The sequence below is a fragment of the Microcebus murinus genome, chromosome X (genome assembly GCF_040939455.1).
Source record: "Microcebus murinus isolate Inina chromosome X, M.murinus_Inina_mat1.0, whole genome shotgun sequence".
In the NCBI taxonomy this organism is placed as follows: domain Eukaryota; kingdom Metazoa; phylum Chordata; class Mammalia; order Primates; family Cheirogaleidae; genus Microcebus; species Microcebus murinus.
Window position 1 is genome coordinate 30,580,918 of NC_134136.1, and position 72,089 is coordinate 30,653,006.

At 38.5% G+C, this 72,089-nt stretch overlaps 1 protein-coding gene across 2 annotated transcripts; it reads right to left on the reverse strand.

The window, feature by feature from the left end:
- Positions 1-21,489: 21,489 nt before the first annotated feature.
- Positions 21,490-57,702, reverse strand: ZMAT1 (zinc finger matrin-type 1). 2 transcript variants are annotated; one of them, XM_075999292.1, is made up of 6 exons: positions 57,478-57,702; positions 40,897-41,003; positions 39,207-39,308; positions 38,955-39,129; positions 27,157-27,256; positions 21,490-23,976 (listed from the first exon to the last, which is right to left on the reverse strand). In XM_075999292.1, exons 1-6 carry the CDS (start codon positions 57,683-57,685, stop codon positions 22,653-22,655), a joined length of 2,016 nt encoding a protein of 671 aa, XP_075855407.1. In that variant the 5' UTR covers positions 57,686-57,702; the 3' UTR covers positions 21,490-22,652. The 2 variants fall into 2 exon arrangements, with proteins under 2 accessions (XP_075855407.1, XP_075855406.1); XM_075999291.1 differs by lacking the exons at positions 38,955-39,129; positions 39,207-39,308; positions 40,897-41,003; positions 57,478-57,702 and adding exons at positions 33,108-33,233; positions 33,808-36,745.
- Positions 57,703-72,089: the final 14,387 nt, after the last annotated feature.

Below are 72,089 nucleotides of genomic sequence, written 5' to 3' on the forward strand. Positions count from 1 at the left end.
TCCATCCTTGTGATACCTCACTTCAAAGGATGGGCTCAATCTCTATCCAGGAATATAGGAGGTGCTAGACCACCATTGTTTTTTGTCGTTGAGTAGTATTTCACAGTATATATATATATATATATATATATATATATATATATATATATACCACATTTTATTAATCCGCTCCTGTATTGATGGGCACTTGGGTTTTTTTCACATCTTTGCTATTGTAAATTGTGCTGCTATAAACATTCGAGTGCACACATGTACTCACCATCAAATTGGTATTAACTGCTCAACATTTAAGTGCACATATAGTGATAACATTCATCGGATGTCAAGCAGATAGGAGAGGGTGGAGGGATTGGGCATATACACACACATAATGGGTGTGGTGTGCACTGTCTGGGGGATGGACATGCTTCAAACTCTGACTTGGGTGGGACAAGGGCAATATACGTAACCTAAACATTTGTACCCCCATAATATGCTGAAATTAAAACAAATTAAAAGTAAATAAATAAATAAACATTCGAGTGCAGATGTCTTTATTATACAATGTCTTTTTTTTTCCTTTGGATAGATGCCTAGTAGTGGGATTACTGGATCAAATGATATTTCTATTTTTAGCTCTTTGAGGTATCTCCAAATTACTTTCCACAGGAGTTGCACTAATTTGCAGTCCCACCAGCAGTGTGAGAGTATTCCAATCTATCCCCATCCACACCAGCATTTGTTGTTTTGAGACCTTTTGCTAAGGGGCATTCTCATTGGAATTAAGTGATATTTTACCATAGTTTTGATTTGCATTTCCCTAATGATTAGAGATGTTGAGCACTTTTTTTATGTTTCCTGGCCATTAGTCTTCTTTTGAAAAGTTTCTGTTCATGTCCTTTGCTCATTTATTGATGGGGTTGCTTGATTTTTTCCTTGCTGATTTTATTAAGTTCTATATAGATTCTTGTTATCAGCCCTTTATTGGATGTGTAGAAAGCAAATATTTTTTCCAATTCTGTAGGTTGTCTATTGGCTCTAATGATAGTTTCCTTGGCTCTGCAGAAGCTTTTCAGTTTGATCAGATTCCATTTGTTTATTTTTGTTGCTGCTGTGATTGCTTTGGGGGGTCTTCTTAAATTCTTTGCCTAGGCCAATGTCTGAAAGAGTCTTCCTGACATTTTCTTCACGAATTCTTAATATTTCATTCCCTAGGTTTAAGTCTGTTATCCATTGTGAGTTGATTTTTGTGAGAGGTGAGAGGTGGGGATCTAGTTTCAATCTTCTGCATGTGGATATCCAGTTTTGCCAGCACCACTTATTGACTAGAGATTCTTTCCCCCAGTGTATATTTTTGTCTGCTTTGTTGAAGATTAGATGACAATATGAGGATGGTTTTATAACTGGGATCTTGGACCTATTCCAAAGGTCTACATTTCTGTTCTTATGTCAGTACTATGCTTTTATGGTTGCTATAGCCTTGTAGTAAAGTTTGATGTCTGACAGACTGATGCCTCCCAATTTGTTCTTTCTGCTTAAGATTGATTTGGCTATACAATATCTTCTCTGATTCCAGATGAAGTGTAGAATTATTTTTTCTAAATCTGTAGAGAATGATGGTGATATTTTGATAAGGATTACATTAATTCTGTAGATCACTTTAGGTAGTATGGACATTTAAAAAATATTGATTCTACCAATCCATGAGCATAGTAGGGATTTCCATCTGTGCACATCATCTACAATTTCTTTTCTCAGTGTTACATAGTTCTCCCTATATATGTCTTTCACCTCCTTCATTAAATATATTCCTAAATATTTAATTTTCTTTGATGCTATTGTGAAAGGTGTTGTGTCTTTGATTTGATTTTTGGCTTGACTGTTATTGATGTATATGAATGCCACTAATTTGTGTGCATTAATTTTGTATCCTGAGACTTTACTGAATTCATTTATCAATTCCAGGTGGAATCCTTGGGATTTTCTAGATATAATAGCATATTGGTAGCAAACAGTGAGAATTTGACCTCTTCTGCCTCCATTTGGACACCCTTAATTTCTCTCTTTTGTCTGATTGCTCTGGCAAGAACTTCCAGCACTATGTTGAATAGAAAGTGGAGATAGTGGGCAACCTTGTCTAGTTCCTATTCTAAGTGGGTATGTTTTCACTTTTTCCCGATTCAGTATGATATTGGCTATCGGTTTATCATATATGGCCTTAGTAATTTTAAGGAATGTCCCACCTATGCCTACTTTGTTTAGAGTTTTTATCATAAAAGTGTGTAGGATTTTGCTAAATGCTTTTTGTGCGTTTATTGAGAGACTCATATGGTCTTTGTTCTTGCTTTTATTTATGTGGTGAATTGCATTTATAGATTTGTGTATGTTGAACCAGCATTGCTTCTCTGGGATAAAGCCCACCTGGTCATGATGAATTATTTTTTTGATGTGCTGTTGTCTTTGATTTGCTAAGATTTTGTTGAGGATTTTTGCATCTATATTCATGAGGGATATTAGTCTGTAGTCTGTATCAATATGGTCTGATACATGATATAATTTCTATTTTTTTAAATTTGTTGAGGTCTAATTTGTGCCCTAGGATGTGATTGATTTTGGAGAAAGCTCCATGAGCTCATGAGAAGAATGTATATTCAGCTTTATTTGGGTAGAATCTTCTGGAAACTCTGTTAGACCCATTTGTTCTACAGCTTTGTTTAAGTCCATTATTTCTTTGCTTGGTTTTTATTTGGAGGATCTGTCCAATTCAGTTGATGGGTCATTGAAATCCCTAGCTACTATGGTATTGCTGTTTATTATGTTATTTAGATTAAACAGGGTTTTCTTTATGTATCTGGGTGCTCCTGTGTTAGGTGCATAAATATTAAGAATTGTTAAGTCTTCTTGTTGGATTTTTCCTTCACCATTATATAGTGACCATCTTTTTCTTTACTTTTGTTATTTTAAAATTTATGTTGTCTGAAATCAGAATAGCTACTCCACTCTTCAAAGGAGAGTGCCTTTGGCTTCCATTTGCTTGAAAGTTTGTTTTCCAGCTCTTGACCTGAGTCTGAAAGCATCTTAGTGGATTAGATGTGTTTCCTGGATACAGCAGATACTTAGCTTATTATTTTTTATCCACTCAGCCAGTCTATGTCTCTTCAGAGGACAATTCAAGCCATTCACATTTATTGAGAGAATTGATATTTGTGGTAGATTTCTGTTCATATTGCTGGGTAGGTTCTTATTGTTTCATTTTACCTCTCAAGCCATTGTGGAATCCAGATTCTGGTCTTTAACTCCTGAGTGATTTTACTTTGGTGAGTGTCTATTATGCTGTTCAGTGTATAATACAGGTCTGAGTACTTCCTGCAGGGCAGGTCTGGTCTTCACAAATTCCATCAGTGATTGTCTGGGACAGTCTTTAGTTCTTCCTCATAGGTGAAGGTTAGTTTTTCTTGGTTAAGAATTCTAGGTTTGCCATTTTTCTGTATTAGAAGATTGAGGAGGCTTTAAAACAAGGGGGGAAGTGAGCTAGAAATCTGAGTTCCAATGCATCAGCCAGAATTTTCTGGAATTTTCTACCTGCTGGCATCAATTCCCTCCTAGATCTCTATACTCTGAGATCAGAAGTCCAGCCGTTGAGTGAGCCAAAGGGAAATCTTCATATGTGAACATTTGTAGTAAAGGAAATGTAAGACAGAAATACATATAGCCACAGAGATAAACCGTTAAATCAGAAATTGTAATTTTTTAATAAAATAATACAGTATGAACATTTTAAAAACAATACATATATGTAGAATTGTCGATTGTTTATTAGATATTTTCAAATGTTTCTCTCAATAAATTTTCCTAATCACAAATTTTAAGCATTAAAATGTATATTTAGAAATTAAGTTATTTTGCACATTCCATCAATAAAAAGACCTACAGGTAATCGTTGTAAATACATTGGTACATATTTTCCTGTTGTGTCTGTCTGTATATCCAGATGTGTTTACCTTTAAGTATTTATAAATATTTTATGTATTTGTGGAATCTTTTTCAATTTTGTAATTACATGAATAATTTTCTCCAAAGTATATTTTTCGTACATTCTAACATGTCTATATTTTCATTTCATCAGCTAATGGGGCTTGGCATTTATCCAGATATTTATTGGAAATGTGTTTTGCTTTTAGGTGAATTCTTGGTTAATATATTATGTCCCTCTCTCTACTATAGGGGCCAAGGGAACTTCCCCTTCATCCTCTAAAGGTTCACAGAAAAATCAACTCATAAAAATGCAAAGTAATTGGAGAAAAGGCATACAGATTTGTTTAACATATATAAACAGGAGCCTTCAAAATGTAGAGGAAATTGTTCATTTTTATTCTTAGGTTCAAAAAAGTATGAATAGCTATGTAGAAATAAAATTAGACAAAAAGGATATGATCTAATGCCAGTAGACTGAGTGGGAAAACCTAGTAAGACCTGTATAGAGTCTTCTTGGCCTTTCTGAGCATACATTCCTTCCTTCTGGGTGTGGGGCAGGGCCCTCTCTGGAATGGGGGTCTTATGATCCACAGTCAAACAAGGTAGGTCAAATAATTACTTCATGGCCAGTTTTACACAGACAGGTGGAGGAAAAGCTAGAGTAATATTTTTAGTTTTCATGGCTAGCTTTGGAGAAAAAAGCTTCTGCTTTCTATGACTTACCTTGGGGGAGAGGGATTCTAGTTTCTATGGCTAGCCTTGGGGGAGCATAATACTGAGAGACAGCAGGGCAGGAAAATGTCAGAGAAAAACTTTTACTTCTGAGGTTGAATCCAAGAACTTCATTTTAGGGTATGGTTTTCTAAGTCCTAACACCAGTGATTAGCAAATTCCTTTGTATTCACACATATTAGCATTGTCTATGACACTATTTGCAATTTTTTTCAGACATCCTATATAATTTATAAAATTCAGAAAAAGGATAATCTATTTTACATAATACTCATATTTCTGCTTATTCTCTGTGTCCTATTTCTTCCTGATTCTCCAAAGTTATTTCTTTTATCATCTCCTTTCTATTCAGAGAACTCACTTTAGGCAATTTTTAAGGCTATTTCTGCAAGTGACAGATTCTTTTAGTTTTTCTTTCTGAAAATATCTTTATTTCTCCTTCATTCTTGAAAGATAATTTCACTGGATATAGAATTTGCAGTCAACAGTATTTTTCATTCAGCATTTGAAAAATGTTGTGCAAAAACATCTACTTCTGAGAAGATAGGGTAGATGTACTTTTCCCTATTCCTTCCACTAAGTACAACAAAATACCTGAGCATTATAGAGTAACCAATATTAAAAGATTCTAAATGGTATAGAAGAGAAGGCAGACCAAGTAGAAACCTTGGGAAATAAGGAATGACATGGTGGAAAGTTCCTTGATTTTTCTTTTTTCCTCATATATCCCAGTCTTAACACTGAAGGAGCTGCAATCCAGAAATTCCAACAGGTACAGACAAAAAAATCCCAACAAAAGCCTGCTGTTTTTAGCTAAAGATTATGAGAGGGACAGCATAGCAAGACAGAAAATTTTCAGAAAATAACTGCTCTACTCCAACCAAACACAACAGAAGAGACTGTGGCCACACTCACATCCACACCAGCAAAGAGTGATTGGAAAGTCTAAATTTCCACCTTTGTGAGGCAGTGACAAGATGTCTCAACAGCCCTGCTAGGGTGGTGTCAGAGAAAACCAAGCAGGAAACTTGAACTTTCATCCCTGCTGGCAAGTAACAGGGCTTGGCAGTGGAGCTGTGGTGCCTGTGGAGACCACACTGGGAATCTGGACTTCCACTTCTGCCAGTTAGTAACCTTCTTGCTCTATGTCAAGGTGATATTAGAGGAGTCCTGGTGAAAAGTAAGGCTTTCATCATCAATAGTAGTGAAAAGGCTGCCCCAACTACAGTGTTGGTGGGGACCAAGTGGGGAGCAGGAACTCCCATCTGTACCCAGCAGTAGTGAAGAGGCCTCTGCCCCAGTGTCAAGAGAAGTTGAGCAGGAAACCTGAACCTTTACATCCACCTGGCAGTAACAAAGTGGCTTCCCCCTTCCCCTGCCAAACTGATATCATCAGAGAAATTCACCTAAGACAGGAAGTTTAAATAAGATCCACAGTATCATGAGATAATATGAAAAAGTCGAGGTTACAATGGAAGATCACTGATCATATCAAGAACTGGGAAGATCTGAAACTGAATGCAAAAAAGATAGTTAATAGATGTCACCATTGAGATAACAGAGATGCTAGAAATGTCTAACAAAGATTTTTAAATCAGGTATATTAAAAATGCCTCAGTGAGGAATTGTGAACATGCTTGAAACAATGACATTTTCAGCCAACTCATTTTTGAAAAAGGCAACAAAAACATACATTGGGAAAAGGACAGCCTCTTTAATAAACAGTGCTAAGAAAATGGGATATCCTTATGTAGAAGAGTAAAACTAGACTTCTATCTCTCACCTATATAAAAATCAAATCAAAATGGATTAAAGGATTAAGGATTAAGACCTGAAAACTATGAAACTATTAGAAGAAAACATTGGTGAAGTGCTTCAGGACATTGATCTGGGAAAAGATATTTGGGGTAAGACCTCCAAAGCACAGGTACTAAGAGCAAAAATGAATAAAATAAATAACCCCATTCTGTGGGTTGTCTCTTCACTTAGTTAATTGTTTCCTTTGCTAAAAGCTTCTGCACAGCAAAGGAAACAATTAACTAAGTGAAGAGACAACCCACAGAATGGGAAAAAATATTCCCAAAGTATTTATCCAACAAGGAATTAACAACCAGAATATATAAAAAACTCAAACAACTCATCAGCAAAACCCCCAAATAATCTGATTTAAAAATGGGCAAATGATCTGAATAGACATGTCTCAAAAGAAGACATACAAATGGCCAACAGGTGTATGAAAAATGTTTCACATCATTAATCACCAGGGACAGACAAATCGAAATCACTATGCAATATCATCCCACCCCAATTAAAATGGTTATTATCAGACACAAAAAAATAACAGATGCTGGCAAGGATGTGCAGAAAGGGGAACACTCATACTACTTGTGGGGAAGTAAATTAGTGCAGCCATCATGGAAAACAGCATGGAGAGTCCTTAAAAAAAATTAACTAAAAATAGAAATACCATATGATCCAGCAATCCCATAGCTAGGTATATATCCAAAAGGAAAAAAAAAATCAGTGTACCAAAGAGATATCTGCATGTCCATGTTTACCACAACACTATTCACAGTAGCCAAGACATGGAATCAACCTGTGTCCATCAACAGATCAATGGACAAAAAAAATGTGGTACATATACACAATGGAATATTATTCAGCCACAAAAAAGAACGAAATCCTGTCATTTGTAGTAACATGAATGAGCCTGGAGGACATTATGTTAAGAGAAATAAGCCAGACACAGTAAGACAAATATTACATTTTCTCACTCATATGTGGGAGGTAAAAAAAAAAAAAGTAGAATGGTGGTTACTAGATGCTGGGAAATATACGAGGAAGGGAGGGATAAAGAGAGGTTGGTTAATGGGTAAAAAATAAAACCCAGAGCTAAATAGAAGGAATAAGTTCTACTGTTTGATAGCACAATAGGGTGACTATAGTTAATTACTTATTATATATTTCAAAATAGCTAAAAGAGAAGATTTGGAATGTTCTCAGCTCAAAGAAATGATAAATATTGGTGGTGATGGATATGTCAATTACCCTGATTTGATCATTACACACTGTATGAATATATCAAAATATCACATGTACCCCATTAATATGTATAATTGTTATGTATCAATAAAATAAGTAAATAAATAGCTTTGGCAAAGCAATAGAAAGTCTGAGGAAAGAAATAGAAGATATAAAAATGAAACAAATGGACATTTTAGAAGTGAAAAATAGATTTATTTTCTTAGTTCTGAAGGCTAGAAGTCCAAGATCAAGGTGTTGGAAGGTTTATTTTCTCCTGACACCTCTCTTCTTGGCTTACAGATGGCTGCCTTCTTTTTTTGTGTGTTCTCACATAATCTTTCGGCAGTGTGCACACAACTTTGGTGTCCCTTTATGTATCCAAATTTCTTCTTACAAGGACACACCAGTCAGATGGAGTTAGGGCCTACCTTAATTGCTTTATTTTAACTTAATCACCCCTTTAAAGATCCTGTTTCCAAATACAGTTGCATTCTGAGGTATTGGGGGTTAAGAGTTCAACATACGACTTTTGAGGGGACACAATCCAGCCCTTAACACTTCACTATCTGTACATCCAAAACTCACGTCTTTCTCTCACACAAAATACATTTACTTCTATCTCAAAGCTCCAAAATCTTAACTCATTCCAGCATCAACTCGAGGTCCCAAATCTCATCTAAATATCTAAATTAAGTGTGTGTGAGACTTGAGGTATGATTCATCCTGAGGCAAAATTCCTCTTCAGCTATGAACATGTGAAACTAGACAAGTTGTCTCTTTCCAAAATACAATGGTGGGACAGACATAGTATTGACCTTCCTATCCCAAAAGGGAGAAATCTGAAAGAAGAAATAGGTCACAGGTCTCAAGCAAGTCTAAAAGCTAAAATTCCATCATATTTTAAGGCTTGAGAATAATCCTCTTTGGCTTGACATTCTTCCCTCTGAGCCCACAAATGTGGTAGCTCCACCTTCTGGGCCAAGTGGGATGGCAGCCCCACCCTCAAGGCCCCAAGCATGGCAGCCTAGCCCACTGAAACTGAGGAGGTGATCCTACCCTCTGAAACCAAGGAAGAGACAGTCCCACCTTTGGGGTCATTCTTATCTTTTCTTGAAGGATAATTCATGCTCACAGCCAGATGGTTCTATTATCCCAACCTGTAGAATCCCAGAAGTCCGATAGCCATCCTTCATCTTGTCCCATCTCTGTCCACTTCAGTAGAAGCTGGCGGTATTTCTGCTGCTACAACCCAGTATATGTTCTTGGCTTCTGCTGAGATGGCTGATTAGATCCATGAGTCATACCTGTAATTGTTTTATGGTGTGATTATCCATTTGCACCCTTGGCATTTTCTCTAGAACATGCTTCCTCATTTTTTGTAATATGGATAGACTAAAAATTTTCCAAATTGTCAGGTTCTGGTGACTTTTTGCTTAATTTCTTCTCAAATTTATCTTTTCTTTCACATTTTACCATAAAGCAACAAAGAGAACCCAGGCTGCACCTTCAACATTTTGCTTAGAAATACCTTCTGCTAAATATGCAACTTTGTCACTTACGATTTCTACTTTCCACAAAACACTAGAAATCAATTTAGCCAATTTCTTTGCCACTTTAAAACAAATACTGTCTTTCCTCCAGTTTCCTATGACATACTCCTCTTTCTTTCTGAGCCCTTGACAGATTTATCTTTAATGTTCATATTTCTATCAACAGTCTCTTCAAGGCAATCTAAACTTTCTAACATGCACCTGAAAACTTTTCTTTTTTGAGACAGAGTCTCACTCTGTTGCCTTGGCTAGAGTGCCATAGCATCATCCTAGCTCACAGCAACCTCAAATTCCTGGGCTCAAGCAATCCTTCTGCCTCAGCCTCCCAAGTAGCTGGGACTACAGGCATGCACCACCATGTCTGGCTAATTTTTTCTATATATTTTTAGTTGTCCAGCTAATTTCTTTTTATTTTTAGTAGAGATGGGTTCTCACTTTTGCTTAGGCTGGCCTAGAACTCCTGAACTCAAATGATCCTCCTGCCTCAGCCTCCCAGAGTGCTAGTATTATAGGCATAAGCCACCACACCTGGCCAAAACTTTTCTAGTTTCTACCCAATACCTAGTTCCAAAATCACTTCCACATTTTTAGGAATTTGTTACAGTAGCACTTCTATTCTTGCTACCAAAATCTGTATTAGTTTGAATTCTCCAGAGAAAAAGAACCAATAGGATATGTATAGACAAGTAGATAGCTAGCTAGCTAGATGGATAGATTTTAAGGAGTTGAGTCATGAGATTATGGAAACTTAATAAGTGAAAAATCTGCAGGGTAGACTGTCAGGCTACAGACCCAGGGAAGAATTGCAGTTCATGTCCAAAGGCAGCCTTCTGGAGGAATTCCTTCTTGCTCAGTCTTTGTTCTATTAAGGCGTTCAACTGATTGGATAAGGCCCACACACAAAAGAAGAAACACTAGGAATGCATGTGCACAGAGGAAAGACCAGGAGAGGACAGAAGGAGAAGCCATCTGCAAGCCAAGGGAAGAGGCCTCAGAAGAAACCAAGTATTCCAACATCTATATCTTGGGCTTCTAGCCTCTAGAACTGTGGGAAAATTGATTTCTATTTTTTAAGTAACCCAATTCTCTGGCACTTCATTGTAGCATCCCTAGGTAACTAATACAAACAGCATGGCAGCTCCTCAGGAAATTAAAAATAGAATTACCATATCATCCAGTAATTTCACTTCTGGGTATATACCTGAAAGAATTGAAACCAGGGCATCAAGGACATATTTGTACACCCACATTCATAGCAACATTATTCACAATAGCCAAAGGTGGAGCAACACAAATGATCATCAAGAGATAAATAGCTGGCCGGGCGCTGTGGTTCACGCCTGTAATCCTAGCTCTTGGGAGGCCGAGGCGGGCGGATTGCTCAAGGTCAGGAGTTCAAAACCAGCCTAAGCAAGAGCGAGACCCCGTCTCTACTATAAATAGAAAGAAATTAATTGGCCAACTGATATATATATATAGAAAATTAGCCGGGCATGGTGGCGCATGCCTGTAGTCCCAGCTACTCGGGAGGCTGAGGCAGGAGGATTGCTTGAGCCCAGGAGTTTGAGGTTGCTGTGAGCTAGGCTGACGCCATGGCACTCACTCTAGCCTGGACAACAAAGTGAGACTCTGTCTCAAAAAAAAAAAAAAAAAAAAGAGATAAATAGCTAAACAAATTGTGGTATATGCATACAATGGAATATTATTAAACCTTAAAAAGGAAAGAAATTCTGATGCATGCTACAACATGGATGAACCTGGAGGATATTATGCTGAGGGAAATAAGCCAATCACAGAAAGATGAATATTATACATTTCCACTTGTATAATACATCTAGAATAGTCAAATTCATAGAAACAATGTAAATGGTGGTTGTATGGGTTGAGTAGAGGGGAAAAAGGGTACTTATTATTTAATGGGTATAGTGTTTAGTTTTACAAGATGAAAACACTTAAAGACTGGTTGTACCACAATTAAAGGCTGGCTGAATGGATGGAAAAATATAATCCAAATATCTGCTGGTTCTAGGAAATATATATAACCCACAAGGACTCACACAGACTCAAGATGAAAGAATGGAAAAAAATATTCCACACAAACTGAAACAAAAAGAACAGGTGTAGCCATTCTCATATCAGATAAAATTGACTTTAAATCAATAATGGTAAAGACATGGAGTACTATTTAGCTCTAAGAAACAACGGTGATATAGCACATCTTATATTTTCCTGGTTAGAGCTGGAATCCATACTACTAAGTGAAGTATCCCAAGAATGGAAAAACAAGCAACACATACACTCACCAGCAAACTGGTACTAACTGAGCAGCACCTAAGTGGACACATAGGTACTACAGTAATAGGGTATTGGGCAGGGGGGAGGAGGGCGGGTATATACATACATAATGAGTGAGATGTGCACCATCTGGGGGATGGTCATGCTGGAAACTCAGACTTGTAGGGGGAAGGGGGAAAGGGCATTTTTTGAAACCTTAAAATTTGTACCCCCATAATATGCCGAAATAAAAAAAAAGAAAAAAAATAATGGTAAAGAAAGACAAAGATGGTCATTATATAATGGTAAAGTGAGCAATTCAACAAGAAGACATAAAAATTATAAATATATTAATATATGCACCTGACAGAGGTGTTTACATTTAAATCAACTAAAATGTACACTCAAAAATGGTTAAGGTGATACATGTTCTGTGTATTTATCATAATTAAATTCCAAGGGAAAAGAAAAACACCTTCAGAGAAACATCCAGAAAAATGTTTGACCAAATATCTGGGCACTTTGGTCCAGCCAAGCTGACACTAAAATTAACTATCACAAATGGTTTTAGCAAATACTGCCTGGGAAGTTACCCCAGCCATGGGAATTCTCTGAGTCAGAAGAAACAAAGGGAAGCCCTTGAGACAGTCCTTCAGGGAGCTGCCAAACTAGTTGAAACACACAACTACAATTCTTAGAGAACAATGTCTGTACTGTTCCCTCTGGCTCCTAGCAACCTGCACTAGGAATCTTCATGGCTGCTGCTGATCTGGGGAATGAGGATGGTAAGAGAGCTATTTAAAATGCCACAGCACTCTCTTACTGCAATGCTGCAGCTTTTTTTCTTCATTAAACTTTCCCTTGGTTGTAAGATTTTGACTAGAATATAGAGTTCTGTGAGAGTTGAGTCTGACAGTTTTTGCCAACTTATTAGTTCCTTATGTAGAGGGACAGGGCCCTGAAGTTTGCCACTCTAACATTTTGAGTGGCACCACCCCCTAAATTAAACCATTTTAATGGACTCCCAAAAGTATCATGAGACCTAGGCACTGTGCCTACTGTGTTCAATAGATAAGATTGCCTTGGGCCAACTTCAGTGGTGAGAAAAATGAAGATTCCATTCCCAGCTCTGCCCCCAATTCTATGATCTTGGGCAATGAACTAAACTACTCTGTGACTCACTTTTGTTCTGTTTTCCATTTTTTTTCTCAAAATTGATATGAGATTTTCAAAAAGATAACTTGTGAAAATGCCCAGTTCAATACTGATACTCAAAAATCTAGTTCCAATTCCCTCTCTTCACTTTTCCATGGGGGAAATTAGTGGCTGGTAATGGCTGAATAAGTTATTCTTCACAGAGTGTTTGCATTCTCATAAAGGACACTCTTTAACCCACCGAATTTAAACCATGATGGAATTGAAAGTCTCATTCCTTTTGAGAGGGGTGCAGTTTAGGAAGAAAGACTATTCCTCTTCTCCTTTCAGATACTTTGGAAATTGGCAGATGCTTTTGGTGAGGGAGGATCTCTAATAAATGATAGCATTCCACTCTTACAGTATCATATACCCTGGGAAAATGGTAGATGATATTTGACAAGTTAGACACACTAAGATGGATAAGTAGATATTCACTACCTGTAGGTAGGGAGTTGTGTGATTTGAGGAACATCATTCAAAACTTCCCTTTGTTCATCTGTGAAATAGGGATAATGAATGTAACACAGGTAAACATTTTATAAACTTGACCTTGGGCTGAGCATGGTGACTCACACCTGTAATCCTAGCACTCTGGGAGGCCAAGGCGGGAGGATTGCTTGAGCTCAGGAGTCCAAGACCAGCCTGAGCAAGAGTGAGAACCCATCTCTGCTGAAAATAGAAAAATTAGTCTCTACTTGTGGCTCATGCCTGTAGTCACAGCTACTTGGTAGGCTGAGGTGTGAGGATCACTTGAGCCTAGGATTTTGAAGTTGCAGTGAGCTGTGATAATGCCACTGCCTTCTACCCAGCGCAACAGAGTCTGTCTCAAAAACAAACAAACAAACAAACAAACAAACAAACAAACAAACAAAACTCTCCACCTTAATCAATGTGAGACAGTATAATTAATAATTTATGTATCCACTATTATATAATCTTAATTGATAGTAAAAAAAAGCCTACCCACGAAGCAACAGCCTGAAAACTGTGTCAATGCAAGAAATTCGTGACTTATGTTTATTCCCTCAGCCTCCTTGAGGTTAGATTTTTCCTACCAAATCCCTCTTAGTAGGAATAATGAAAACACAAAATTTTTAATTGCCAGGTCCTGTTCCACATATCATTTTTGTGTAATTTATTTGGTTATTTATTTATGCCAGGCTTTAGTTCAGAAAAATATCAAGGCAGCTTATAAAATGATAGGGGCTTTCTGGGCATTAATATGTGATAAAAAAGAAAAAAAAATATAATAAAAAAAATGATAGGGGCTTGATGATTTTTTTTATTAAAAAGAGATGAAAGTGTAGATAAAGGAAAATAAGGTAGAAAAAAATAAGAGTGAAGCTATGAGTAATAAATGAGAGTGAAGTTGGCATTGAGCTCCACAAGTAATGCTTTAGAGCCCCCCGCACAAGCTAGCTGAATGACCATCCAGTCTTTGAACACTGACAGTATTCAGTACCTCTTCAGATAACCCATTTTACTTTTAGACAGCTATGACCACTAGAAAGGGATCTTACTTAGGGTTACCATTATGTAATTTAGCACCTAGTCATGGTCTCCCTAATACTACTCTTTACTTGATATTCTAATTTAATTAACATTTATTGAGAGTTAAATATGCATCAGAAACTGTAGTAACACACTATTTAATTCTCAAATAACCATGTAAAATGAGATTTTTAAAAAAGTCTCCATGTTACAGACCAGGAAAAGTAATATTTAATAAGGTTAAATGACCCAGCCTCAGCTATGCTAAATTAATGAATGTGAGAGTGGTCTTCCAAATCTGAATCCAATGCCTGCACCACTTGATGTTACTTCCTTATAACGTATAGCATTTTCTCTATGAATTACCTGGGCACTTGGTAGGTTGCTTCTAGTTATTGTATAACAGACATTGCATTGAAGTGAATTCAGGGAAAGCTTCAGGAGTCACCTCCTGATTTCACTGGACTTGAGATGCAAAAATATATAAGGTTTGGCTTTTCTCCTTTCCTGGAATGGGAATAAGCCTTGTGTCACATAACCTCTTAAAGTCTCCAACAGCTCTGGAAAAGAAAAACATGATGTGGAGTATATACAAATCAAATAAATGATTACTTTCTTGGTTACTTTATGCAATATTTCAGGTTAAATGAAAGCTTGATAAGCTATGACTCTCACTTTTCCCCATAGCTGTTGCTATATTTATAGATTCATTTTATAGATTCCCATTTTATAGATTTCCCTATTTATAGATTCCCATTTTATGGTGGTTGAAATTCAAGGAACGTAATAAAGCTCTTGCTTGTTTAGATCATTCCATAAATGAAGGTGAAAAGATATTGCACATTTCCTGTCTCTTCTGTCTGTTTTGAGGGTACCAGCTACACTTTCTTTTTCTAACAAATCTTCACCTGTATATCCTGAGATTGATGTACAGCTAATCTTTTGGAAAATAGCAAGTACCAAGTTAGACTTCCCAGACACACTGTTCTATCTTCCATGAACCAATAAAAGGTGGATAAGTAAAATTTTTTTAAAAAATGTTTTGTGGCTGGGCACAGTGGCTCACACCTGTAATCCTAGCATTTTAGGAGGCTGAGGAGGATGGATTGTTAGAGCTCAGGAGTTCGAGACCAGCCTGAGCAAGAGCGAGACCCCATCTCTATTAAAAAAAAATAGAAAGAAATTAGCTGGACAACTAAAAATATATAGAAAAAATTAGCCAGCCATGGTGGTGCATGCCTGTAGTCCCAGCTACTCGGGAGGCTGAGGCAGTAGGATCGCTTGAGCCCAGGAGTTTGGGGTTTCCGTGAGCTAGGCTGATGCCACAGCACTTTAGCCAGGGCAACAGAGTGAAACTCTGTCTCAAAAATAAATAAATAAAATAAAATAAAAACAATAAAAAGTGTTTTGTGAATTCTCCCTCCTGAATCTTGAATATATATCTGAATATATACCTAATACTAATATTAATTATTAATACACTCATAAAAACAAAGGAAACATAAATGGACTAGACCTTTAGTGAGGTTGTGCTAATAGTTGTATTTCTACAACTTGTACAAGTTTCTACAAGTTGTAGATCTATAAAGGGAGATCTTTTTCAACCCTTCCAGAATGTAATTCATCATTGCCGCTCCAACCATCTGTTTTCCAAGTGCTTATCTTAAATTGAGGAACAGAGTAAAGCTTTATTCATCCCAAATTCTACAGGTCAATTGTTATATACTTAAACTTTTTAATCCTCTTTGGTATGAATTAAAAGATCCCAAGAAACTTGTATTTGTAATAAAATTATGAGGTTTCTTTCAATCTGAAGGCCATCTCTTTCCTTTAATCGCATCATGATCTTAGTTTGTTTGACTTTTTATTTTGGTCATTGTAAAATTAGTCCTTCTGAAACAGGGCTTTGCTTTGTCATTTTCCTGCCTCTCAGCTTGACTATTTCCCAGGCATCCACGAACCAGCCTAGTATTTTAGTCTTGTCAAAAGAACTTCACAGTCTCTCTTCATCTGTCTCTTACTTCTAGTTTTCTCTGATACCACCCTAGTCCTTGATATCACTTACTACACAGATTCTCTGGTCTCTTTCCCTGCCTATCCTTCCTGCTTCACACTAAAACTTTTTAAGGAACACATCAGACTCATTTAAGACCATCAGAGACCCTGTAGTCCAACTTTCTTTTGTTGTCTTTTTTTGCTTAGAAATCCTCAGTGATCCCTGTCTTACTTCATTTTGTTCTTCTATAATGGAATGTCTGAGACTAGGTAATTTATAAAAAACAAATTTATTTCTCACAGTTCTGGAGACTGAGGAGTCCAAGATCAAGGCGCTGGCAGGCTTGGTGCATCCTCTGGAGGGAATGAATGTTGTTTCTCACATAGCAGAAGAGTGGAAGAAAGCAAACCTACTTCTGCAAGCACTTTTTATAGTGGCATTAATCCATTCCTGAGAGGAGCGCCCTCATGACCTAAACACATTCCCTTAGGCCCCACCTCTCAACACCGTTACATTGAGGCTTAAATTTCAACATGAGTTTTGGAGGGGACAAAAACATTCAAGCCATAGTAACCCCTGCTTCCAAACAGAGTGACTATAACTCTGTCAAGTCTTCCTGGTCTGACCATATCCTCCTTTTCCATATCTTCCATCATACACCCTCAGGTAGGCTGCTCCTTCTGTAGGAAGCCCATCCTTATTCTCTATTTCCACACCCCCCCCAACATGCACACACTATGGAGTTCCTCTTGGAGATCCCTATCCCCCTTAGTCTGGCCACAAAATACCTAACATTTGAGCCCAATCCCACCAAGCCCCTTCCTAGTTCTTTTTTTTTCCCTTAGAATGTACATAGTCCCTCTTTTTTCCCTTATCAGATCAACAGGTCTTAAATTGCAGTTTGATCATAGTTATTGGCCTAGTGACCAACAAGAGTGGTGGGGATAGATACTGGAGTGGGGGGTTGTTGTCTTGGAAGTTAGAGGGCAAAATATTATCTTCATGCAAGAGGAATATGGTTGCCATTAATTGGGAGAAATGGGTTGGATTACCACATTTAGCAAAAAAAGAATGAATACAAGGACATCCAGTTAAGTTTAGATTTCAGATAAATAATGAATTTTTAATATAAGTTTGACCCCAATATTATATGGAACATATTTATAAAAATTAGCTCTTTACTTGAAATTCAAATTTAACTGATCATTCTGTATATTATCAGGCAATCCTAGAGCTCAGAGGGTTCAGGGGTAGAAATTAAGTGCCTCTGGCCTGAAAACATGTAGGTGGGATGAAAACAAAGAGATGAAAGTCCCTTTATATGCTACCAAGGATTTCTTCTTTTACATTTTGCCCTAAATTGGTGATTAATTCTTTTAGCCTTTAGCTTTTCATTTTCTCTCTCCAAAGCATCAATGATACTCAGAAAGCCTGCAGAAAGCCTTTCATATAATTGCTATTTCCCCCAATCCTCTCAATTGCTTGAGATATTACACTTGCATGTACATTGCTTTCCAGTAGTATTACTGGTGAAAGTTTTAACAACTGTACTGCATAGCATACCAGGGACTACCTACTATCATTATTTTACCCAGTACCAATGACAGGATTCAGACATTGTCTGCTCTGAAATTACATTTTGGGGGATTTGTTCCTTAGGACACCTTCTGTTACCATCTGTCTTCGGTGAGGTTCTGGGGGGAAATGACTTTGAGATAAAGATTTGTTTGTATGCAAATTACAGGGCATGCTCAAAAGAACACTTGTGAGGTACTGAGGGAGGTAAGAGTAGCAAAGATAGAAACTGAACTGTGATACAGTCACAACAAAGGCCTCAGCTAATCCCATTGGGCACTCTGAAGCTAGGATGGCCTTTCAGAGTTGCCCAAAATTGAAGTGGAAAGCCTGGCCTTTGCATACATCATCCTACCACCAGATGTAGGCTGTGTCCAGAAGAGAACATAACCTTAGGAGAGGCAGTTGTCTTCAGATGAAGCCAATTCCCCAAAAGTTGGAGAAATTAAGTGCCTCTGGCCTGAAAACATGTGGCAGGGGGTGAGAGTGGTTCTGGGAAGCACAACACAGCAGCCATTATAACAAATTTAATTGTATCTCTATTGGCTGACTTTTATCTATTAATAATACTTTCATTAATGTTTTGTATATTTAAAAATTCTGTTTATCTTCATTTTCCTCTTTATTTCCCTATCTTCACAATGCTTTTTCTCTTCTCTTGTATTTCTTCCGTTAGTCTTCATTTATGAATTTTTTCTTTTTATAATCATTTTTTATTTCTATCAGTTTTTGTTTCACATCCGTGTTGTCTCTTTCTGATTTATGCTGTTTCAAAGCTTTAAATGTTTTCTTTCCTTCAGCTCATTTAAAAATACTAGGTAAGAGTTTTCATCTCCTTCGTGTCTGCATTTTTCTGGTTTGTTCACATCTCATCCTACAGGTCTTGTCTTCCAAGGTGTTACTATGATCTATAGAAGTTTATTTTGCTATTATAATGCTTACTGGGATCTGCTTTCTCTGGATTCTTTCCCTATCCCCTACCATACTGAACTTTCCTTTTCCCTTACCCACAATATTTCTGCCCTGTTTAATTTGATTTCTGAAACTAGCCAATTTCTTTCTGTATGTGGATTTGTTCTTCTGAAGGAAAATATATGCTGGATAGTTCTGAAATCCTCAAGGACTCAGTTCACAGCTCTCTTTGATCTCTTGATTATTCTGTGGAGTTTTCTTCACATACCAGTAATTCAGTATCTGTGATGACTTACAATGTTTCAATTCCTCTCAAACCCATTTTCCCAGTTTTAGTCAAGAAATGATGATGTCTCATATTAGGGTGATGGCAGTAAAGATGGAGAGAACTGAATATTAAGAGGTATTTTGGTAATATAAACAAAGGGAATTGCTAATGGTCTAATGTAGGATAAAAGAGATGCTCAAAAATGGTTTTAGGCTTGATCGATTGGATGAATAGTTTCATAGGAATGGGGGAAACTGGGAGATGAATAATTGGTAATGCCAGAAACAGGCATTCTATTTGGCTATCTTAAGTTTGAAATACCTTTTAGAGAGTCATGTGGACATATCAGAGAAATAAATCTTTGAACTGAAAGAAGTCTTAGATGTTACTTACTTTGGGAAGGCTTTCCTGAATGCTCTCTTCCTATCCTATTAAGGGTATTATCCTTGCTACCCACAGCATCCTTTATCACTCCTATTGTAGCCTTTATCAAATTATATTGCAATTGTCTGTTTATTGGTCCATTTCTTCTGTTGGACTATGAGCTTTTTGTGGAACAGAAGCTGTGTTCATTTTTTTTTTTTCCTCAGGTTCTTTCCTGGCACAATGCTGGAAGTAAGTTCTTATTTGTTCAATGCGTGCATATAACAGGACAGTCAATTCTATTTTCTTCTATAGCTCCAATTTATGATTTATTTTCCAAATTTGGCCAACACTTGCCTCCTTGTATCTTCCAGCCAGTTCAGGATTTGTTTCTGAAGTGCTATTAACTTGTTCCAAATACTGTCTTCGATATATTTGCCTCTAATTATATGTGACTCTATATCTGAGTAAGATATTAATCTTTCAAACCAAACATGTAATATAACTCTTAACCTTTTCACATGTAATATCTTATACTATGTCTCCTCAAATGTTTCTATATTGAAATAGCCAAATGTAGGATTTATTATTTGTACTATTAAATTTCATCTTAGTGGATTCAGCATTCAACTCCAGAAGTGAAGATCATTTTGGATCCTGCATATATATTTAAGTATCTTGATTTATATATACTCTTACCTCCAAGTACTCAGAGGCAAAAGTTGGGTGCAGATCAAATGTGCCAAAGTTGAGCTCCAGGACCTTTCCCCTAGCTTCAACCAGAAATTTATGTTTTCAGGTTAACACAAAGTTTATTTTATGGTGAGGTAAACACAAAATTTATTTTTGGCAAAAAAGCTTCTGTCCTAAAAATTTTAAAAACCACTTCTAGCGCAAGCCACTGGTGAATTCTCCAAGACTGTAATCAATACCATACCCTTTTCCCTCCCTCCACTTGCTATACCATCCAACTTAAATGGTTTTAATTTTTAAAATTTGCATGACTTACCCACTGTAGTTTAAAATTGTGTTCAGTTAATTTTAATGAATCATTATATCTATTTATTTTTAAAAGTCCACCATGCTTAGTGAATATTCTTATAATATGTCGTTATGAATCCTCCCAGCTTTAAACACAAAATAAACTTCTGCAAAAGAATTCATCAATTTTAAAAATGCTGGCAACTCGATTGGTCTTGTCTTGTACTTTCTGTGAAAAATGCTGAATTTTTGGTGTGCTCAGGAAAGAGAATTTACCAATTTGTGGCTGATAATTCACAGTCTACTTGTTTTACCCTGATTATTCTCTCCCCTCTCCTTTCACCAGTACACAAGATGTGTTTTAAAAAGGGGGGTAGTGATATTGTAGCATAAAATAATCTTATACCAAGTTTCACAGAAGAAAAGTTGATTTGGGGATGATCTAACTCTCATTGGGACTGCTCATCCAAGTAGGTATAAACCCAACCAATCCTATATTATGCTTCAGCTCACATTTACCATTTTATTCAAATCTCAAAGAAAAAAAAAAAACAACCATTAATTGTTTTGCCTAAATGCAGATCTAACACCATCTAAATTTATTTGCTTTTTTGATAGGATTAACACATGAAAAGAATATTATAACCTATTTTTTCCTGTTCCTGATGACTTCATGTTGGATTCCATGACATTCTCACAAGGTCACACAGCAATCTGATAATGTAACTGAGACCAGAATCCCAGAATTTGTATTCCCAGGCCATTACACTTTCTACTATATCATAGTGATGCTTAAATGCTTACTGGAGGTTTTGATAATAAAAAAAGGGAGCACCAGAGTAAAAAAAATGTTAAAATCAAACAATTTAAATGTAACACACTCTCACGGCCCTCTACCACCTATAAATTCTTCCTTCCTCAGTTCCAAGCATTTAGTTGGTCATAGTTTTCTAAACTAGAACTGAGCTTGAGACTGAATATTAGCTTCTACTAGGCAAGCTACAGAAGAAATAAAATTATTAAAAGTTTACAGTGTGATCTCCTGAGAGGTATTAAGTGTAAACGGTTTAGTTATTGCACCCCTCACTCCCAAAACAATCATCTTTGGATGGAAATGATCATATACATAAAACAATATGTAGAAATTAAAACACTTTAATGTAAACATTTCCAGAATATAGACTGATTTTTGTATCAGCACTTTTTCAGAGCTTTTTAAAACTATATATCATCTAAGTTTATTATAGACTGTTTCATTTTCCACTTTCAGAACTAGAAAATACAAAAATACACTGCAAATTAGGTTTAACAAAGAAAAAATCAGTCTAATTTGTTTCATACATTTTCCTTGGAGAAAGCCAAGAAACATTAACACACACACACAACAAGATATCACCAACACAAACCCAAACAAGGAATGATTTCTGCAACACTTGATAATTCCCATTTAAAATAAATTATTTCCCATGAGTAAATAGTTCACTATCACAGCAATTTGATGAACAGAAGTAGAGACGATTTCATTTAGGGAAATTACATTATATGTAAGAAACATGTAATAATTTTTTTCTTTTTTCCTTTTTTTAAAGAAAATGAGGGAAAATAACTTGAGGAAAAGGCATATTGAATACTTGTACTTCACTTGGCTTTTGTTAGATATTAAAGTAACGTCCACCTAGAAAAATTCAAATAACATGAAACTCATGAAACCAATCTCTTCAACTTCTTCAACCTTGAGAGAACAAAACTAAAAAGTTCACAGTTCAAGAGTAGACTCATCCCAAAGCACTGACTTGTCTGTCTTTTCTTCAATGGGCTTCTTTTTGTTATGTTCTTGTGTTCTTATGTTCCTGTTTCTCAGAGACTAGGTTTAGGCATTTTTGTTTCTTTGAATTAAATTTCAAGTTTTAAAAAAATCAGTTTTCCTCAACTGACACTGACTGTATCTACCTCTCCTTTTCTTCATCTGATGCTTTTGTTTTTGTCTAAATCCATTTTCTTAACTTATTTCTTCAATTAGTCTTTGAGTAAACAAACTAAAAGTTCAAAATCCAAGAGTAGACTCATCCCCAAACATTAACTCTTCTACATTTTCTTCAACAAGTTTCCTTTTCTCCCATGTTCTCCCTATGTTATGTTCTTTCTCACAGGCTAGGTTTAGGCTTTATATTTCTTTTTCAATTCAATTTAAATTTTTACACAAACAATTTGTTTCTGAACTGACAATGACTGTTATCTACCTCTCCCTTTCTTCATCAGATGCTCCTGTCTTTGTCTAAATACATATTCTTAACTGTTTTCTTCAATTAATCCCTGGGTAAACAAAACTAAAAGTTCAAAATCCAAGAATAGACTCATCCCACAGCATCTCCTCTTCTGTCCTTTCTTCAACAGTTTTCTTTTTCTGTTTCTTGTGCTTACGTTCTTCTTTCTCAGAGGGTACATCATGGCTTTTTTTCTTTTTTCGATGCTTAAGCTTTCCTGAACTGACCCTGACTTTATCTCCCTCTCTTTTCCTTTGTCGGATGCTCTTATCTTTGCCTAACTCCGTATCTTCATAACTCCTTTTCCTTTTATGCTTGGATTGCTCCTTCTCAGGCCTTTCTTCACCTTCTTCCAAGTGTCGTCTTCTCTTCTGATGTCTCCGTTTATGACCTGCTTGATGGTCACTGGTCTTATTTTCTGAGGAGAGGTGCTTGTAAACTTCAGATTCTACACTGTATGGGTCAGAGTTATTTTCTTGCTGATTAAGGCTCAAGGGTACTGGTTTTTCTGGGAAATAATCTCTGCTGAGTGGACAGTAGCTAATAGAGTCTAGTCTCTGTTTGCTGTCATGAGCTGGTAAGCAATGAGGTAACTGGTTCTCTGCTGCTTGTGAAATACTGTATGGTCCAGGATAGGCATGAAAAGTCTCAAATGGGAGCCTTTGCTCCAACATTCTATGTTTGGGTCTGACATCAACCGTTTCTTTGTACCTATGTGTTTCCACAGAGCTATCACCTATGTTTCTGAAACAAGTCCTTGGCTCTAGACCTCTGGCTTTCTGCACTTTGATATAATCTTCAAGTTCATCTTGGAAAGAATCATATGTTCTCTTTGAATGAGCTGGTAACCAATGAGGTAACTGGCTTTCTACTGGTGAAATATAGTATGGTCGCTGGTAGGTCTGGGAAGTCTCAAATGAAAATCTTTGCTCACACATTCTTTGCCTGGGTCCAGAATCAACCATTTCTCTGTACCTGTAAGTTTCCATAGAGTTCTCTCTCATCTTTCTAAAACAAGTCTTCGGATCTAGTCCTCTGGCTTTCTGCACTTTGATGTAATCTTCAAGTTCATCTTGGAAAGAGTCATATGTCTTTTGTGAATAAGCTGGTAAGCAATGAGGTAACTGGTTTTCCACTGCCTGTGAAGTATTGTATGGTCCTGGGTATGTCTGGAAAGTCTCAAATGGTAGTCTTTGTTCAAACATTCTATGTCTGGATCTGGAATCAACTGCTTCTCTGTATCTACGGGTCTCCAAAGAACTCTCTTCCATCTTTCTGAAGCAAGTTTTGGGTTCTAGTCCTCTAGATTTCTGCACTTTGATGTAATCTGCACACTCATCTTGGTAAGAGTCTTGTGTCTTTGAATTCTTTACTAGATTGATAGCAATGGATTCTCTGTAAAGAAGACAGTAGAAAATTCTTGTTACTAGATTTATTTTATTCTGAATATTTTCTTTGCTCTCAAAAATATTAGTCTGAGGCCAGGCGCGGTGGCTCACACCTGTAATCCTAGCACTCTGGGAGGCCAAGGCAGGCAGATCTCTCCAGGTCAGGAGTTTGAAACCAGCCTGAGCAAGAGCGAGACCCCGTCTCTACTAAAAATAGAAAGAAATTAATTGGCCAACTAAAAATATATAGAAAAAAATAGCCGGGCATGGTGGTGCATGCGTGTAGTCCCAGCTACTCGGGAGGCTGAGGCAGTAGGATCGCTTGAGCCCAGGAGTTTGAGGTTGCTGTGAGCTCGGCTGACACCATGGCACTTTACCCCAGGCAACAGAGCAAGACTCTGTCTCAAAAAATATATATATATATATATTAGTGTGAAAAACAAAAACAAAAGCTGAAACAAATTTTAAAAACCTCCCTCATTATAAAAGCTATAAATCATAATTACTTTACACAAAAAAGAAGCAACAGGGATAGTGACGTATCTTCAGACACCTCCCAATTTTTATATCAAACAAAACAAAACAAAACACCTGTGTCAGGGATGAAAGGGAAGGTGAGTATAAAGGAGTAGACATATTTGATACTGTTGTAATAGTCTGAAAAATAAAAACAAAAGCTGAAACAAATCTTAAAAACCTCCCTCATTATAAACGCTGTAAATCATAATTATGCAAAAAAGAAGCAACAGGGATAGTGACGTATCTTCCAGATACCTCCCAATTTTTATATCAAAAAAAAAAAAAACAAAAAACAAAAACCTGTGTCAGGCCAGGGATGAAAGGGAAGGTGAGTATAAAGGAGTAGACATATTTGATACTGTTGTAATACTGAAAGTGTTAAGGCATGTTGGGATGTGTGAGTAAGGACCAATAATACTTAATGTCCTGACAGATGGTCTGGCCTTTTTAAAGTTTCCATCAGTCAGCTCCTTATACAGATCTATAAATGTGATAGGTATTTATTCTGGAACACTGAGATTTTTTTAAAAAGTCTAAATCTATATACCATACAGTACTACTCAGCCATAAGAAAGAATAAAAACATTGTCTTTTGCAGTAACTTGGATGGAACTGGAGGCCATTATCTTAAGTGAAGCAACTCAGGAACAGAAAAGTAAATGCCGCATGTACCCACTTGTAAGTGGGAGCTAAACTATGGCTACATAAGGGCACACAGAGTGGCATAATGGACATTGGACACTCAAAAGAGGGTGTTGGAGGGGGTTATGGCTGAAAAATTACTCATGGGGTACAATGCACACTATTCGGGTGATGAGTACACTAAAAGTCCAGACTTTACCACTATACAATGTATACATGCAATGGAATTCAACCTGTGCACCCTGAATCTATTAAAATAAAAAAGAAAGGCCTGTAGTACTGATTAGAAGGCATTTAATCCGGTTGCATATGATGTCCTAGGCTTGTTTTCCTCAGTCTTACTGTTACTCTTCAAGTAAAATTTAAGAAGCAATAATTCTAACAAAAAAAATCTCTAAATCCTAAATCTAGCCGGGCATGGTAGCACAGGTTCTCTGTAGTCTCAGCTACTTGGGAGGCTAAGGCAGGAAGGTCACTTGAGCCCAGGAGTTCTAGGCTACAAGTGCACGATGGTTGTACCTGTGAATAATCACTGTACTCCAGACTGGGCAACATAGTGAGATGCTGTCTCTTTAAAAAAAAAAAAAGGTCTAAATGTAGGTTAATTTTGCGTGTCAGACAATTTAGCTCCTAAGTATCTGAACTCAAATAATATAAATATTTTCTACTTGAATAAAATAATGTAACAGAAATACTATGTCTTGATTTTATTTATTTATTTATTCAGGATATTATAGGGGTACAAACATTTTGGTTACATATAATGTTGTTTGCCCCACCCACGCCAGGGCTACAAGTGTGTCCCTCCCCCATACAGTGCATTCTGCTTCCATTAGTTGTGGGTTTACTCCCACCCCATCCCCATTGGCATCCAGTGAGTATTACTACTATGTGAGCACCTTAGTGTCGGTCAGTTAGTACCAGTTTGATGGTGAGTACATGTGGTGCTTGTTTTTCCAGCCTTGTGATACCTCACTTCGAAGGTTGGGCTCAATTCCTATCCAGGAAAATATATGAGGTGCTAGATCACCATTGTTTTTTGTAGTTGAGTAGTATTCAATGGTATCTATATACCACATTTTATTAATCCATTCATGTATTGATGGGTGAGATATCACCTAACTCCAGTGAGAATGGCCCTTGTTAAAAAGTCCCAAAACAACAAATGCTGGCGTGGATGTGGAGAGATTGGAATACTCTTACACTGCTGGTGGGACTGCAAATTAGTACAACCCCTGTGGAAAGTAATCTGGAGATACCTCAAAGAGCTAAAAATAGAAATATCATTTGATCCAGCAATCCCACTACTAGGGATCTATCCAAAGGAACAAAAGACATTCTATAATAAAGATATCTGTACTTGAATGTTTATAGCAGCACAATTCACATTATGTCTTGATTTTAAAAGCAACAAAACAAATATATAATAGTTAAATGCCCCTCTGTTCTGCTGCCTGAACTACCCAGTCCCCAATTATCCACTCAATTCTCCTCTTTTAAAAATAATAGAATAGAATGGATAAAACATTAATTAAGCTCCTACTATGTACCAGGCCAGGAACCTTACACATACTATATTTCATCATAACAATCTTTTATCAGAGCTGTCGAAAGTTACATATTTGGTAGAAAGATGGATCTGGTATTCTAACCTAGGTTTGTCCATCAGTAAGACTTCTGTTCTTAACCATTACACTTTACTAGAAGAGTGACTGGATCACTGAATCCCTGGAACTAAGCCAACTTTCCAGAGATTCTTTGAGTTTTTGTGGTTAGCATGAGAGTGATCCTAGCATTTCTCTAAAGAACAGTCAGGTCTGGAAGGATCCCAGTTAGCTAGCTCTGCCAGTACACTACCATGACTAGAGAACACCATTAGAGATGTTAGTGTACAATATGTTACAAATACTGTCAACCATATCCAGGTTCATAGGGAAATGAATGCCTAGAAATACTGTAAAACACATGAAAGTGTGCTTGGCTCTGGTATTTGGTGTCATAGGAACATTTTGACAAAAATACTTACCTAATTTGATGTTCGCTTCCTTGCATGTGGAGCCGGAACATATCTAAAGATGTAAAAGTGATACTACAAATATGGCAAACGTAGGTTCTCATACTAAATGCTGAAAAAACAGAGAGTTCAAGTTAAGGTCAGTACAAATACGCATAGAATCACATAATATTAGAACTGGACAAAAATTTATTAGAGATCACCTACTTAAAATTTCCCAATAAAGACACTGCCCAGAGAGGTCAAATGACTTGGTCAAAGTCACAGAGTCAGTTAGTAGTAGGGTTAGCTTCTCAGAATCCATGTCTCTTAAATTAATGCCCAGAATTGTTTACACTACAGCACACTGCTTCTCTTGCCTTGATCTCTTCTGTAAGAATCTGCTATTTGCCTGCTTATTGTTGCTACCGTGTTTCCACGAAAATAAGACAGGGTCTTATATTTATTTTTCCTCAAGAAGATACCCTAGGGCAGGGGTCCTCAAACATTTTAAACAGGGGGCCAGTTCACTGTCCCTAAGACCGTTGGAGGGCCGGACTATAGTTTAAAAAAAAATATGAACAAATTCCTATGCACACTGCACATATCTTATTTTGAAGTAAAAAAACAAACAGGCAAAAACACCTGCATGTGGCCCGCGGGCCGCAGTTTGAGAATGCCTGCCCTAGGGCTTATTTTCAAAGGATGTGTTATTTTTTTTAAGTACGGTACAACAATCTACATTTATTCAAATATAGTTAAGTCGTCTTCTTCTGGAATATCATCATAACTCTCCAAACCCCGAATTCCATCCTGAATTTCTTGCGACTCTATTTCCTTTAGAACCACTGGCCCCAATCTCTCATGTCGAGCAATAGAGCTCTCATGGGGCACATGAGGAGGGCTGCTCGTCTTCTTTACTGCTCCGCGATGAAATGCATGGGTTGTGCAGATACGCTGTGTAGCCATGCCCATTGCTAGGTCTTATTTTTGGGGTAGGGCTTATATTGCACCAATGCTTAGAAATCCTGCTAGGGCTTATTTTATGGGTAGGTCTTATTTTGAGGAAAACATGGAACATGGAGGTGCAGTAGCCACCTCAAATTCAGCATGCCCAACCAACCTTTGCTTCTGAATTGCTCAACCAACCTCTTTTTATTTGCCCTTAACTTTCTTCCCACCCAACTAAAACCTGAAACATCCCAAAAGATTAAAAACAAATAAAAGCCAATTTTTACTCTTCTTACCTGAAATCACTGTAGTGTATTAGTTACCAAAAGTAATTTCCATAGATTTTAGAAAGGAGAGAGGTTCAGTGAGCCCCACTCTCAGGATAAAAGCTGAAAGCAAAATTCTAAAACGTAACTACTAGTTACCATTTCCAAAGAGTCAAGAACTATAGCAGAGCAACTATAGACCAGCTAGCTAATTATTCTGCTTCTTAGGCAGAATTAGAAGCAGGGATAAATTAATTTTTATTTTCTTAATCTCATCATCCTTCTACTTTCTCTTTGATCAGAAGAAGCAAAGTATAAATTTCATAAGCCAAACGTTAACACAATACCTCTCTAGGGGGGAGGCAATAAATTGGTGGTTGCAGAGATTTTTAGGGACAACCAAGGTCTTTCTTAAAAGGTTGCTTCTTTTAAATCAAACAGTAGCCTAATAAGTTAAAGGAAGCTAAATTAATCATTATCAAGTGTATTGGCCATGTCAGAACAAAGATTATTCATAGAAACATTGTAAGACTACTGGTAAAGAGAAAGAATAATGCTGACTTAAACAGACTCTGCTCAGTATTGACATATACTTTATTGTGGGCCCAGGAGAGCTCAGCGGGTTGTGTCAAAATCTGAATGAATGATTCTTCAAAATTACCTTTCCTCTCCATGCTATGATTTCATGCTCACCAAGTCATTTTCTGTTTATAATTCGATTTCCCATATTCTTTGATATTAAGAAAAGGATACCATAGATGACAGACATCAAGAAAAACTGGGAACTGGAAATACATATCTCCTTTTACCATAAATCAATACCAGAATGATAATACATGAAATTAAATTACAATGCTTACCAGCCTTCTCTGATAAGAATCACCTGGGGTATCAGTTTAAAATATAGATTCCCAGGCCCCTCCCTGGGAAAACACGATTCAGTCTTTCACAGCGATGGGGAATTTGTATTTTAACAAGTAAAAGCAAGTGATTATCAGAGACTTTGTGAGAAATATACTAAATATCTTTCCAGTTCCTCAGTTATCTATCAGCCTTTTTCAAGTCTGTTTGTGTTATGAGTCCCTGATTTGAGGCTGAGCAACTCTAAAGATTATGAACTTCCTGCAAAGCTAAGGACCAAATCCAGGACTGTGCATCTTCATACAACCCTTTTCATGAAATACTTACTATCTTTATTTTACATGTGTCAAAACTAAGCTCAGATTAACTTAGCCAGTACCATGTTTTGAAGGTGCTCAAGTTATGCAAGATAAGCAGGAGTCCTGGTTTCCTCTAGATTAGTGTTTCTCAGTGCTGATTATACATTAAAACCATGTGGAAAACTTTTAAAATATTCATGTTACAGCTCCACATCAATCCAATTAAATCTGAATCGCCAGGGGTAGAACCAGGCTTTCTTACTTTTTTAAAGCTTTCCAGATAACTTTACTATCCAGCCATGGTTGTGCACCTGTCCTAGATTATTGAGCTAATGATCTTCATTATGATTATAAACTGAGATTATATTTCAGAAGTTTTATACATTTATTTAGTGCTTATAAAGTTTACTCTATATAGTGTCCTCCTCAGTTCTTCCTGTTTCCCCCAAACTTCCATCAGAAGTAAGATTTTAATAGAGGTAATGCAGGGGCTTAGAAGAACTGCTGGTCACATATGAAAGATCTAGAGGCAGTTCTAGAACTGTGTGGTCTGATTACCATCATCTTAGCCCTCAGCTTCTCCACACACTGATGTTCTTTATCTTCTTCAAGGACATAAACATCTCAGAAAATAATATACGAAAACTGTGTAAACCTTTTCTGTGATGATATAAAGCCTTTACACTGGCCTCAAGGTCAGAATTCCTGGTCAAATCCTCCATTGTGGGACCTGCCTCCATTACGTTTTTTACACTCTCCATTCCTTTATCCCCAAAACATCTCCTTGGCCCTGTCCTGCTTTTGGCTGTCCTGCTCTCAGCCCTGTTAGAATTCCTTGTTTCTGAGTTCACCCAAAAACTCAGGCTTTTTTGCATCTTATACCTTTCAGAATCTTTCATAACTTAACACTTGTGGAGTCCAGAAATGCAAGTCTTTATAGTCTAATATTGTGGTTCTCAATCTTGGCTCCAGTCAGAATCATGCGGGGATTTAAAAAGAGAAAACAAAACACTGATGCATAGGTCCCAGAGATGGTAATTTAATTGACTGGAGGGATGTGGCTGGAGCATTGGGATTTCTAAAAGCTTATCACATAATTCTAAGGAGTAGTCAAGGTTGAGAACCACTGGTCTAATATCTTAAATGGGGGAATAAACCAACTGAGAGTTACATATAAGTAAAACTGCAGCTGAATGTTTATCTTACAAAAAAAATAGAAAATGTCCAATTTACCTGTTTTTAGAGTGACAGGAGGATAAAACGTTTTTAAAAACCTAACATTTGTTGAGAACCTATTCTGTGATGGGTACTTATATATTATTTTATTTCATCCTTACTCAATCCTGTGTGGTTGCATTATTTTCATTTTATATCTGAGGAATCTGAGGCAAGGGACTTCAAGTATATCTCTAAATTTATGTTCATCCCTATATACAATACTGCCTCTCGATAAACAATTAGCAAATATGAATTAAGAAAAACTGTGTACTCATTATCATATAAAGAACTGAGAAGGATATTATAGAAGAAAACATAATATCTTATCTCAAGGATGCTAATTCACTTGAGGGGCTACAATTGATGTAATTGTCAATGAACAGTAAAACCTATGAGAAATCAGAGAAAGGGGAGAATACCAACAGCCTGAGCAGTGAGGGGAGTTGTGATGGATCTTGAAGGACAGGAAGAATTTGAATTATAAAGAAAGCAGATAAGGGCACTCCAGGGGATGAAAACAATATCAGGTATGGTAGAGACAGAAATGAACATGACAGCTGAATCCAAATAATCTGTTCAACAAATACTGAGTATCTATGTAGCATCATGCTAGATGCTAGGGGACACAAAATGAATGAAACAGCCAGGCTGTCCACAAGTCCAGTGTGAGAAAGATTATGTGAACAAAGGATTTCAGTCTCACTTGTTACAAGTAAGAGAGACATGCTTAAGAGGTATGGGAGTGCAAAGAAGCAGAGAAATTCAGCACAATATGGGGGTCTGAAGAAGGCTACTGGAAGAGATGATAACTTAGCTAAACCTGGAAGGATGAAAAATGGTTAACTTGCTGAAAAAGTTGAGAAGACCATTGTAGGCACAGAAAATAGAACGCAAAAAAGTACAAAAGTGTTCATAGGAACTTCTTGGAAATGTTATAGAGTTAAAAGCAAAAGGATGAGATGGGAAGAGGCAAAAAGGGATCAGATCAAAAAAGACTTACATGTTATGCTAAGGAGTCTAGATTTTTTATTCTGTGCTCTGGGAAATCTTGAAGTGGTATAAATAATAAATGACATGGTTGGCCAACTGTGTGTTTTAGATGAATCTCTCCTCTGGCTGCAATACAGAGGATGAAAAGAGGGTCAAGTATAGGAATAAGGAGACCACAGTTATGAGGTGAATACACTAGACCAGGCAAGACATGATGAGGACATGGACTAGAAGGGTCTCAGTAGGGGTAAAGAAAAAAAGGGAGACTGGTGAAATATTTAACTTTAAAACTGGCAAAACTTAGCCAGGTGCGGTGGCTCATGCCTGTAATACTAGCACTCTGGGAGGCTGAGGTGGGAAGACTGCTTAAGCTCAGGAGTTCGAGATCAGCCTGAGCAAGAGTGAGACCCTGTCTCTACTATAAATAGAAAGAAATTAGCGAAACAACTAAAAGTAGAAAAAATTAGCCGGGTACGGTGGCGTGTGCCTGTAGTTCCAGCTACTTAGGAGGCTGAGGCAGGAGGATCACTTGAGCCCAGGAGTTTGAGGTTGCTGAGTTAGGCTGATGCCACGGCACTCTAGCCCAGGCAAGAGAGTGAGACTCTGTCTCAGAAAAAAAACAACTAGCAAAACTTAGTGACTTGATTGAACACGAGGGATGGGGGGGGGGGGGAAGGAATCTAGAGGAGTCTAAAATAGTTCCCAGAAACCTAGTTTGGTAACTGGGTGGGTGGTGACCCCATTAACTGAAATTGGAACTTCAGCAGGAAGTATTGTTTTAGGGGAAAGAGTAAGTAATGGTGAATATAAGTTTGAACACACAGAGTCTGAGATATCTCTGAAACTTTCCTGTAAAGGTGTCCGACAGGCAGTTACATATATGAGTTTGAAAGGCAGAAGATAGGTCAGAGAGATTTTGGAGATGTAAGAACATGGAAGTAGTCAAAATAATCAGAGTGGATGAAATTTCCTGAGAAAAATGTATGCGCAGGCACAGGAATATCAACATAATGATAAAACCCTATAGAGTGCCACTCTTTAAACTAAGATGGCAGAGAAGGCGGAACCCATGAAAGTCCACCAAGTAAATGACAGAGAGATATAAAGATAAAGAGGAGAGAATGATGTCAAAGGATAAATAAAGATGTTCATTGGATTTAAAAATTTAGAGGTCACTCTGACCCTTTGAGCAGTAGTTTCAGTGGAGTAGTAGAGTGGCAGTGTAAAAACTGGGGGAATGTGTGCCAACAAATGGCAATGACTTAGAGGAGTGAATAACAAGTGAAAACACTAAGAATAGACTACATTGAAAAAAAGCTTGGCTGAGAAGGGAAGGGGAAAAGTGTAGTAGTTAAAGGGCAACTCAGGGTTACAAAAGGATTTGGGTAAGGCAAGATACCTGGTAATCCACATCTGATGGCCAAATTTTTCTTGATGAAATAAGAAGCTTGTCAGACGTGTGAGGAGGGGGAATGTAGAGCAGGGGAAGAGAGTCTTGGAGAATGACATAGGTTTAAAATCATCACTAATGAGAAAGTGAAGGAAAAGAAAAATGATTAAGTAGGACTAAAAGCCCAAAGAGGATGGATACCAAGGCTCTGAAGAAGTACCCAATTTCTAGACTTAGATACTTTTCCATAGCAGCACTCAGGAGGTCTGAATGTATAAGTAGAAAAGGTGAAGAGCGGAACTGATTCACGGTTGAAATTTTGCTACTAGGGAGAGAGAGAATAACAATGAGGTACAAGTAATGCTTTCCAGAAGCATTAAGGTGTGAGGTGATGGTAGTAGAAACATAATGAAACAGTGCATAAAGAAGAAATAGTGCCAAAAAGATTTGATAAGACTTGCTGATGGATAGGATACAGGGAATTAAGTAGACAAAGATACCCTCAAAGATTCAAGTGTAGGTAACTAACAGTGGAACTACTGGCAAAGACAGAAAACGGGGGAAATTCAGTTGGTTTTAGAGAAGATTATTAATTAAATTTTAGATATGTTGAGTTACAGGTGAAGGTAAGACATCTAAGTGCAATAATGGGGCTAGAAATTAGTAAGATAAACAAAACAAATACAATAAATAAAAAATACATACATACTTTAGTTCCATATCGTTATGGTAGCCATTCCTGTGCTAATAAGATCTGGGCTGGATGAGGGACATGAAGAAAGCAGTGAGAATGATGAAGAAAAAGAGAAAGAGATTAGATATGGGAGAAACATAAAAATAATGGCAGATGGAAAGAAAGGCAAAGACAGAAAGAAGAAAATGAGGGAAGAGTGAAAAGTTAAGGTGGCATATGTTAAATTGTTTTTTTTACCACTTGCTAACATTAATATGGGCTTCTGCTGTTACTGTTCTTTCAAATTCTCATTAACTAATTTAAATTCTCCAGTTGTTTTTTAATATTCAAATTATTTACTGCTCTTGAAATGAAATAGTCAAGGCAGGGTTGAAAATTTGTTCTTTGAGCTCTAGCTTCAGAGGCTAACATAGAATGCTTTCAATGACTGAATTAAATGATGCTGATGACCATCCCTCTCCTCCATCATCAGATGAAAATTTCTCCAAAATCTTTCTTCCCTCATCTAATAACCTTGAAACTCTGCAGTGCCAAAATTACACTCCCCCTTTAGAAGTGACAAGAGTGCTTCTCATAGCTGATTCAGTTCAAATTTACCTAATGCCACTAAACTAGAAGGTACTTATTTCAGATACCCTCAGCCCAGCAATAGGAAATATACCCTAACAAGTGGAAGTCTGTCATTTCACCATACATCTCTACTCCTACTTTCAGAAGCCCTATCACTTCTATTTTTACACTTGCTGAAATCAACATTCTTTAAAATCCCAGATAAAAATGTTTATCTCTGTGTAACTTTTTGGGATATGTTGGATCACATTAAATAGGAAAATGAAATAGTATAAAAATAGGGTAAGCACTCAATAAATAAAGCGTAATTAATAGTTCACTGATTCATATATTAAACTAATCTCTATTAAGGTAGGCCTACTTCTGTGCCAGTTTCCATCTCTAGCACTGGAAATATAGATGAGTTAGATGAAGTTCCTTCCCTCAAAGACCTTACACCCTAATGGGAGAAAGATATGTAGAGAGATAATTATATATATGCAGGTTAAGGAATCACAGAAGATTAGCCTTGAAAGAAATGAAAAGGCAGCAGCAGTATGTTAAAATATGAGTAGGAGTTAGTCAGGAGAAGAGGGTTATGGGGATATTCCAGGCAAAGTGGCAGCATGAACAAGGGGATAGAGACAAAAAACAGGGTAATGGTTTCTGGAAACCATAAGCAGTTTGCAGGTACTGACCCACACAGATCATGGAAGGAAGTACCAGGGAATAAGCCTGGAGAAGGCAGGCAGAAACAAGATGGTAGAGCTATGGAGCTTAGATTTTATCCGTCGAAGATAACAATGAAAGGTGAAACAATGAAGGGTCTTAAAGAAGGGTAATGACATGGAAATATTTATATTTCAAGTGAAAACACTCTAGTGGTTAAATTGAGGGTGAATTTGGGTAGATAAAACTGGAGGCAGGGAGAGTAGGTAGGAGATTGTGACAATACTCTGGGATACCGCATCTCAAAATTTAATGGGTACAAATCACCTAGGGATCTTGTTAAAATACAGATTCTGATTCCGTATGTCTGCATTGAGTGGGGCCTGAGATTCTTTTTTCTAACAAGCTCCCACATGATGCCAATGGTGCTGATCCACAACCCACACTTTGAGTAATAAAGCTCTAGGAAAGATGTTGAGGACCTAAACTAGTGTGGGAAAAGCAGGGCTGGAGAGAAGGGTACAGCAATGTTCAGGAGGTAAATGAAGCTTGGTGATTCATTAAATATAGAAGGTGAAGGAGGTGGTGTTGGGGGGGTTCACAGTTAACTACAGGTTTCTACTTAGAACAACTTAGTGGACCTGAAATAGCTATGAGGCATCCAGGTGAAGCAGTAGCTGCCATTTGGATATGTGAGTCTAAGACTTGACAGAAAGGTCATAAGCATACACATGAGTGATGAAACCAGGGGAAGAGATTAAATCATGTTTATAGAGTAAGGTCAAGAATGGAACCATGAGAATATCTAGATCTAGGTAATGAATAAAAATAGATCCCATAAAGAAAACAGAAAAGAAACAGAAACACAGAAGAACCAGAGCATAAGGAGTTACATATGACAAAGAATACAGTTTCAAAAAGGAGGGAGTAATAAGCATTTTCACATGAAGCAGAAAGATCTAATAGGGAAAGAACTGAAAAATAACAGTGAGTGAAGGAAAAGAAGTGGGTGGAAGAGAGAATATGAAAGGGGAATAAAATACACTAGTAGTGAGAAGATGCCTGTGGGGGAAAAAAATGAAAAAAAAATATGGTTAGAAGAGCAAGTGGATCACTTCAGTCAGGATAACTCTCTTTATTGTGCCTGAATTCTGTCATTCTTTCTTAGTTCCAAGCCCTTTTGTTCATCTTTTCTCCTTCCCATTTCTATCAACTGAAATCATAAAAATCTATGAAGATTTTTTCTGGACCATGATGCTTCATTCCTCTAGTTACCAAAAATATGTACATAAAAATCCACGTCTGTAGCCTCTTGCGATGAAGTCTTATTAACCCAACTAGTTTACACACTTGCTCCTTCAGGAAAAATAGTATATTCTCATCTGTATTCCCAAGAATAAGTAGCTTAGATCCCAAGAGATACTTAAACCATACTTAGTAAATGATATAACCACATGATACCAATTTTTTCTCATGATACTAATTTAAAATACTTCCTTATGTTCCTAAGATCACATGGAACCATAGGAATAGCTATATTTGATTATAAAATTAATAAGGGTCATCTAAACCATTCTGGATCTCATTTTCTAGAAAACAAACAGATAAAGCTAGGTGGACTCGAAAGTCCTTACTTATCTAAAATTCTATGACTCCATGAATACTATCAACTTCTCACTCAAGAAGAGTAAAATGATATATAAATCAGCTAGTATGTTGTATAAAATATCAACTTCTTATCAAAGAGTTTTGGGATAATTTTACTGTTTACCATTTGCATCTGATTTTGCTGGAAGAGGTTTCTCTCTTATCTTGTCTACAAACGTCTTCCTAGCTTCATTTCTTTTGTGTTTTTTCCCAACATAATGTTGTTGGGCCATTATTGGACTATTAAAGGAAGCAGGACAGAGCTTGCAATATTTGTTTGGATTATTCAAATCCAAAGCACTGCTGGAAGAAGAAGGCATAGTCTTGTCTTTAATCCCACCTGGAGGAGGCTTGACAGCAGGGGGCTTCGGGAAGGTTGACTCTGCAGAAGTAGGAATAGGCACACCTGCTGAAATAGTCGTAATGAGAAGTGATCAACATGTGTTCAGATGTTAGAGCTACACTTATTGTAGAGTATTATGGAAATATAGAACTCTCTAAAAAATCCACTCTCTAAACTTTTTTAGCAGAAGGTTGCTGGATAAAGGTACTCAAGACAAAAAGAGGCTGGGCGCAGTGGCTCACTTGTAATCCTAGCACTCTGGGAGGCCGAGGCAGGTGGATTGCTCCAGGTCAGGAGTTCGAAACCAGCCTGAGCAAGAGCGAGACGACATCTCTACTATAAATAGAAAGACATTAATTGGCCAACTAATATATATAGAAAAAATTAGCTGGGCATGGTGGCGCGTGCCTGTAGTCCCAGCTACTTGGGAGGCTGAGGCAGCAGGATTGCTTGAGCCCAGGAGTTTGAGGTTGCTGTGAGCTCGGCTGACACCATGGCACTTTACCCCAGGCAACAGAGCAAGACTCTGTCTCAAAAAAAAAAAAAAAGACAAAAAGAATTTCCTTCTGTGACAATGAAAATTTGAATATGAATCTGTCACCAAGTTTTTCCAATAAAGACATGGAAAGGAAGGAATGTTTTTCATCAGATATTGCCTAAAAACATTCATTTAAAGAATCAATGAAAGCATGAGAGCCATCTTAGGATGATTCTTTGAAACTTCTAAGTTGGTGACTTTCTTGAGTAACATATTAGGACATCCACTCAGTCTAGATTTGTGATGTTTGCATCAGAATAAAATCTATACAATTATTTAAAACTACAAAATTATACAGGTTCCTAAAATTCCAGTTATCTCATAGCTTTTTCATTTATTCTTCTCTCTGAGCCCAAATTGGTGAATTTTTGGAGACTGAGGATAAGGCTTTTACAAGATGCTTTCTATTATAGAGCACACAGATAATTTTCCCTCTTTAGAAGGACAGGCAGAAAAAGAAACATACAAAAATTAGAGAGACTAGAGTAAATTTAAAAAATAATTCTGGTTTTGTTTATTGAGAAAACAGTAAGTTTTAGTAATTTATTTTGTGTCACTGATTTCGTTGGGTGATGCCTACACTGTAAGTTGGAAATAAATGTTAGTGAATTTTCCATGCCAGGCATGGAAAATTAGTCCTGCCTTAGCCCTAAAGTGTTGAAGCTAATAACAATATGGTAAATTTTTTATTCCAGAGGATTAACCATCTTTTTTTTTATTCTATCACACAAGTTTTTAAAAATATGATTTGGATTTCCCAGGTTGTACTCTGCCATTTCAGGCAACTTTGGGTCAGGTTGCTCATATGCACTGGTGGCCCAACATCACTGGAAGGATGAAAGAGGCAATATTTTTTAATTCTCTGTATCTGTAGGATTTAAGATAAAATAAGTATTCAGTAACAATTGATGACGCTGGTGGTACTTCTTTCTTCATATTCATAGGAAGAAAGGAATAGACTGTCAGAGTAGAAGGAAGTTCAGTAATATTTATTTATTTTTGCCTACAGTTAACAGTCAGGAAACACTGCATCCATAACTATATTATGGTGAAGACACTGATTGGAACACACATATGAGATAATGTTCTGGGAAGTACTAAAGCAAAAAAAGAAAAGTAAAACGAGCTAAGATTTTATGATTTGATTAGAAACTGAAAGAGTTCCAGCTGCTTATTATTGTTGCTTTATAGCTAACAGAGCAAATCACTGAAAGGGAGAGGTCCTAACATTTCTAAAAATTCAGCTAGCAAGCACAATCTCCATTAAATGACAAAGACAGAGAAAGAGATTAAATGAGTAGAAAAAGAATAACCAAGTTATTTTAAAAAATGTCCCCAATAAAAAATGTATGGCAGAGTTAGGAAAAATGATAGGCAGATCTTGTATTGAACATAAAGATGTGAGTGGAACCTTACCCATCTCTGGCTGAAATCCTGAAGGAGATACCTGATCGTGTTCTTCCATTAATTGTTTCAGTTTTTTACCATGGACTTTCCCCATATAGTGAGACTGAGCAACAACTGGGGAGCTAAAAATCATGTTGCAGAGATCACAAAATTTGTTTCTGTCCACTGCTTCGTTCCCATACACCTGAAATAAGCACAATCTTGTTAGAAAGATTAGATAACTCAAAGTTTAGAATTAAGACATCAACATAGCCCACTCACCTGAAGATTCCCAACATGCATCTTCGTACTCTTGCCAGGCACTTCATTTTGTTCCCCATGCATACGAAAATAAAAACTAACATTTTGAGCATGTTTTTCACTCTGAAAAAAGATATAATATGACTTTGTTTATTCAATAACAGAGTCACCCCAAATTTATACCTCACTGAATTTACACCTCACTGACAGTACTCATGTGTTTTAATATATTTAGTCTGTACCAAGTTTATGAAAGCGTATCACATGCTTTCAAATCTCTACATTTCAATTAAAAAAATAATGCTACAATTAAGAAGCCAATAACCTTTAGATTCTTGTTTCTGACAGAAACTTCTAGTTGCTGCTGAGTATCACATGTTTTCTTCCTTAGTTACAAATCTTGAGCAATGTATCCAGCTAAAAGACATTTTCCAGCCTTTCATGTAGCCATGTGACTAGATTTTGGCCTATACAATATAATCTCAAGTGTTACGTGGAACTTCTGGGAAGATAAGGCTGGGAGATAAGCCCTTTTTCTATCCTTCTTCCCTTCTGCTTCTGGAATTAAGATGCAAAGGATGGAGTTCAATAGTCATCTCAGACCAAGGGGAACCTTGAAGAAGAAAGCCAGTTCATCAGAGCAGAAAGATAGAAAATACCTAGGTCCTTGATGATATCATGGAGCTGTCACATCAGTCCTGTACTGCCTACCTCTCAAATTATTTCATATAAGGACACAAACCCTTCAGGTTTAAGTCAAATTAGAAATAATCTCTGAACAACTGTATAACCAAGTATATAAGAATAACAAACATGCTGGTATAGGGAGAAGGGAAACTAACATTTCCTGAGCACATGTGAGACAATCATTCTCCCTACAGAATTTTAAACTGTAAACATCATGTAATTATAGCAATTTAATTCCAATCAACATAAGGACTAAAATACAATTGCCAATAAGGTTAGCAGAGGACAAAACTAGATGAAGTGTTTAAAAAAGTAGAATCGGCATTACATTTATTTGAAGTATATGTATCTAGTACTTTTGGTAACCCAGATTCCAGAAATGAAAGAAATCCAGTAGCTCATCTGATGATGCTGACATGTGAGACAATGCCAGTGAAATCAGAAGGAATCATTTTTAGGCTTAGTCATACCAATGACTAGCTGTGGAGAATTACTGGCTTTCTGAGTGTCAGCTTTCTAACTTATAAACTAAGAGAGTAAGGAAATTAAACAGTCTTTCTTTTATCTCTAGAATTCTATGGTTCTGGGCCTAGAAACAAGTGGTTAAGTCAAGTGCAAGACAAGTTCATTTTATTTTTACAGTCTTCATTTACTGTAAAGGAAGACTGAAAGTCCTACATAATATCCCTTGATTCATATTAATAGTTTCCCATGTGAACTTCATAATTCCTCCCTTGTCTTTACTACAAGGATGAATGGTATAGTGGCTTGAGACATACAAAGGGAGGCAGAATGGTGTGAAGAAAACAAGCTTTGGAGTCAAATGGTCCGAGTTTAATTCCAAATTCCCCAAAGTTGAGGAAGTACATGACTGCCCCTCCCTGAGTCAGCCTTCTTATCCATCAAAGAGAAATAATATCACCTATTTCACAGGATTCTCATAAGAATCAGATGACTTATATGAAGTTTACTTGCTACATTCAAAAACCTGCTTTAGATCCTACTTCAATTATTTTTAACCTACCTCATAATGTGAAATCCTTTGTGATTCAAACTGTAGAAATACTCCACAAACTCGACAAAAATTTTCTGTAAAAAGTTCAGCCTTTTCCTGTTCATTCCAAGTGGCATCTATGAATAAAATAAATGGAAGATAATACATCACATTAATATTTAGAGGTACCATTTTCATTCCTCAACTATATATTATTTCATATGCCACTTCAGATTTGAGCTTGTGAGGCTGTAGTAATAGTTTTTTTTTTCTCAAGTGTGCAATTGATATATCTTTTATTTATTTATTTATTTTTGAGACAGCCTCACTCTGTTGCCTGGGCTAGAGTGCCGTGGTGTCAGCCTGGCTCACAGCAACCTCAAACTCCGGGGCTCAAGTGATCCTCCTGCCTCAGCCTCCCAAGTAGCTGGGACTATAGGCATGTGCCACCATGCCTAGCTAATTTTTTCTCTATATATTTTTAGTTGTTTGGCTAATTTCTTTCTATTTTTAGTAGAGACGGGGGTCTCTTGCTCAGCCTGGTCTCGAACTCCTGACCTTGAGTGATCCTCCCACCTCAGCCTCCCAGAGTGCTAGTATTATAGGCATGAGCCACTGCACCTGGCCTCAAGTATGCAATTTAATATGCACATACTAAGTATGTCTCTAATGTCCCAAGTGGCAAGAGTTATTTCTTTAGTATGGTTAAGTATAGATAGACAATACCATTCTAAAAGAATCATTATGGGGGCACCAGTAACTTCATGGGCTTCATGGAATGATTCAGGGCACCAGTGATAAAAGGCTGGACTGTAAATCGAGCCTTGATATTTTCTTTTACAGAAGACAATCCTAAGAAATGCACTATTTAAGAGCTGTGACTTATCTCACTCCAGATGTTGTCTAAAAATCACATGGAACCATAAACCATCTTTGCATACAGTGGGTAAACATTCTCCAGTATTTTACAACTACTAGCACACTCATTTGGCCAAACAAATCTCACACGAGGGCCTCAAAGTTATAATGTAATAATCATATAGTAAGATCTGAAAATTTACGTTATAGTGTTCCTCACTGTAATAAATAACACATACCAGAACTTTCTGCATTTACACTTGAGGTCTACACTTTTATCTAAAGTTCTTAATAGCTGCAATGTATTCTAAAAAATTAGTTTATCAGCTCAGGCCCCAACTTCAGCCCTCCAGATGCCCCTGCATGAGGTGCGAGGTCCGATGCAGGTTACATGAGTCCGTTCAGCCAGGTCAGTCAGTCCTGTACTATCAGCCCTTCTCCACCACTGACCTTCTGAACTGGAAAGCACCACACCCTGCCATAATCTGAAAAACCTCAGGTTCTCATTGACTTGCTGGAATCCATCTTTCAGACTCACTATCCTGCTTGGGAAGACTGCGCCAGCTCCTCCTGACCCTTTTTAAAATGGAAGATTGTAGCTGGGACCCATAGGTGACTCCAGGACCATGCTCCAGTAGGGACCTTGGATGTGGAGCTGGAAGCCCCTGGGCTGAAAATCAGCGGATGGTAAATGCCACATTTATTGGGCAGTCCTATACTGACATCAGATGGAAACTCCAGGAACTTGATGAGTTTGCAGGAATGAACATCACACAGCTGACTGAAGTGGCCCAGAAGGTCTATCCCAATCAAGACTGGATCACCCATAGGGAGAATGACAAGAAAATGAAACAGAGAGCCACTCGCCTGGCCACTGCCCTCGGAAGACATGACCCAGCCAAGAGACCTGGCCCACCATGGGAAGGAGGATCCAAGAGACAAAGGAACCTGGAGCCTGACCAGTGTGCCTACTGTAAGGATATTGGTTACTGGAAGTATAAACGCCCCAACAACAACAAAAAAACCACCCACCACCAAACAGGAACCTGCCCAGGGGCATCCAGCAGGAGCCGGAGACCCAGGACCTCATCAGTCTCACTGGGGTCGACTCGGAATAGGACCGACCAGGTTCCCTGACTCTTGGGCCCCAGGGAGCCTATGGGTCGTAATGGAGGTAGGGGGCCGACCAATAACATTCATGGTGGACACTGGGGCAGAACAGTCGGTGGTAACAACCCTGGTGGCTCCACTTACAAAACGGGAAACCACCATTGTGGAAGCCACTGGAACTCGAGTAGTTCGACCCTTCTGCCAATCCTGAATATGCCAGATGGGGGCGCCATCAGATAAGACATAAATTCCTATACGTACCTGACTGCCCCATTCACCTCCTAGGTCAAGATCTCCTGAGCAAACTGGAAGCCCAGATCACCTTCTACCCATAAGGGACTGTGAGCCTCACACTGGGTGTCTCAGAGACTCTCATAATGGCGGTCACCCCGTGCCAGGAATTGGAATGGAAGCTACATGACGAGGCCAAAGAGGAACAGAACCCGCCTGACTTCCGGCAGGATTTTCTGTCAATATGGGCAGAGGACAAACCCCTCGGGTCTTATACACCAACACGCACCCCTGGTGATAAAGAAGATAAAATCAGTAGCCCAACCGACCAGGAGACAACAGCCTCTCCATCCCCAAAGAGGCTCAAGAGAAAATTCAGGAACACATTAATAGGTTCAAGAGGGAGGTGATTTGGGTGGAGTGCCAATCCTCATGGAGCACTCCCCTCCTGCCAGTCTAAAAGCCCAAGAGAGGTGGATACCTGCCCGTCCAAGACCTGCTACTGATTAATGAGACTACAGTGACTTTCCACCCAGTGTTACCGAATCCATACACCCTCCTGGTCCTCATTCTTCCTGATGCTGCCTGGACTTAAAAAATACTTTCTTCTACATGTAGCTCCCTCCAAAGACCCAGCCCCCGTTTGCCTTCGAGTGACAGGATCCTCAGACTAGAAGAAAAACCCAGCTGGACACGGCTGGACACGACTGGACACGACTACCACAGGGATTTAAAAATTCACCAACACGAAAGCCGAAGTGGGCGGATCATTTGAGCTTAGGAGTTCAAGACCAGCCTGAGCAAGGGTGATTCCCCGTCTCTACTAAAATAAAATAGAAAGAAATTAGCTGGACAACTAAAAATATATAGAAAAAATTAGCCGGGCATGGTGGTGCATGCCTGTAGTCCCAGCTACTTGGGAGGCTGAGGCAGGAGGATCGCTTGAGCCCAGGAGTTTGAGGTTGCTGTGAGCTAGGCTGACGCCATGGCACTCTAGCCTGGGGAACAGAGTGAAACTCTGTCTCAAAAAAAAAAAAAAAAAAAATTCACCAACTCTATTTGGGGAGGCTGTAGCCACTGACCTAATCTCCTTTCTGTGAAAAGAAACCTGCTAAACACTTCTGTAGTACGTTGATGACCTCCTTCTAGCAAGGCCAACAGAGAAGACTGAAACCGAGGAACTGGGGTGCCTGCTCCAATTGCTCACTGACAAAGGATACAAAGTTTCCTGGAAAGAGGCACAGATCTACAGGCAACAGGTGAAGTACTTCGGTTTCCACATCACTCAGGGGCGCCAGACACTGGGACATGAGCAGAAACACACCATCTATACAATTCCCAGGCCGACCAGTCGGAGACAACTCAGAGAATTCCTCGGAGTGGCCCGATTCTGCCACATCTGGATCCCAGGGTTCTCCCTAAAGGCCAAGCCTCTGTACAAAGTTCTACGTGGGCCTAAAAACAAAAAATTAGAATGGGCCTAGAGTCAGGAAAGGGCTTTCCAGGAAATAAAAGGCTTACTAAAAAGAGCCCCTGCCCTAGGGCTACCTGATCTTACCAAATACTTTGATCTGTTTGTATATGAGAAGAAACAAGTAGCTCTGGGGGTTTTGACTCAAACTGTGGGCCTGTGGCAGAGACCAGTGGCTTACTTGTCAAAACAATTGGATCTGGTAGTGGCAGGATGGCCACCTTGCCTCCGTGCACTGGCAGCCACCATCCTGCTAGTCAAGGAAACAAACTCACACTGGGACAGAACCTCCGTGTGTGAGTCCCTCATACAGTAGTATTTGCAATGAACACCTCTGGGAACTGATGGCTCTCAAGCAACCAGTTAGCGCAATACCAAGGACTGCTATGCAAAAATCCGTGGGTCACCCTGGAGACTGTGCCGACCCTGAATCCCACCACCCTCCTACCCACCGAGCCAGGGCCCCCGGACCATGATTGCCCTGAGGTGGTAGAAGAGGTCTATGCCAGCTGGCCAGATCTGAACAATAGTCCTCTACCAGCACTGGACTTAGAACTCTACACGGATGGCAGTAGTTTTATCCAGAATGGGAAACAACTGGCAGGCTTCGCAGTCACCACAGTGGATGCGGTCATCATGTCAGCTCCCTTGCCCCAAGGGTGGTCAGCACAAAGGGTGGAGCTATGGCCCTTATCCAAGCCCTCAGACATGCCTAGGATAAGAAGACAACATATACACAGACTCTAAGTATGCCTTTGCCACAATACATATCCATGGGACAATATACAGGGAGAGGGGACTGCTGACTGCAGGTGGAAAAGAGATCAAAAATAGGAACAAAATCCTCCAGCTGCTAGAGGCAGTTTGGGAGCCAAAAGAAATTGCGGTCATCCACTGTTGAGGGCACCAAAAGGGCACAGATCCAATTGCCACCAGTAATTGTCTGACAGACCAAGCAGCCAAAAATGCAGCCCTCTGAGGATGTTCAGAGGACAACACTCAAACCCAGTGCCAAATCTTATTGGCACCCAAGGCCCGAAGAACCAAAATATACCCCAGAAGACAACCAGTGGGCAGATCAGGAAAAGGCCAAGAAGGACACAGATGCGTGGTAACACCTACAGAACCATAACATCTTTATCCCCAATAACCATTGTCTCCTGACATCACAACCTGAGTCACTTAGAAAAAACAGCCCTCACGCAGCTACTTGCCCGGTACTACTACATCGCAAAACTTCCGTCCATTGCGGCAGCAGTCAGCGCCTGCTGCCAGACCTGTGCTAAAAACGACACATGGTCAGGCCGAGACACACCCCAGAAATTCAGTACACTGGAACCTCCCCATTCGAGGATGTGGAAATTGATTTCACAGAAGTAAAACTATGTTGGGGCTATAAATACCTGCTGGTAGTGATATACACTTTCTCAGGCTGGTTTGAGGTGGTCCCTACACAGACCAAAAGGCTAGGGAAGTGACAAAGTTACTACTGAGAAAAATCATCCCCAGGTATGGTCTACCATTCTCCTTTGACAGTGATAATGGACCAAGTTTCACTGCGGAGGTCATACAAACCCTCACCAAGACACTAAAAATCAAATAAAAACTACATACAGCCTACAGGCAACAAAGCTCAGAGAAAGCAGAACACATGAACCGGACCCTCAAGATCACTCTAGCGAAGCTATGTTGGGAAACACAATTACCCTGGGTAGACATGCTAAACCCAGCCCCGTTCAGGGTCAGGTGCACACTGGGACCCACAGGATATTCACCCTTTAAAATCCTGTTCGGTAGACCTCCCCCACTCATCAAGCAATTAAGGGGAGACATTAGACAACTAGGGAAATTAAATATAAATGCACACCTCCAAGCCTTAGCCAAAACTAAGCGCCATATCCACCACACCATCCTAGAAAAAGCCCCTATCGCCCTGAGTCTCCCTGTCCACCCTCACCAACCTGGGGATCCAGTCTGGGTAAAGCACTGGAAAAGAACTCCCCTAGAGCCCACCTGGAAGGGTCCACATACTGTGATACTAGTTACCCCCACTGCTATTAAAGTTACAGGTATCACTCTGTGGATCCCTCACTACTGGATAAAAAAGGCTAAAGCAGACAATGAAACTTATCTCTGGACTACACATCAGGACTAGCAGAACCCACTATGTATCCAGCTTAACCATCTCCCAATGAAGACAGCCAAACCCAGGACTAACAGAAGTAAACAGAGCCACTGGCCCTGGCCCTCATTGGGGTTATACTGACTTTACTGGGGATTGGACTCTTCTCGGTAGCTCTGGGATATTGCACTGGACTGCAGAGGGCATCTCTGTGATATTTTGGCTCATTATATGATGTCTACTCCTGGCTCAGTCCCTACCCTCCTCCTGGTTGGTACACTCACCCTAATAACTATGGCAGAAAAGACCTGCCCTGAGACTTATTATACTAGGACTTGCATTCTTCCCACTAACAGGATTACGAGAAGCTTCTGGACCACGGGAGGTTTCATAGTCCACACCTACATGCCAAAAACATGTTATAGTCAGGCTCAGATATACCACAGTGATGGAAAAAAATACTGGACTGGCACCATCATAGGTGATATTCAAATCTGTATAGCCCCAAGAGGCAAACCAGCTTGCTGGACTTATTACACCCACTGGGGGATGTCTGATGGGGGAGGAGTCCAAGAACAGCTTGAAGACACAAAGGCTCAGTAAATATTAAATAAACATATATTAAATAAATATAAATAAATACTGAGGGTATTATTAAAATATCCTCAGTAACAGAGTCAACTTATAAGAAAAAAGAGCCCAGATCTTACTGGTATACGAAAAATCACTGAACCTCTAGAAACCTCTCCCCTAATAAACTGGTTTCTCAAAATGACCTTCCAGGCCCTAACCAACCATACTTCATGTTTGGTCTGTTTACCCCTCTAGAAAAAAGTCTATATTGGGGTCCCTGTGCCTCCAGGCTGGAACTCCAGCATCTTGATCCCAGGCTCAAACAAAACATCCCTGGTGGGCCCAGTAACATATAATGTCCACTAAGCCATAACGTCCCACCTAAATATCACTTATACTAATATAGGAGAAAATAAAATATTGGAATTCATACCAGGTAAATTCTACTCAAATAACCAAATCTTACCCGATAATGCCACTGCCACCTACTCCCGGGATAACATATTCTTTCTTTGTGGGGACATTGCCTACCTCTGCCTCCCAATAAACTGGACCGGGACCTGTATCCAGGTCTTCCTCACCCCAGATGCTTCTATCTTTAAAACCCAGCAACTGGAAGCCCCCACCCAAACACTCAGAATAGATGGGCCTTTCTAGTATCGATCCTCATAGGGGGAGAAATTATTGCTGGGATAGGAACAGGAATAAGTGACCTAGGAACATTCCTGAGCATCTACCACAATTTATCCCCAAAACTAAATAAAGACATAAAACAAGTAGCAGATTCCCTACTGTCCCTCCAGAGTCAACTAAACTCATTAACAACAATAACCTTACAGAATAGACGGGCCTTAGACCTACTCATAGTCGAAAAGGGGGAACCTGTATATTCCTAGGGGAAGAGTGCTACTACTATATAAACCAGACAGGAGTAGTGACCACAAAAGTCAAGGAGCTAAAACAAAAAAATCCAGGAAAGAAAACAAACAAGGAATTAAAACAAGCCTGGGGGCTGGGTGAGGTGGCTCACACCTGTAATCCTAGCACTCTGGGAGGCCAAGGCGGGCGGATTGCTCGAGGTCAGGAATTCAAAACCAGCCTGAGCAAGAGCAACACCCCGTCTCTACTATAAATAGAAAGAAATTAATTGGCCAACTAATATATATATATATAGAAAAAATGAGCCGGGCATGGTGGCGCATGCCTGTAGTCCCAGCTACTTGGGAGGCTGAGGCAGGAGGATTGCTTGAGCCCAGGAGTTTTAGGTTGCTGTGAGCTAGGCTGATACCACAGGACTCTAGCCGGGGCAACAGAGTGAGACTCTGTCTCAAAAAAAAAAAAAAAAAAAAACCTGGAGTTTCAACTTAGGACAATGGACTTCATGACTACTACCTCTGGCCAGGCCACTAATAATCATTCTTCTCCTTGTCACTGTAGGCCCCTACATACTGAGCACGATTATAAAATTCATAGAGACAACTATAATCCAGAGAACAACAGTTCACATAATGGCCTGATGTGGTTATCACCCACTGAGAAATGATGCCCTATAATAGACATATAAGGACATCAAAGGGCGGAATGATAAGGAAGACCCCCATCTATTAGCTGGCACATCAGTCACCTGAGACCCCATCCGTCAGAAGACCCTCATCAACATAATACTAAATTATTACCTGGCACATCCACATAATACTAAACCTATTTCCTGGCACATCAACATAATACTAACCTATTACTTGGTGCATTAGCCACCTGAGACCCCACCCCTCAGACCACCCCAACCTAATAAAAGTGGGGAACACCAGGTAGACGGGGCTCAGAATTTGGTGGCAAGACCCCCGAGCACACCGGTGAATAACCTGGATTCTCCAACTCTCTGTGTGCCACTCGGTGTGTCCTCAGACCCACTGCTGTAACACATGCTGTAACAAAATAATTATACAATTCACCATAGATCTGGGATCCCTGATTTCAAGTTTTTAGCACCTATACAGTTAATACAGACCTTTAAGTGCCTAAAAAAAAAAAAAAATCAAACGGTCCCAGTATTTCTTCCCATACTCCTCCATTATCTTCATTTCCTTGTCTAGGTCCTAACCCTAAATCTGGTTCTCTCCAAAATATTTCTTGGCAAAAACCCAGCTGGCATTTCTACTATGAAGTATAATGTTTTAGTCATTATAGCTAGTGTTAAAAATACATTTTTTTACAAAATTAATATTTTAGTTATGAATTAGGTATAAGCTCAGTTTTTCCCCCAACAAATTCATAGCAGATGGTCTTGTATCTTTTAATTGAACTCAGTAAGAAGCTAGGAGAGCCAGAATTAAAACATATAAATAGATTACACATTAGAATATCAAATGACAATGTACTGAATGCTGTAAAGTATGATTTCAATTCATCTGTAAAAAATAATCTTCTTTGAACATGGTGAATACCTCTCGGTTAATCTTAGGCAGATTGTTTTAATATTTCTAACACAGTACTTCTCAACTATTTTTCATTCCCTGATATATTTGAATTTTTTCATACTCTTATGAGCTTGGAAAAGAGATATAGATAAAGGAGCAAGGTTTTATACTCAGAATCAAAGCCCAGTTTAGTGAAACTTAGTAGTGAGATCTTAATGACACAATGAAATGCTCTCAAATATGGACTGGGTTATACCGTCTTTAAAACACAAAAGAGGCAGGGCGGATGTGGTGGCTCACGCCTATAATCTTAGCACTCCGGGAGGCCGAGGCAGGGAGATCACTTCAGCTCAGGGGTTCAAGACCAGCCTGAGCAAGAGCAAGACCCTGTCTCTACTAAAAATAGAAAAAAATAGCCCAGTGTGATGGCACATGCCTGTAGTCCCAGCTACTCGGGAGCCTGAGGCAGGAGGATCGCTTGAACCCAGGAGTCTGAGGTTGCTGTGAGCTAGGCTGATGCCACAGCACTCTAGCTGGGGCAACAGAGTGAGACTCTGTCTCAAAACAAACAAACAAACAAACAAACAACAAAACAAACAAACAAAAAAACCACAGAGGAGTTTCTGGTCCAATACCATTTATCTGTGTTTTAACATAGAACAAAAGTGATGGGGAATAAGAAATCACTGTCAAACACTAGGTTCAAAATGGGAAGAGAACCTAAACCTGATAATGAAGGGCAGGCTTAAAATAGTAAGATATACAAAAGATAAAAGAAAAGCAATGTTTAATGGATAGTCCCATTTATACTCAGGGTATAAAGGGATAAAATTGCTTTGCAATGCTATGCTTTGTGGTCATAAAATATACTTCCTCAGGTTGTTAGCTATTAGCAAATAAAGTGTAATTTAAAAATATATGTTACTTTCTAGAAATTAGACACATCAGAAAGTTCTTCAGAGTAGAGAAATACAGTCATATAACAAAACTATTACCTACAGATACACAGTTTCATTTTGGGTCAATGAAAAAGTTCTGGAGATGGATAATGGTAAAGGTTGCATGACAATGTGAATATACTTAATGCCATTGAATTGTACACTTAAAATGGAAAAATTTATGTTATGCATGTTTTAACAAAATAAAAAATAAAATAAAATATTGGAAAAAAATTAAAAGATGAAAGGTCTTCTTTTCCCTGAACCACGGCATGAAGGACAACAGTTTGCCCTGCAGAGTAAATTTGTTGCTCAGAGTAAATTAGATGAGCAAGTGATGGTTGTTTTGCTGTCATGACATAGGCAATCCTCATTTGAATAACATTTTATGAGAGTTATTTGAAATGTAAGATTTTGTGACAAATTAAACATGGGATCAAAGTTCATGTATTTGGTTACATTTAAGTGTGGCTTCAACCTTGGGTGGGAAAATGAATCAACCTCAACTTTCTATTAATAAAAGTGTTTTACCTCTTCTTTTCCCTCTTATAAGGAATATTTACATGACCTGAGAAAATAAAACTTTCAAAATAAATTGGAATGGGGAGAAAAACTATGACCTGTATCACTGGGATATAGAAAAAGAAAAAAAGATATTAAGTTGGTCAAACATATTCAAGTCCCATCTCTACCTATAACTATATAAACTTGAGCAAAGTTATTTAACCTTTATAAACCGTTTTTTTCATCTAAGAAGTACAGAGATACAATGTGTAACCACTAATTCTCAGAATTTGGTGAATAGTAAAAGAAATAAAAATTTTAAAATGTTGAACACATGTAAGAACTCAATAAAGTATGCTTGTTAACTAATTCAGAAGCTTTAAACTTTTTACTTAATATTACATATAATCATCTTACTTCAGACCAAGGTTATTTTAGAGATCTAGTCCAGAGTTGTCAACCTCAGCACACTGTCGCTTTGGGCAGATAATTAATTGCTGTGAGGAACCTATCCTATGCATTGTAAAACATCTGGCAGGATCCCTGGCCTCTACCAATTAGATATCAGTAGCATTCTCTAGTTGTGACAACCGAAAATATCTCCAGACAATGCCAAATGTCCCCTGTGAGGCAAAACTGCCTCCAGTTTAGAACCAATTTAGTCTAATGTCTTCATTTCATAAATGAAGCTAAGGCCCTGAGAGATTATAGGAAATGAAGGATTGAGGAAACTAAAATTTTAAAAAATGATTCTATATTCAGGTAGATTTGGTCCATAAAAAAATTCCAGTAGTCTGGGGAGAGACAATAGTAATAGAAGAGGGATGTTCTTAAATCAGTAAAATATATAATTATGTGTACTAACAGGTCATATTCTATGGACTTGGGCATTACTAAAATCCCCTATGTTAACATAAAAATATTTAATTCAGCTTGTGCCAGAATAACTGACTTCAATGATATAAAAAGCAAAGAGATTCACTTGACAAAATTTACTTTCTATCTACCTTTGTTGGATTGGGTTTACTCCAAATAGCTGCACTATTATGCCAAAGTAAAATACCATTAACCTTTGCATCCGAAAATGCAATTGTGTGTGAAATTCAAATAATCATATCTGAAACTTTCTCCTAACTACTACTACTAGATAACACCAGGCAATTTAGGATTAAATAGAATTTTGTGACAAAACTATAACATTTATGGCTGGAGTCAGAACAGAATAGTGAATTTGGTCCATCCTCACTTATGGAATTATAAACCATAAAGGATCTCTGAGGGAACTAGAAAAATATATTTCTTCAGCTCTGGGCGAGAAAATTTTCTGTTTATTTCAATTAATGTTCTTTGGTTACCTTGATAAGGATTTTAAGCTATTCAAATTAGGTGACTCTATTAGATATAAATGGCTATATCTAATAAAATGAATCTCACTTGCATTTGTTAAATGACAATTAGATTTAGTTGTACAAAACACCAAATTTCCTCTTCAGGACAACCCAGCAGATATTTATGGCAAGAACTTGCAATTAGTTGTTTTAATGCTTTGCTGAAGTGGAAATTTCATAGTCCAACTGATCTTGATGCAAAAAATCTAGCATTTTAAAGACTCCTTTGTATATCCTATTTTAATAAAGTAACAAAAATGGAGCAAACCTTAGAAGGGTTGGTAGCACTACTGTAAACATAAATCTCATTCTTAGTCACAGATTTAAATTCAGGCATTTAAAACTCTGAGAAATAATCCTTTTAATGATGAAAAGAACACATTGCTATATTCTCCATGATTACACTTTTAGAGATAACCTCCTTCAAACATTCTTGATTAAAATAGGATTTTTAAAAAAAAAACTGACTTAAAAAAAAAAACTGACTTGACCTTTGCAATCTTTTAATACCATCATAATCTTAGGAAAGAATAAGCAGAGCACAGCAGTAAGTTATAGGAGACTGGGAACTGGGTTAACCTATAAAGCATTTTAACTGTTTTTTCCCCTAAAGGTTAAAACCGTTTATGTTTTCATGAATAGTTGTGTTAGAAATGCAGATATGTATCTATCAGCATGAGGAATACTCAGAACTATAATGTTATCTAGTATCCTTAGTTTTCCAGGTTAAAAGATTAGTACCTGACTTATGAGTTTGACAAGTTTTAACTATTTTATACGTATTCTCACAATCAAACAAATAAAGGAAGGGTTAACCATGGCATAGTAACAATTACAAATTATAAAAGAATTAACAAAATAAATGGGAATACTAGTTATATGTTTAATATTTACATCATCTTTATTTAAACTAAGTCCTTGACTTTCATAATCACAAGCACTTAGTGGCCAGCATGCTCTGGGGTCCTGCTTGTGAAGTCAGAAACTGAATCTATTAATTTACTTGATCCCTTTACAGCTACTTTGCATCAGAAAGCCAACAAATACATACCATTCATTCCAATAAGTTAGCAAATGTGAATGGATCTGCAAAACTGGCTTCATATGGAACAGAATCAAAGTTCTTCCCCTAATAGGTATGTAATGAATATAGTAGGGGGAATGCTTAAGTTCCTCTTTGTAACAAGCTTAGTCAGTATTTTCACACATTGATCTCTTATAAAGACAAAGGGTCCCAAACTAACAAATGGTCATTAATCTCTCCCCAGACATCCTCCACCTATCAAAGACAGAGAATTAAAAATTAATTCTAACAGTTTGCTAATTATTCCTCCCAGACACCAACATTAGATTTATAATATAATGTACTTCAGTGTGCCTATAGTATATAAGATACTGTGGCTTACAGAGTACAGATTTATAATAAACAATAGAATGATCCTGATAGTTTAGGAGTCTGACTAGTTACATTTAAAACCGCATTTTCCCCACATATTTATTTTATATTTTTACTATCAAGCACTCCTATAGAGCTCTTTAGTATAGCTGTGCCCAATTTGTCTGTATATCCTCAGCACTAAGCATAGTGCCTGGCACACACACGTACAGGTGTTCAATAAATGATTTCTGAATAAATGAAGGAAATGTTATTAACTAAATTTTCTTTTGGTGGACTTACTATCATTTCACTTGAAACTTTACTGAAAAATATGCAGACAAAGGAAAGCCTTGTCAGGTAACTGCTATTCAAATGGATTAATAACTAAATAAAAAACTTGAAAGTCCTCAAATCTAAAATATCTATTTGATAATTTTTTTCTTAAATGGAAGAGGCAAATAAGCAAGGATTATTGTTTGTTTTTGTTTTTACTATGAGTACACTAGAACATCATTACTGGGCAAAAACAATCACCTTTTCAGCCTTTAAACATTTTTGAAAAACTTCACTTAATGAAATATGAAGTGTCCAAATCTCATGATTCCCTTTACAATGAATTCTGAGTACATATGTGTGTTTTCATGTGGCATTTCTTCTATCCACTTGGCATTTCTCTTGTTTGTTTTGTTTTTAAGTTTATTGCTCCATATCCCATTTGTAATCTTTGAAAGCATCTAATATTCCCTGCTTGGCAATTTCTAATCTCCACTGACATTTGCTCATTACTAACCCCAAGGCAGATGAGATCCTCAAGAGTGTTAACTACAGTTGAAAATGGATCAGTGAATGCTTTTTTAAACCACTTCTAATAATCCTATCAGGAGTGGACTTGTAACAACTGAATTTTGACAATTCTTTGACATCTTTCAGAGCAATCTCCAAACTAAGACTTAGAAAAAACAAGCAACCAAAAACTGGCACACTACCAAACAACATACTTCTCTTCTCCTTTATCCACTATCATAACTGGCAATCATGCATGGGCTTTATAAATATCTGAACAGAAATATTTTGAGGCCTAACAGTGTTTTGGACAGTGTAATATATCAAATAATTACCATTTTTTAAGTGAAAAGATAGGAGAATTTTAGTTTGGATCAAATGGTTAATGAAGGATATTTAGCTAAAATGAAATGATACAGCCGGGCGCGGTGGCTCACGCCTGTAATCCTAGCACTCTGGGAGGCTGAGGTGGGCGGATTGCTCGAGGTCAGGAGTTCAAAACCAGCCTGAGCAAGAGCGAGACCCCATCTCTACTATAAATAGAAAGAAATCAATTGGCCAATATAGAAAAAATTAGCCGGGCATGGTGGCGCATGCATGTAGTCTCAGCTACTCGGGTGGCTGAGGCAGGAGGATTGCTTGAGCCCAGGAGTTTGAGGTTGCTGTGAGCTAGGCTGATGCCACAGCACTCACTCTAGCCTGGCAGCAAAGTAAGACTCTGTCTCAAAAGAATAAAATAAAATGAAATGATAATTTTTAGGTAACAATTATATTTGGCTTTTCATATCCTAGTAAATTGTCTCAACACTAACAACACAGATTTCATTAATCACTGGGTGTCCAATGATAAAAATCAGTCAAGGTTTCTTATGATTTATGAATTACTGTTGAGTGCACAGCCATGGAAATACCACTGGAAGAGTATTAATCCAGAACTGCAAAATTATGGTTCATCTTTTCAGATCTGAAATTAACCTCCAAGTTTGGCTAGTTCAATTCCCCTTACTTCAGAAATATCAAAACCAAAATCCAGGAAGCTTGGGACCTGTTCAGGGCCACAAAGTCTAGCAGATTAATTAGCAAAAGAACCAATGTTCACTGCACCAGACTCCTACACCAGGGTTCCCCTCATTTTACTGCCTAGCAATACTATAGATATTGTTGCTACTTTATGAACTTATATGTCTTAAAGCCTTTAATATCTGCATATATTCTAAGATACTGCAACCAAACCAGTTACAGGGCCAGGCAAAAAGCCATTTTATCTATGAGATACTAATTCTAAATCTTATTGTGAACAGGCCATGAGAACCAAATTGAATTGTGATTTTGATGCCTATAAAACTGCTCTACCTACTTGCTGGTTATGGACAGAAAGTTTTGTATCAAAAATCAAAGATCCAGGAGATTTCATGTTTTCATCCTAGAACAATGGTACAAGTCTAGGCTGACTGAAGACACTAAGGAAAGTCTTTTAAAGGTTGACTTTAGTTAAGAGTTGATAAATAAAACATCATCATATTACAGTGTATCTCTAACTTCCACATTTAGTAAGTGGCATTTATGTGATGTGCCTATTACAAGTATTGTAAGGATTTTTTTTTCTTCTTTGCCATTCCTCCAAAGTGAAAGGTGTGAAAGGTTATGGAACAGCACACAGGGTATATCAATTAAGAATGTTTAGAGGAAATTATTTTTATGAGGTAATTTAATGGGGTGTCCTAAGAAATAGGAACTTAAATTATTTTACTCTATTTTGGCATCCACAATCTTTCACTTTGGAGGCAAGTTAGCAACATAAGGTAACACAGCAAATACTGGAAAATTATGAAATTTACTATGGCAAAATGCTTTACTGAGATCTTCTGCAGTGGACTCTGTCTCCACCATCTAAGAACATTTCCAAAATTGCTTTAAAATACATTTCAATGGCAAATTTTACGGTCTGCTATTTGCAGGCTGTTTACAAATATTTTGTGTGAACTAAAGATCACTTATATTGACATAACCAAGAAATATCTTTTTATGTTAGGAGTAATATGTGTTGGTAGGTACAACAGCACTTATTAAAAGCCAAACCACCTTTAGATGGGCCGGTGAACCTTGCTTTACTAGCTCACAATCTCGAATAGCCAAAGAAAACTCTTCAAAGTGATTCCTGAAATCTGTGCTTCTGCCATACTCTCTTCCTCCGCCACTAGAGCCCCCTCGACCAGACCCTATGATCCTAAAATCCAACAGATCCTACTTTAAAGCTCAAGTATACACTCTAACCTCCCCAAATTCCTAAACTCATATCTCCGTAAAGAGTCTACTACGAGTTTCTACACTGCTGGACATCGAATTTCACGAAAGGGGGGTTTACTCCCTCGTATTTCTTTGGCCTTTCCTCTTTTATCTCTGTCTCTCTCTCCTATCCGACCCCTTTCCCTTTCCCTGACTCTCTAGGTCCACATCACTTCTTCCTTGCCTCCTCTTTCTTCCCAAATCACGCCTCAGCTTCCTACAGCACACTAAGACGTCTTGGCTGGGAGAGAAATTATGTGGGTTTTTTTTTTTTTCCCTTCAAACTCCTGCCTTGTGAGTACCTTCAGTTCCTTTGCCTGGGGCCCCCATCCTTTGAGGGGGGAGAGGTGGGGAAGCCCCTCTCTGCTTCAGTCCATCTTGCACACTCGGGGCTAATACGACGGGGTGGGGCGGGGCGAGCTTGGCCTTTACTGCGCCACAGCAGGTGGGGGGTGGGGCGGTGGCGAACCGCGCCCAGCCCGATCTCGGACCGGCTGAGGAGAGGCAGTGAAGGAGATGGGGCCGCCCCCGCACCCCGGGAAGGGAACTCACCTTCTCTGAGGCAAGGGCGGGTGTCTACTTTAAAACTACTGCCCCCCCTCCCCGCCGCCGCCATAGTGGAGCCGCCAAAGCCGCCGCCGTTGCCACAGCCACTGGCAGGCGGGCAGGCAGGGGTGGAGGTGGCGGCGGCAGAGACGGTAGCTTCCTGAGGGGAAGACTCCGCCGCCGGCGGGGTGACTGAGCTCGGCACCGCCGCCATCGCAGCGAGGCGCGGACAATTGCACTTGCGCCTCGCTTCGGTTGAGCTCCTTTAGCCCCGCCTTCCGTTTAGCCCCGCCCCCTTCGCGCCTCTTTTCCTCGCTTCAGCTCGAGCCTCGTTCTCGCTCCTTCTGTCCACCAATAGGAACGCTTTAGACCCGCGAGCCACCTCCCCCTCCCACCACTGCTCGGCGTCACCCAACCTCCCTTAGGAGGGGAAGAGATGACCGCCAAGGGCAAAGGGCAAAAAGCGCGGGATATAGAAGCACGTGGGCCTCACAGAGTGAAGCCGTTGCGCTTGAAGGAGCTAATCTAAAACCAATTTAAGGGGGAATAAAAAAGGTCTGGAAACCCATTGATAACAACTTCAAAATACCTCTAAAATACATCTCTTGACTTTCTTATAGCCCTCAGTACAGAGAACAGAAATAAACAGAATCTTTCGTCATGGCGCATTGGTCCTCATCGCCTCATAAATAGCTGTTTATCAATTTGCCCATCTAAATTACAATAAATTCCTGTGAATCCGGCACTCAATTGAAGAACTGGAATATTACCGATAATTTAAATCTCACCGTCTTTCCCCCCAACCTTCTTTCACAAAGATACCAAATATCCTGATATATATTTTTTCCTTGCTCTTTTAACATATATTCTGAACATGTAAATATGTGCCTAAATAGTGTTTAGTTTTGATTGTTTTCAAATTTCACAAAAATTCCACACAAAAAACCTTTTTCTAGGTAGCATTTTGGGGCTTGTTCCTCTGACTCAATATTTTATTTCTAAGATTGATCCATGCTGTGGCTGTAGTTACTCACTGTCCATGTACAATATCCCATCCATTTCCTTTTTGATGGGCACACCTGCTGCATCTGTGTAAAAGTTTCTCTTGGGTTTGCTCTCTTTTCCAGTCTCACTTCCATTGCTGTATTTCAGGTCCTCATCATATCTTGTCAGAACTATGGCATTGGCCCCACTGGTCTTCTTTCCTCTGGTCTCAATCCCTTCAATCTATTTCCATATTGCTGCCATTTGTCACTGGCCCTCTGTTGCTTGTTGGTTAAAGTCAAAGGATACAGTTTTGCACTATTTGTCTCCTCCCTCACCTCTTTGATCTCATCCCTTTCCACTGCCCCTATCTGTTTGCTCTGCTTTTACTTTATGATTCAGCAGTACTAAATGTCCTTACAGATTTCCTTGAAGACCATGTTATTTCATGATGCAGTGTTATTGTATAAGTTCTTCTCTCTTCCTGAAATGTCCTTTCCCCCACATTAGGCACCTACCCAAACAAACTACTATATGCCCCTTGAATCACCTCCTTCAGGTAACCTGTTCTATTCCTGCTTGGAGTTAATTCCACCTTCTTCTATAACACATCTATATCTATATATTTTTTTATTTTTATTTTTTAACAACCAAGAAGAAGCACTGATGGTGCATATTTTTATTGTATTGAATTGTACTTTGTGTTTCTCTTAATAGCTTAGAGCCATTTAGAGACAAAAGACAGTTTGTCTTATTTTCAACTCTTCAAGCTCCAGCCCAGTAAAGTCCCAGGACAGAGAGTGAAAAGCAGTGGTTCCTAGTCCTGGGCATTCCTAAGTCCCTAGGCCCACAGAAATGTTTTTTTTTTTAACTTGGAAAATTGTTTATTTACTTCCTAATCAACATTTTAGAGGAGTATTTCATGCAACAATAAAAAAGGTGTCTTAACAACATTTGAAGATGTGACAGTATTGGCTGTGCACTCTTGACTGGCAACAACTGGCTAGAGTTGAATAACAAATTCAGATACTTGAAGTGCTGGACTTTTAAGAACATGTCTTTATGTTGTTTCTGTGGTTTAGTAATTTATACAATATTACCTGAGTCAGTGGGTAATTTCTCTAGTCTGCTATCCTATCCTTCTGTAAGTCAGTGCCTCTTTTACTTGTAAAAGAAATTACTGGGTAGGCCAGGCACAAGAAATATTCTGCTGAAATAGCTAATAGAACAAGGTAAGCATAAAAATGGGCTGTGATTTTATTTCTTCTGATATAATGGGGAAAATCCCTCAAAGGCATTTTTTAAAAATATGAATCACGGTCCACTTGTATAAGAAATATTAAACCGGAATTTCTGGGGGAGTGGGCATCACTCAAGATTCAGTCAGCAAAAGAGAAAACTGCATTAGGTATTTCAAATGGAAAAGATTTAATATAGGCAAACAGGTACTTAAAAGAATAGGAAAGGTTAGAGTAGTAAAACCCAAGAAATTTTTCCAAATATTGTCTGGCACTTGGAAGCCTTTTCATCCCTTTCTGTGCTTTCCCATTTGCTGTAGAAGCTGAAATCCTATGAATTACATTTCCAGACTTCTTGGCTAGAGTAGGATTCTGAATATGGTTTAGGATTAGTGGCCTTATAAAAGAGGCCTGAGGGAGCTTGTTTGTCCCTTTTGCCCTTGTGACATAGTTAGAAGGTGTCATCTTTGTAGCAGACAACAACCCCTTACCAGACATCAAATATGCTGGCACCTTGATCTTGAACTTCCCAGTTTCCATACCGGTGAGCCCCAAATTCCTATTGTTTATGTTAATACATTTTCCAGTCTAAAGTATTTTGTTATAGCAACCCAAATGGACTAAGATACAAATTGGTACCAAGAAATGGGGTGCTGCTGTAACAAATATCTAAAGACGTGGAAGTGGTTTTGGAACTGGATAATGGGTAGAGACTGGAAGAATTTGGAGGCGCAAGCAACAAAAAGACAACATCGCATGCTAGAAAAAGACTACATTGCCATTACTGGAGTATAAAGGGTGATTCTGGTGAGGGCTCAGAAAAAGAGAGTTGTAGAGAAAGTTTCAGTCTTCTTACAGATTTCCTAAGTGGTCATAAACAGTTGCCAAGATGTTAACCACTTATACTCAGAGCTGACCAGTTGCACTTCAGCAGTCCAAGAACTCCGCAAACCTCCCATTTCCCAGCAGAAGATCTATACGAATCTGTTCATATTATGGCACCAGAGGTAGGATACTGGATTAGACAAAATGCATTAAACTTACCCAGTCTCCACTAATCTTCATTCTCCTTCTGGCTGGCTGGGAGGAATACAAATAATGATATGTTCAGCTAACATATATTGAGAAGATAAGTGCCAGGAAAAATACTGCTTAGGATGTGTGGATTCTTTCTTTTACTCTTCACAACACTTTTATATGGTGTATACTTTTATTTCTGTTTCACAGATGAGGAAATAAGTCCTTAGGGAAACTATATAACTCTGGTCAATTATCATGCAAACAACAAGAAGTTAAACTCAGGCTTGTATTATATATTAGTTATTTATATTAGATCTCTTTTTCTCAATCTTTTATGATCATTTTTCTAGCCATAAAGGGGGCACTTCTCCCTTATGAGTCTAGGTATAAATATTCAAATGTAATATCACCTTCCACTTAATGACACCATCCCATTCTACTATCCCTTTTTAATCCTGGCACAAATTATGCTGAATTGGTGTCTAGATTAGAGTAGAGAATAGAATGGGACTCACTGAAAATTCAGAACCTCCCCCCACTCCAAAATGTTATTCTATATCAAAAGAAACCTTTTTGCCAAAGTCTGCTATCATTCTCCATTATGAAGGTTTTGAAGTTTGGTTAACTAACTGGAGGTTCCTTTTTATAGGAAATAGAGGTCTCCACACCTGATCTCATATTTAAAACTGTGGATCTTCCAGGGAAAAACGGAAATATCTCAGAGCCAATATTATTAAATAGGATAACAGCTCTGGCTCCAACCCATTGCAGTAATGCTGAATGAAGAGCCACTACAGAATCCAAAATGGTAATACCCATGAATCCCACCATAAAGAACAAGCACCCTCCAACATGCCAGGGACTATATGCCAAAAGCCTGAAAATGTTCTAGAGCATTCAGTCTGGTTCTGCTTGTCCTGGCTAAACTTTATTTGGTTCCTGGTTTGGATCTGGGATTTTTCAACGGCAAAGTCCTTGGGCTCCTTTTCATCTCACATGTTTGGAGTATTCAGTTAGTCCACAGTTTTTCCATAAGCATTGACTCCATAATTCCTGAGGCAGAAGGCTAATCTTTATCCATTTTGTAATGATTTTTCAAATGGAAAACTTTGCCTCAAGGTCTCGAGGCTAGCTCAGGACTGTGAACTAAAATAAAATCTTAAGGCTCACCCCCCCACCACCAGCTGACTAAATGGATCCCCTTATGGCCAAAGGAATATCCTAAAACTAAATTGCCTGCCTAGAGGAGGGAGGTCAGACATGCCTCATCATGTCCCCCTCCCTTCTTGGAGACATCCTTTGTACCCCAATAACAGGCCTAGGGTATGCAACACAAAGCTGCAGTTCCTCAATTTACACAACAAATATATGTCTAGAGGCTTATTTCTGATCAACAGCTCCTTATCTTAAAACTTTCCAAGCCTTTAGGCAAAGCTTTATATCTTTAAGCAATTACAAGTCAAAGAATCTTTAAACCCACCTATAAACTGTAAACCCCTGCTTCCAGATGACCCGCCTTTTTGGGCCAAACCAATGTATGCCTTCCATGTATTGATTTATGACTTTACCTGTAACCCCTGTCTCCCTGAAATGTTTAAAATCAAACTGTAACCCAGCCACACCAAGTCTACTTGCTCAAGGCTTCTTGAGAACGGCTCTGGGTCATGGTCCTCAAATTTGGCTCAGAATCAATCTCTTTAAAATTATTTTACAGAGTTTGGCTTTTTTCCATTAACGGGATTCATATCAGGAGCGCCTATCCTCTACCACACTAGGTTCTTTACAGGTAACATCCATAAGCAATACCAACGGCAACAATGCAGGCCAGTAATCATCACCTCAGGAATGAGGACCTCAGACCAGCAGCCCAACACTTCCAAGATGATAATATCTGCCAAGGAGACCAACACATCCCAAACGATTATCTCAGCACAATTGGTAGTCTTAGCCTTGGCAATGACACCCTAGAATGTCCTGCAACCAGTTCCATGCAAAACCCTGCCAAATAAAGATTCTGATCTCTGTGCTCCCAAACACAACATATGGCTCTCACCTATAAACTCACTTGGACACCCTCTAATTTCCCCAGCTGTCCATTCCTCTTCCTCACCTCCTGTCTTTCTGCCCCCCTACCACGTTTCAATATATGTAGGCCTTTGTTCCCTACCTAGCTGTTGCCAATGCCACCATAATTGCTGTCGGCTGCTTTAATGAAGATTCCATCCATTCTACTTATATATGTCTCTGTGATTTCATATCCTTTCTTACACAACATTAAGGGTATCTTACTAAGAACTAAATCTTATTGGCAGGCCTTTACCTACCTAGACTACACCTAAGCCCTGATGAATGACACTATGGAGAGATCTGTCATTGCTTTTTATCTATTCTGATGCATCAAGGAACTCCTGGCAGCTCATTTAGATTTGGTCTTGACCCACTCCTTTCCATATTCATGCATTGCCCTTTGAGTGCAAGCTATTGCCCTATAGATTAGTTGGCACTCCTACAGGTGCCATACCACTTACTTTCTCCTCTTGGGCACCCAAAACCCGAATTGGGATCTCGACTTCCACTATTCCTACACAAAGACCTGAAACTCCACCCCCTACTATGAACCTGGCCACGATAACTGTCCCTATAATCTCACCCACATCACTTTCCATTATGATTCCCACAACTGCACTAGCTATGATTTCATCTTGTCCAATAACTCTTACTTTGTTCATCACTATTCCCCTGTCACAGTCCCTACTTTCTACTTTGTTCAACCTGCTAGATGGTATCTGTGTAACAACACGTCACCTCAGAGTTAAACCAACAATGCTGGGCCTGCTATCCAGTGCCCCAGCATGGGCAACCACTTATAGAACTAATTCTTATCCCCTAGGAGGTGTTTGATATTCCATCTTGACTACTCTTCATTCTCTCCATTCACCCTCTCGCCCCTGCATTTCCTCCCAGCATTCCCTTGACCTCAATAACTTTCTGTACATCATCCCACACCTTTCCTAATTCCCCTACCAATCAATATTATATACAGCCATGTCCTTCCATTGAAACTATTTGGCCCTCACATGTCTGCATTGAGATAAATTTGCTCACCAGAAATTTCACCTTCCAATCTCCCTTGGGCTACTGCTTCTCCTGTGGCACCACTCCTATTCAGCAGAGTCCACATTCTACTCCTCCATCCTCCCTCTTTTGCCCTATGCAAACTGACCTTTGTTTTATATATGTTTAGTACTCAGGTCACCCTATATCCAATTAGAAAATCTATCTCTGTCTTAGTTTGGGCTACTTTAACAGAATACCATAGACTGCGTGGCTTAAACAATAGACATTTATTTCTCACAGTTCTGAGGCTAGAAAATCTGAGATCAGATTTCTAGCATGGTCAGGTTCTGGTGAGGGTCCTCTTCCTGGTTTGCAGATAGCTATCTTCTTGCTATGTCCTCACATTGCAAAGAGAAGAGAGAGAAAGCAAACTCTCTCATGTCTCTTCTTATAAAGACATTAATCCCATCATGAAGGCACCACTCTCATTACCTAATTGCTTCCCAAAGGCCTCATCTCCATGTACAATCCTGTTGGGGGTTATGGTTTCAACATATGAATGGGGGGGGCATAAATATGCAGTCTTACAACAGCCTCTCTCATTTAGCCTTCCCACAGAAAGAAGCACCAAGCTATCTTTTTACCTATCATATTGGGTCTCATCACAATCTTTGGTATAACAGGCACAAATTTAGGTATTTTCAATTCTGTAACACAGACTCAATTCATGTAGGCCACCCAGACATTGTTACAACTCCTGGTAGACCATATACACTAAGCAGCTCAAATCTTAGAAGTCCTTAATGTGGCATAAAGCTCTTCAGCTACTGTGGTAGCTGCCAAAAAATTAGCATTTGGCTACCTACTGCCATCTCAAAACAAAGTTTGTGCCTTAAAGGGGACTTTCTGCTGCATGTAGGTCAATAATACTGGAACAATCTCCAAAATATTTTAAAAAATAGAACAAATCAAAATAATCAATAATATTACGAGAGGACTCTAAGAGATTCTCTAGACCCTGGTTGATTTCTTCTCCTGGCTATCTCCTCCTGCTTACATGACTGGCTCTGCACTGTCTTTCAGGGAGGTGTAGTAATTGCTGGTAAAATTATTTTGAATTGACTTTGCAAATTTGGTCTCCCTCAGACCTAGGATAAGTGTATTTGCAAGAAAACTGAGAGGTAGCTATGCTAACTCAAACTTAGGAATAACTGGGAAGACGGGGGTGGGGGTGTGTGTGTGGAAACTTGTATCCTCACTATTTGATTCCTCTTTTAAAGTTTATGCTGGCAGCTGCCTCTGGGATTCCATTTTATAAAATGCCTGTGTGCTTGCTAGTCTTTTAGTGTTTCTCTCTCTCTCTCTTTCCCCCTTCTGGGGTCTCTCCAACAGTGTTATCCTTCCAGATGCTTGCCTTGGAATTTCCCAGCCTGTGTGAGTAATACACCTTTCTTTGGTCATACCAAAGAATTACTGTCATGAATTTCTATATCTGAACCTAACAGATGCAGGCAAGGAGCTTTTCAATGTCCCAGAAGAGTTGCTATTAATGTAACAATTCACCCTTCACAACAACCAAAGCAATTGGGATAGGCCATTCTTCCTTCAACTGATCTGAATGTGCCTAGATCAGCAGGTTCATATGTTCAGCTGAATCCTGCTTCTACCTACTGTTTTCAGGATCCCTTCTATGCCATTCAATGTGATAATCCCCAAAACAGAGTCCACCACAATTCCATGTGTACACCCATTTAAACAATAGGGGCAGAAGATGAAGAAAGGGAGATAGGAACCCTGACACATAATGACTAAATATATATAATCTGGAATCTTTTTGGAGGGGAAAACCAAATAAGAGGAAAATCTGCCAAAACTATGGAAAGCCTTTCCTCTTATTTAAGCAAATTCATGCATACATTGAATGCATATATACTAAATACCTACTAGATTCCAGGAGTTGTACTAGATGTTGGAGATAGAAAGATGAATAAGAGGGCACAGTCCATGCCCTCTGGGAGCTCACAAACTGATGATATAGGCAAACAAATAATCAGGCTCACAGCACATGTAACTAGCATTATGATGAGGGTATTCCAGGATGAGAGGAGTTATCCCAGATGTGTAACTAGCTAAATACAGGGGATACAGTTAGGCTTCACAAAGAAGTTACTTCCAAACTGGGTATTTAAGGACAACAAAGATGGAGCCAGCTTGAGGGTACTATAGACATAATATTTCAGAATTCAAAAGAGACCAACATGTGTGATGTCAGAAAGACATGGGAAAATATGGTCCACTCAAAGGTCAACAAGTGATTGGATTTAGCTGAAACATAGGGCGCACATAGGGAAGAAGCTAAAGAAGGGGATGTCAGGGGTCAAATCGTGAAGGAACTTCCTTGGGTGGTATGCTAAGGGGTATGAGTCTTATTCTTTGGTCAATAGGAAGGAACTGAAGAGTTTTGTATTGGAGATAGATAACTTTGGCAGTAGTGTTGAGGGCAATTTAAGTAGGAGAGTGGAGAGGAAAGTTAAGAGAATTTAGCAGTAAGCTATAGTTTTACTGATAGAACAATAGCTACAATTAGGGAACTGATAATAGGAATAGAAGGGAAGGAACAAATTCAAGTGATAATTAGGAGGTAGGATTTGGCAGCTGAGTGGATGAAGGGGAATGATAAGAAGTAATAAAAAATCACTCCAAAATTTGTGAATTGGCCCCTGTGGCTGGTATTAACATTTGTTAAGATAGACAATACAAAAATAAAAAGGGGAACATATTTCGGGGAAGGAAAGAAAAGGAGAAAGGGGAAGACTTGTTTTGTGTGCACAGGGTTTGGTGTGCCTGCAGAGTGTCTTAGAGGCAACTGAGTGTATAGGTCTACAGCTCAGGAGCAAGATAAGGGGATTTAGATCTGTGAATCATCAGTGTATAGGTGGTTGTTAAAGCTAAGGACCTGGATGAGCTTATATGGCGAGTGTCTATAAAGTGAAATGAGAATAAACCAAAAACAAAGCCTGCCACAACAAAGGCTAATAATCAGGGGCAGTTAGAGAAGAAAAAACCTGTAAAGGAGGTTCAGAAGCACTAGCCACATTGGAAGAGAGCCACATTGGAAGATAATCACAAGAACACAGTGTCACAGAATCAAGGATAGTAAGCATCAATTGATGAGTTCAAATAATATAAAGATCGTGAGGTATCCATTAGAGTTAGCCATGGTAAGAGCCATTTTACTGGAGGGATGGGGCTGTAGTCTACAGTAGGTTAAAGAAGGAATTAAAGGTGAAAAAATCCAGGTAACTACAAGAAACAATTCTTTTATTTTTTTTAATTTCAGCATATTATGGGGGTACAAATGTTAAGGTTACATACATTGCTCTTTCCTTCCCTCCCCCCTCGAGTCAGAGATTCATTCTTTAAAAAAAATTTGATCATGAAAACAATGATCAGAGTCTCCATATTGTTTATTGACTGCAGTGAAAAATCCAGTACGTAGTGAAATGTCAAAGATCCAGGAAGGAGAGGGGATAATTTATATAGCAAAGTCCTGAAGTCATAGGAGGGGAGAGGAGTTCCAAAGAGGAGATAACAGTAGAGTTTTCCACCAATGGATAGGGTTCAGAGAAAGGAAATTATTTTTGGTATAAAAGTATGAAGGACTAGAAGAGCTAACATCATGGGCAGAGATGACAGATGTGGAGGATTTAGTTTTGAATGGGAAGATCTCTCATTCCACTGAACTTCTAAGGAAGATTGCAGGAATAAATGCAGATACAAATATGGTTGTGATGTTGGGAGGAGAAAGTTCAGGGAATCCCATGTTCTGATCTCTGTTTTCTCTGTAAAGTAGGAGATGAGGTTATTTGATAAAAGCAGAGGACTCAAGGACAGTGGTTAATGTTTGAAGTAACTGCTGGGATAAAGAGGAGAAATGGGAGAAAGAGCCATAGACGCATTTTATCATTATTACACAGCAATCTAATTAAAAAGTACTTATATTATCCCCACTTTTTTCAGTTGTGGACACAGAGATCAGTTTGCCCAAGGCTACACAGCTAAGTGGAACTATTAAATGGTAGAACTAGACATCCCATGTAGGTATCCAGGTTGCAGCTCCAAAATCACTCTGTCTCTTTTTAACCGCCTTTAATGGGAACTGCAAAAAGACAGGGTAACAAAGTGTTCATAGTGCCCCTCCTACTTATAACTTTTTGTTAAGAAGATTATTAATAAAAACATACAATTTTAGTACTAAAATAGATGTCAAAAATCTTTTTGTCACTTATTTTATAAGACAAGGAAGTAAGATTACTAGAAGAAAAGTGACTAGCTCAATAACATATAGCTCATGAGTGGCAGAACTGAGAATCTAATCCATGTCTTTCTGACTGCAAAATCTCACTGCCACCCACGGAGTGTTTCCTTCATTGGCCTACCACAGTGTTCACAAGTACATCAATAGTAACTTTTTTTGAAATAAGGTTTTGTGTTAAGCTATCTTCATCACTCACTTGCACAAAGAGAAGTTCTGTTATAAAATTGATTAGCTAAGCCATTAGTTCACAAAATTACTTTGTCCAACAGGACACAGGACAAAGTATTTTTTGATGAGGAGGAAGGAAGGAAAGATTTATAACTGGAGAAAGGCAGACCAAGGAAGACACCAGAGTGTGTACTTCAAAAGCAAGGGGACAGAAGAAGGACACTGAACAATTGGAGAAATGAAGTCTAAAGAGGTACTAGAGGGAGTACTAGGGTGCTAATAAAGGGAAGTCATGGTGAGTGAGGAAAACAAACCTCACCTACTATTAGTATAATAAAAGAAATTTGAAAGCATTATTTCAAAGCGCGTTATGTAAAACACTTTCTACAAATCCTGCTGCTAGTAGGCATTTAATAAAAGGTAGATTTGTTTTTATTTATTTTTCTTCTATCTTTCTATTTTTGAAAATACTTTGAGATGTATATTGGGTCAGGTGGTGGTGTGTTAATTTAAACAGCAGGCTCTGTGGTGTGGCATAAAGAGCATGCACTTTGGAGCCAATTGGACAGGACTTGAGTCTTATCTTGATCATTTATTAGTTGGCATGAGAAGGTGAAAACAGGATTCCATCCCCAGAAAAATACTTGAGTATTTTTTCCTGAATTTCAAATGTTTTCCCTGCAAATATTCTAGGGAAGAGGTTGGGATGTTCCTGAGAGCTCCCAACATGCTATTTACAAATTCTGATCAAGTCTTTATAGGAAAGAGGGGTGAAGGAGTGCAGAAAATTTCACCCTAAAATATGACTCCTTGGCATAAAGAGTACTTTAAATTAAAGGCCCTTAGAGATCAACAGGCACTATAAGGAGCTTTCTCCCCATCTCCATAAAGACCTGAGGGAGACATCAAGAAGGATTGTCTTTCTTTCCCCTCCCTGTTATTTCACTCAAAATAATGGCCTGTCTCTCAGGTTAATTTAATTTCCAAAGAGAATCATTTACAAGTCAATCTCTGTTCCCCTGCATCCATTCATTTTCCCAAGTATCATTTCATTCTACCTAGTAATCATTTATTGCCCCTCAACAGAATTACCTATATTCCCCATCTCCACCCTGCCCTCTGAAATAAGGGTATGTAAGTATTTGTGTCTCATTGGGATATTGAGCAATCACTCTGTGATTCTCCCCGTGGGAACAGTAACAGCAAAATTTGTATATATTTTCTTTTATTAATCTACTTTATCATGAGTTGATTTGTCAGCGAACCTTCTGAGGACAAAGGGGAAGTTTTTCTTTCACCCCAGTAGGGGCCAGGCTTTCTGAGAGACAGATTTGTATTTTCGTCTTCTCAGTGTCCTCTTGAAAGTGCTTTCTTTTAGCTCCTTATACAACATCCTCTCAAAGAAATGAATCTTCTCATATCAACTTACATATTTGGCAGAAATTCAGGTTCACAGCCCAATATAAACACAGGATGCAACAGAGGAAAATGAAAGAGAAGCCATGAGTGCTGCATTTTACAATTTAAAACTGATGATGGCTGACACCTCATATATTTTTAACCAAAAAAGCACCACTGTTTTACATTATCCTTAGAAAATTAAAGGGTCTCCTATGGAATGGGTAAGGAGAGAAGAAACCTTTCCAAGCCCTTAAACTCAAGCTGGACCTCTCTTTAAGGAAATCAAAAGCAGAAGATGCCACTCAAATGCCAGATAAGCTGCAAATTTTAAAAGGACAGGATGGTTTGCTATTTTCTCTAGTGTCACATCTAGTTGCTTGGTGTAGCTGTTTAGAGGACTGTTGTGAACAGCCTTGTTGGTAAAGAAAATCATGTTCAATTACTGATACTACTCTGGGTATAGGAAGGACCTGTGTCTTTCATGTGTGCCATATATTTGCTGTCTCTGGGATAGACACAAGTGACTATCTGGGACTCTTGATCATCACCTATATGAAATCATCCATCATCCTCTGGTATAATCTGAGACCTCTTCAAATTGTGGAGGTAAGAGAAGACTTCAGAATTCTTGCATCTATATTCATAAGGATGGAGCTGGATCCCATTCTTCTAAGTGAAGTATCACAAGAATAAAAAAACAAACAACACGTGTACTCACCATTAAATTGGTACTAATCGATCAACACATAGGCACATATGGAAGTAACATTCATTCTGGTGCAGGGCAGGCAGGAGCGGGGAGGAGAGGATGGGTAAATTCACACCTAAGGGGTGTGATGTGCACTGTTTGAGGGATGGGCACACTTGTAGCTGTGACTCTGGTGGTACAAAGGCAATTTATGTAACCAAAGCGTTTGTACCCTGATAATATTCTGAAATTAAAAAAAAAGAGAGAGAGAAGACTTCAGGAACAATGTTTAGGATGCATAGCATGGAAAAGTTTGTGTCAACAAGTGCTGCTTCTGCAGGCACTTCTAACATAATTTCACAACATAGAGGAGTCCTACATTTTGTCTATTATAATTGTTTTAGTGCAGATGCTTCTTTGAGCATATCTGAGCATCATGATGATATCAAGCACTCATTTTAGTTGTGGGAATGTCCTCAAAGAATTTGGAGAGCAGAGGATATGTAATAACATTTTGAATAACAAAATGGCCTTTCCTGGCTAAGATATAGGGTATGTGAAGAATAAAAGGACAGAGAAAGCTGACATACCAGGGTGAGGAGTCTTCGTGTAACTCACTATGTGGCAGTGAAATATGGAGTGCCTGAGTGATAGGATCAGCATCATGGTTTAAAAAGTAAATTGTTATAATAATAACAGTTGATTTGATTAGGCATACTTTGTACTACTTTATATGAGTGTGTGTGTGTTTTGGGGGCTGTTTATATGGGGTGGTGATCTCACAGAAATCCTAAGAGATAAATGTTACTAACATCCTCATTTTTTTTATAGGTGAGAAAATGGAATCACAGAGAGGTTAAGTATTTTGCCCACTGTCACACAAGGAGTAAGTGACAGTGCCAAGATTCAAGTCTATAGGCAGTACAGCTCAATAGCCTGTGTTCTTAACTCTGGCTGATTCTCAAATCTGAGTACATATTAAAGTTACCTGGAAAGTTTTTAAAATGTATTCGTATCTGAGCTCTACCAAAGTTAATTAAAACAAAATCCCTTGTAGTTTTAAAAGCATCTGGCAAGTTCTGAAGCAATGTGAGCTTTGAGAATCACTTAATTACACTCTGCTGAAAATGGACAAAATGAATTAACATTTTTGTTATTGTTGTTTAAAGGAGAATAAAGTATAATCTCTAGAATGTGCAGGGACCCAGGAATGACCACAGTTGGACTTTTGGTAAACATTATATACATATATAGAGAGATGATGATAAGGGAAACCCCCATCAATTACTTGGTGCATGAGGCACTGGAGACCCCCACCCCTTATGGAAGACCCACATCAGTATAATATTAATCTGTTACCTGGCCCATCAAATAGTCTATTGCTTGGCATCAGCATAACACTAAATCTATTACTTGGTGCATCAACATAATGTTAACCTATTATCTAACACATCAACTAACCTACACCTGATACCCCACCCCTCGGACCACCCCAACTTAATAAAAGTGGGAAAAATCAGGTATACAGTGCTCAGAATTTGGTGGTGAGGCCCCTCTGAGCCCACCTGCGAATAAACTTTGATTCTCCAATTCTCCGTGTGCTGCTGGGTTTGTCCTCAGGACCACCCACTGTAACACTAGTACCATTTATTGCCCCTAAACAGAATTACCTATATTCCTTATCCTCCTCTCCCCTCTAAAATGAGGGTATATAAATTTATGGATCCCACTGGAATATTGCGTA

Coding starts and splice junctions, on each gene's coding strand:
- ZMAT1 (XM_075999292.1), bottom strand. CDS start 57,685: ATGGCGGCGGTGCCGAGCTCAGTCACCCCGCCGGCGGCGGAGTCTTCC. Junction 27,257..38,954: donor AGGATTTCAGCCAGAGATGG/GTAAGGTTCCAC, acceptor CTGTTTTTTCAG/CATTTAGTATGAGAACCTAC. Junction 23,977..27,156: donor GGAAGCGAACATCAAATTAG/GTAAGTATTTTT, acceptor TCTTCTTTACAG/AGAATCCATTGCTATCAATC.